The following is a 72,089-nucleotide window of genomic DNA, read 5'->3' on the forward strand; positions in this document are numbered from 1 at the left end:
ACTGTTCGAATACTGTTGGTAAGAGGCTAATCCGACGTATTTTGTGACGAGAAATCGAATGGTGCAAACCGCGTTGCTCTCCAACCAATACCTTCGGCTGTAGCGACAATTGTATGATCATTGATGTCAAGATCACGTGCACAGCAACGGATCTTACTCCATGGAAACCAAGGAAATTTGCAATTTTTCAACAGCTGGAGATGCCTGACCGAATTACGCATCTTTTGGCGCCTTATTGATGTGGGTCAGTGTTCAATTGTACTTTTTACAGCAGACTGTATCAAGTACCTTTTGTTTTTTATATAAAAATGGTGTGCTTTTTTCAAATGTAGATAAAGACATTGAGTTTGTCTTCGACTTAGAAGTAAGACAATTGCTGGGTGAGTTAAATGGGCTTGGCCCAAAGATTTGACGTCTTCTGGGCTACCGAAGGGCACATAACTTATAATCAAAAGTTGAATATAGTAATGACCAGTTGCGATGGTACACAGTAAATGTAGCCGATTTTCATTTTAAAAAAGACCAGGCAAAAATCCAAAAGTGCAAAAACTGTTCCAATGCTGCTGGTAAGAGGCTAATCCGACGTATTTTGTGACGAGAAATCGAATGGTGCAAACCGCGTTGCTCTCGGACCATTACTTTTGGCTGTAGCGACAATTGTATGATCATTGATGTCAAGATCACGTGCCCAGCAACGGCTCTTACTCCATCGAAACCAAGGAAATTTGCAATTTTTCAACAGATGGAGGTGCCTGGCCCAATTCCGCATCGTTTGGCACCTTATTGATGTGGGTCAGTGTTCAGTTGTACTTTTTACAGCAGACTGTATCAAGTACCTTATTTTATTTTATATACTAATGGTGTGGTTTTTCAACATGCAGATAAAGACATTGAGTTTGTCTTCGACTTAGAAGTAAGACAATTGCTGGGTGAATTAAATGGGCTTGGCCCAAAGATTTGACGTCTTCTGGGCTACCGAAGGGCACATAACTTATAATCAAAAGTTGAATATAGTAATGACCAATCACAACGGTACATAGTAAATGTGGACGATTTCCATTAGCAAAAAGACCAGGCAAAAATCCAAAAGTAGAAAAACTATTCCAATGCTGCTGGTAAGATGCTAATCCGACGTATTTTGTGACGAGAAATCGAATAGTGCAAACCGCGTTGCTCTCCGACCAATACCTTTGCCTGTAGCGACAATTGAATGATCATTGATGTCAAGATCACGTGCCCAGCAACGGCCCTTACTCCATGGAAACCAAGGAAATTTGCAATTTTTCAACAGCTGGAGGTGCCTGGCCCAATTCCGCATCGTTTGGCACCTTATTGATGTGGGTCAGTGTTTAATTGTATTTTTTACAGCAGACTGTATCAAGTACCTTATTTTATTTTATATACAAATGGTGTGTTTTTTTTAACATGTAGATAAAGACATTGAGTTTGTCTTCGACTTAGAAGTAAGACAATTGCTGGGTGAGTTAAATGGGCTTGGCCCAAAGATTTGACGTCTTCTGGGCTACCGAAGGGCACATAACTTATAATCAAAAGTTGAATATAGTAATGACCAGTCACAACGGTACATAGTAAATGTAGACGATTTCCATTAGCAAAAAGACCAGGCAAAAATCCAAAAGAACAAAAACTGTTCCAATGCTGCTGGTAAGAGACTAATCCGACGTATTTTGTGACGAAAAATCGAATGGTGCAAACCGCGCTGCTCTCCGTCCAATACTTTTGGCTGTATCGACAATTGAATGATCATTGATGTCAAGATCACGTGCCCAGCAACGGCCCTTACTCCATGGAAACCAAGGAAATTTGCAATTTTTCAACAGCTGGAGATGCCTGACCGAATTACGCATCTTTTGGCACCTTATTGATGTGGGTCAGTGTTCAATTGTACTTTCTACAGCAGACTGTATCAAGTACCTTATGTTTTTTATATACAAATGGTGTGGTTTTTTTAAATGTAGATAAAGACATTGAGTTTGTCTTCGACTTAGAAGTAAGACAATTGCTGGGTAAGTTAAATGGGCTTGGCCCAAAGATTTGACGTCTTCTGGGCTACCGAAGGGCACATAACTTATAATCAAAAGTTGAATATAGTAATGACCAGTCGCGATGGTACATAGTAAATGTAGCCGATTTTCATTAGTAAAAAGACCAGGCAAAAATCCAAAAGTGGAGAAACTGTTCGAATACTGTTGGTAAGAGGCTAATCCGACGTATTTTGTGACGAGAAATCGAATGGTGCAAACCGCGTTGCTCTCCAACCAATACCTTCGGCTGTAGCGACAATTGTATGATCATTGATGTCAAGATCCCGTGACCAGCAACGGCTCCATGGAAACCAAAGAAAATTTGCAATTTTTCAACAGCTGGAGGTGCCTGGCCCAAATCCGCATCGTTTGGCACCTTAACGATGTGGGTCAGTGTTTAATTGTACTTTTTACAGCAGACTGTATCAAGTACCTTGTGTTTTTTATATACAAATGGTGTGGTTTTTTAACATGTAGATAAAGACATTGAGATTATCTTCGACTTAGAAGTAAGACAATTGCTGGGTGAGTTAAATGGGCTTGCCCCAAAGATTTGACGTCTTCTGAGCTACCGAAGGGCACATACCTTATAATCAAAAGTTAAATATAGTAATGACCAGTCGCGATGGTACATAGTAAGTGTGGACGATTTCCATTAGCAAAAAGACCAGGCAAAAATCCAAAAGTAGAAAAACTGTTCCAATGCTGCTGGTAAGAGGCTAATCCGACGTATTTTGTGACGAGAAATCGAATGGTGCAAACCGCGTTGCTCTCCAACCAATACCTTTGGCTGTAGCGACAATTGTATGATCATTGATGTCAAGATCACGTGCACAGCAACGGATCTTACTCCATGGAAACCAAGGAAATTTGCAATTTTTCAACAGCTGGAGATGCCTGACCGAATTACGCATCTTTTGGCACCTTATTGATGTGGGTCATTGTTCAATTGTACTTTTTACAGCAGACTGTATGAAGGACCTTGTGTTTTTTATATACAAATGGTGTGCTTTTCTTAAATGTAGATAAAGACATTGAGTTTGTCTTCGACTTAGAAGTAAGACAATTGCTGGGTGAGTTAAATGGGCTTGGCCCAAAGATTTGACGTCTTCTGGGCTACCGAAGGGCACATAACTTATAATCAAAAGTTGAATATAGTAATGACCAGTTGCGATGGTACACAGTAAATGTAGCCGATTTTCATTTTAAAAAAGACCAGGCAAAAATCCAAAAGTGCAAAAACTGTTCCAATGCTGCTGGTAAGAGGCTAATCCGACGTATTTTGTGACGAGAAATCGAATGGTGCAAACCGCGTTGCTCTCGGACCATTACTTTTGGCTGTAGCGACAATTGTATGATCATTGATGTCAAGATCACGTGCCCAGCAACGGCTCTTACTCCATCGAAACCAAGGAAATTTGCAATTTTTCAACAGATGGAGGTGCCTGGCCCAATTCCGCATCGTTTGGCACCTTATTGATGTGGGTCAGTGTTCAGTTGTACTTTTTACAGCAGACTGTATCAAGTACCTTATTTTATTTTATATACTAATGGTGTGGTTTTTCAACATGCAGATAAAGACATTGAGTTTGTCTTCGACTTAGAAGTAAGACAATTGCTGGTGAATTAAATGGGCTTGGCCCAAAGATTTGACGTCTTCTGGGCTACCGAAGGGCACATAACTTATAATCAAAAGTTGAATATAGTAATGACCAATCACAACGGTACATAGTAAATGTGGACGATTTCCATTAGCAAAAAGACCAGGCAAAAATCCAAAAGTAGAAAAACTATTCCAATGCTGCTGGTAAGATGCTAATCCGACGTATTTTGTGACGAGAAATCGAATAGTGCAAACCGCGTTGCTCTCCGACCAATACCTTTGCCTGTAGCGACAATTGAATGATCATTGATGTCAAGATCACGTGCCCAGCAACGGCCCTTACTCCATGGAAACCAAGGAAATTTGCAATTTTTCAACAGCTGGAGGTGCCTGGCCCAATTCCGCATCGTTTGGCACCTTATTGATGTGGGTCAGTGTTTAATTGTATTTTTTACAGCAGACTGTATCAAGTACCTTATTTTATTTTATATACAAATGGTGTGTTTTTTTTAACATGTAGATAAAGACATTGAGTTTGTCTTCGACTTAGAAGTAAGACAATTGCTGGGTGAGTTAAATGGGCTTGGCCCAAAGATTTGACGTCTTCTGGGCTACCGAAGGGCACATAACTTATAATCAAAAGTTGAATATAGTAATGACCAGTCACAACGGTACATAGTAAATGTAGACGATTTCCATTAGCAAAAAGACCAGGCAAAAATCCAAAAGAACAAAAACTGTTCCAATGCTGCTGGTAAGAGACTAATCCGACGTATTTTGTGACGAAAAATCGAATGGTGCAAACCGCGCTGCTCTCCGTCCAATACTTTTGGCTGTATCGACAATTGAATGATCATTGATGTCAAGATCACGTGCCCAGCAACGGCCCTTACTCCATGGAAACCAAGGAAATTTGCAATTTTTCAACAGCTGGAGATGCCTGACCGAATTACGCATCTTTTGGCACCTTATTGATGTGGGTCAGTGTTCAATTGTACTTTCTACAGCAGACTGTATCAAGTACCTTATGTTTTTTATATACAAATGGTGTGGTTTTTTTAAATGTAGATAAAGACATTGAGTTTGTCTTCGACTTAGAAGTAAGACAATTGCTGGGTAAGTTAAATGGGCTTGCCCAAAGATTTGACGTCTTCTGGGCTACCGAAGGGCACATAACTTATAATCAAAAGTTGAATATAGTAATGACCAGTCGCGATGGTACATAGTAAATGTAGCCGATTTTCATTAGTAAAAAGACCAGGCAAAAATCCAAAAGTGGAGAAACTGTTCGAATACTGTTGGTAAGAGGCTAATCCGACGTATTTTGTGACGAGAAATCGAATGGTGCAAACCGCGTTGCTCTCCAACCAATACCTTCGGCTGTAGCGACAATTGTATGATCATTGATGTCAAGATCCCGTGACCAGCAACGGCTCCATGGAAACCAAAGAAAATTTGCAATTTTTCAACAGCTGGAGGTGCCTGGCCCAAATCCGCATCGTTTGGCACCTTAACGATGTGGGTCAGTGTTTAATTGTACTTTTTACAGCAGACTGTATCAAGTACCTTGTGTTTTTTATATACAAATGGTGTGGTTTTTTAACATGTAGATAAAGACATTGAGATTATCTTCGACTTAGAAGTAAGACAATTGCTGGGTGAGTTAAATGGGCTTGCCCCAAAGATTTGACGTCTTCTGAGCTACCGAAGGGCACATACCTTATAATCAAAAGTTAAATATAGTAATGACCAGTCGCGATGGTACATAGTAAGTGTGGACGATTTCCATTAGCAAAAAGACCAGGCAAAAATCCAAAAGTAGAAAAACTGTTCCAATGCTGCTGGTAAGAGGCTAATCCGACGTATTTTGTGACGAGAAATCGAATGGTGCAAACCGCGTTGCTCTCCAACCAATACCTTTGGCTGTAGCGACAATTGTATGATCATTGATGTCAAGATCACGTGCACAGCAACGGATCTTACTCCATGGAAACCAAGGAAATTTGCAATTTTTCAACAGCTGGAGATGCCTGACCGAATTACGCATCTTTTGGCACCTTATTGATGTGGGTCAGTGTTCAATTGTACTTTTTACAGCAGACTGTATGAAGGACCTTGTGTTTTTTATATACAAATGGTGTGCTTTTCTTAAATGTAGATAAAGACATTGAGTTTATCTTCGAATTAGAAGAAAGACAATTGCTGGGTGAGTTAAATGGGCTTGGCCCAAAGATTTGACGTCTTCTGGGCTACCGAAGGGCACATAACTTATAATCAAAAGTTGAATATAGTAATGACCAGTCGCGATGGTACATAGTAAATGTAGCAAATTTTCATTAGCAAAAAGACACAGCAAAAATCAAAAAGTGCAAAAACTGTTCCAATGCTGCTGGTTAGAGGCTAATCCGAAGTATTTTGTGACGAGAAATCGAATGGTGCAAACCGCGTTGCTCTCCGACGAATATTTTTGTCTGTAGCGACAATGGAATGATCATTGATGTCAAGATCACGTGCCCAGCAACGGCCCTTACTCCATGGAAACCAAGGATATTTGCAATTTTTCAACAGCTGGAGGTGCCTGGCCCAATTCCGCATCGTTTGGCTCCTTATCGATGTGGGTCAGTGATCAATTGTACTTTTCACAGCAGACCCTATCAAGTACCTTGTGTTTTTTGTATACAAATGGTGTGGTTTTTTTAAATGTAGATAAAGACATTGAGTTTGTCTTCGACTTAGAAGTAAGACAATTGCTGGGTGAGTTAAATGGGCTTGGCCCAAAGATTTGACGTCTTCTGAGCTACCGAAGGGCACATACCTTATAATCAAAAGTTAAATATAGTAATGACCAGTCGCAATGGTACATAATAAATGTAGCCGATTTTCTTTAGCAAAAAGACACAGCAAAAATCCAAAAGTACAAAACCTGTTCCAATGCTGCTGGTAAGAGGCTAATCGGACGTATTTTGTGACGAGAAATCGAATGGTGCAAACCGCGTTGCTCTCCGACCAATACCTTTGGCTGTAGCGACAATTGTATGATCATTGATGTCATAATCACGTGCCCAGCAACGACTATTACTCCATGGAAACCAAGGAAATTTGCAATTTTTCAACAGCTGGAGATGCCTGACCGAATTAGGCATCTTTTGGCACCTTATTGATGTGGGTCAGTGTTCAATTGTACTTTTTACAGCAGACTGTATCAAGTACCTTGTGTTTTTTATATACAAAGGTGTGCTTTTCTTAAATGTAGATAAAGACATTGAGTTTGTCTTCGACTTAGAAGTAAGACAATTGCTGGGTGAGTTAAATGGGCTTGGCCCAAAGATTTGACGTCTTTTGGGCTACCGAAGGGCACATAACTTATAATCAAAAGTTGAATATAGTAATGACCAGTCGCGATGGTACATGGTAAATGTAGCAAATTTTCATTAGCAAAAAGACACGGCAAAAATCCAAAAGTGCAAAAACTGTTCCAATACTGCTGGTAAGAGGCTAATCCGACGTATTTTGTGACGAGAAATCGAATGGTGCAAACCGCGTTGCTCTCCGACGAATATTTTTGTCTGTAGCGACAATTGAATGATCATTGATGTCAAGATCACGTGCCCAGCAACGGCCCTTACTCCATGGAAACCAAGGAAATTTGCAATTTTTCAACAGCTGATGGTGCCTGGCCCAATTCCGCATCGTTTGGCACCTTATCGATGTGGGTCAGTGATCAATTGTACTTTTAACAGCAGACTGTATCAAGTACCTTGTCTTTTTTGTATACAAATGGTGTGGTTTTTTTAAATGTAGATAAAGACATTGAGTTTGTCTTCGACTTAGAAGTAAGACAATTGCTGGGTGAGTTAAATGGGCTTGGCCCAAAGATTTGACGTCTTCTGGGCTACCGAAGGGCACATAACTTATAATCAAAAGTTGAATATAGTAATGACCAGTCGCGATGGTACATAGTAAATGTAGCCGATTTTCTTTAGCAAAAAGACACAGCAAAAATTCAAAAGTGGAAAACCTGTTCCAATGCTGCTGGTAAGAGGCTAATCCGACGTATTTTGTGACGAGAAATCGAATGGTGCAAAGCGCGTTGCTCTCCGACCAATACCTTTGGCTGTAGCGACAATTGTATGATCATTGATGTCAAGATCACATGCCCAGCAACGGCTCCATTGAAACCAAAGAAAATTTGCAATTTTTCAACAGCTGGAGGTGCCTGGCCCAAATCCGCATCGTTTGGCACCTTAACGATGTGGGTCAGTGTTTAATTGTACTTTTTACAGCAGACTGTATCAAGTACCTTGTGTTTTTTATATACAAATGGTGTGGTTTTTTTAACATGTAGATAAAGACATTGAGATTATCTTCGACTTAGAAGTAAGACAATTGCTGGGTGAGTTAATTGGGCTTGGCCCAAAGATTTGACGTCTTCTGAGCTACCGAAGGGCACATACCTTATAATCAAAAGTTAAATATAGTAATGACCAGTCGCGATGGTACATAGTAAGTGTAGACGATTTCCATTAGCAAAAAGACCAAGCAAAAATCCAAAAGTAGAAAAACTGTTCCAATGCTGCTGGTAAGAGACTAATTCGACGTATTTTGTGACGAGAAATCGAATGGTGCAAACCGCGTTGCTCTCCGACCAAAAGCTTTGACTGTAGCGACAATTGTGTGATTATTGATGTCAAGATCACGTGCCCAGCAACGGCTCTTACTCCATAGAAACCAAGGAAATTTGCAATTGTTCAACAACTGGAGGTGCCTGACCCAATTCCGCATCGTTTGGCACCTTATTAATGTGGGTCAGTGTTCAGTTGTACTTTTTACAGCAGACTGTATCAAGTACCTTGTGTTTTTCATATACAAATGGTATGGTTTTTCTACACGTAGATAAAGACATTGTGTTTGTCTTCGACTTAGAAGTAAGACAACTGCTGGGTGAGTTAAATGTGCTTGGCCCAAAGATTTGACGTCTTCTGGGCTACCGAAGGGCACATAACTTATAATCAAAAGTTGAATATAGTAATGACCAGTCACAACGGTATATAGTAAATGTAGACAATTTCCATTAGCAAAAAGACCAGGCAAAAATCCAAAAGTAGAAAAACCGTTCCAATGCTGCTGGTAAGAGGCTAATCCGACGTATTTTGTGACGAGAAATCAAATGGTGCAAACCGCGTTGCTCTCCGACCAATACTTTTGGCTGTAGCGACAATTGTATGATAATTGATGTCAAGATCACGTGCCCAGCAACGGCCCTTACTCCATGGAAACCAAGGAAATTTGCAATTTTTCAACAGCTGGAGGTGCCTGGCCCAATTCCGCATCGTTTGGCTCCTTATCGATGTGGGTCAGTGATCAATTGTACTTTTCACAGCAGACTGTATCAAGTACCTTGTGTTTTTTGTATACAAATGGTGTGTTTTTTTTAAATGTAGATAAAGACATTGAGTTTGTCTTCGACTTAGAAGTAAGACATCTGCTGGGTGAGTTAAATGGGCTTGGCCCAAAGATTTGACGTCTTCTGAGCTACCGAAGGGCACATACCTTATAATTAAAAGCTGAATATAGTAATGACCAGTCGCGATGGTACATAGTAAATGTAGCCGATTTTCTTTAGCAAAAAGACACAGCAAAAATCCAAAAGTGCAAAACCTGTTCCAATGCTGCTGGTAAGAGGCTAATCCGAAGTATTTTGTGACGAGAAATCGAATGGTGCAAGCCGCGTTGCTCTCCGACCAATACCTTTGGCTGTAGCGACAATTGTATGATCATTGATGTCAAGATCACGTGCCCAGCAACGGCTCCATGGAAACCAAGGAAATTTGCAATTTTTCAACAGGTGGAGGTGCCTGGCCGAAATCCGCATCGTTTGGCACCTTAATGATGTGGGTCAGTGTTTAATTGTACTTTTTACAGCAGACTGTATCAAGTACCTTGTGTTTTTTATATACAAATGGTGTGGTTTTTTAACATGTAAATAAAGACATTGAGATTATCTTCGACTTAGAAGTAAGACAATTGCTGGGTGAGTTAAATGGGCTTGGCCCAAAGATTTGACGTTTTCTGGGCTACCGAAGGGCACATAACTTATAATCAAAAGTTAAATATAGTAATGACCAGTCACAACGGTACATAGTAAATGTAGACAATTACCATTAGCAAAAAGACCAGGCAAAAATCCAAAAGTAGAAAAACTGTTCCAATGCTGCTGGTAAGAGACTAATCCGACGTATTTTGTGACGAGAAATCGAATGGTGCAAACCGCGTTACTCTCCGACCAATACCTTTGGCTGTAGCGACAATTGTATGATCATTGATGTCATAATCACGTGCACAGCAACGGCTCTTACTCCATGGAAACCAAGGAAATTTGCAATTTTTCAACAGCTGGAGATGCCTGACCGAATTACGCATCTTTTGGCACCTTATTGATGTGGGTCAGTGTTCAATTGTACTTTTTACAGCAGACTGTATCAAGTACCTTGTGTTTTTTTTTTTACAAAGGTGTGCTTTTCTTAAATGTAGATAAAGACATTGAGTTTGTCTTCGACTTAGAAGTAAGACAATGGCTGGGTGAGTTAAATGGGCTTGGCCCAAAGATTTGACGTCTTTTGGGCTACCGAAGGGCACATAACTTATAATCAAAAGTTGAATATAGTAATGACCAGTCGCGATGGTACATAGTAAATGTAGCAAATTTTCATTAGCAAAAAGACACAGCAAAAATCCGAAAGTGCAAAAACTGTTCCAATACTGCTGGTAAGAGGCTAATCCGACGTATTTTGTGACGAGAAATCGAATGGTGCAAACCGCGTTGCTCTCCGACGAATACCTTTGGCTGTAGCGACAATTGTATGATCATTGATGTCAGGATCACGTGCCCAGCAACGGCTCCATGGAAACCAAAGCATATTTGCAATTTTTCAACAGCTGGAGGTGCCTGGCCCAAATCCGCATCGTTTGGCACCTTAACGATGTGGTTCTGTGTTTAATTGTACTTTTTACAGCAGACTGTATCAAGTGCCTTGTGTTTTTTATATACAAATGGTGTGGTTTTTTAACATGTAGATAAAGACATTGAGATTATCTTCGACTTAGAAGTAAGACATCTGCTGGGTGAGTTAAATGGGCTTGGCCCAAAGATTTGACGTCTTCTGGGCTACCGAAGGGCACATAACTTATAATCAAAAGTTGAATATAGTAATGACCAGTCGCGATCGTACATAGTAAATGTAGCCGATTTTCATTAGCAAAAAGACACAGCAAAAATCCAAAAGTAGAAAAACTGTTTCAATGCTGCTGGTAAGAGGCTATTCCGACGTATTTTGTGACGAGAAAATCGAATGGTGCAAACCGCGTTGCTCTCCGACGAATATTTTTGTCTGTAGCGACAATTGAATGATCATTGATGTCAAGATCACGTGCCCAGCAACGGCTCTTACTCCATGGAAACCAAGGAAATTTGCAATTTTTCAACAGCTGGAGGTGTCTGGCCCAATTCCGCATCGTTTGGCACCTTATTGATGTGGGTCAGTGTTCAATTGTACTTTTTACAGCAGACTGTATCAAGTACCTTGTTTTAATTTATAAACAAATGGTGTGCTTTTTCAACATGTAGATAAAAACATTGAGTTTGTCTTTGACTTAGAAGTAAGACAATTGCTGAGTGAGTTAAATGGGCTTGGCCCAAAGATTTGACGTCTTCTGGGCTACCGAAGGGCACATAACTGATAATCAAAAGTTGAATATAGTAATGACCAGTCACAACGGTACATAGTAAATGTAGCCGATTTGCATTAGCAAAAAGACACGGCAAAAATCCAAAAGTGCAAAACTGTTCCAATGCTGCTGGTAAGAGGCTAATCCGACGTATTTTGTGACGAGAAATCGAATGGTGCAAACCGCGTTGCTCTCCGACGAATATTTTTGTCTGTAGCGACAATTGAATGATCATTGATGTCAAGATCACGTGCCCAGCAACGGCTCTTACTCCATGGAAACCAAGGAAATTTGCAATTTTTCAACAACTGCAGGTGGCTGACCGAATTACGCATCTTTTGGCACCTTTTTGATGTGGGTCAGTGTTCAATTGTATTTTTTACAGCAGACTGTATCAAGTACCTTGTGTTTTTTATATACAAATGGTGTGGTTTTTTTAAAGGTAGATAAAGACATTGAGTTTGTCTTCGACTCAGAAGTAAGACATCTGCTGGGTGAGTTAAATGGGCTTGGCCCAAAGATTTGACGTCTTCTGGGCTACCGAAGGGCACATAACTTATAATCAAAAGTTGAATATATTAATGACCAGTCGCGATGGTACATAGTAAATGTAGCCGATTTTCATTAGCAAAAAGACACAGCAAAAATCCAAAAGTGCAAAAACTGTTCCAATGCTGCTGGTAAGATGCTAATCCGACGTATTTTGTAACGAGAAATCGAATGGTGCAAACCGCGTTGCTCTCCGACCAATACCTTTGGCTGTAGCGACAATTGACTGATCATTGATGTCAAGATCACGTGCCCAGCAACGGCTCTTACTCCATGGAAACCAAGGAAATTTGCAATTTTTCAACAGCTGGAGATGCCTGACCGAATTCCGCATCTTTTGGCGCCTTATTGATGTGGGGCAGTGTTCAATTGTACTTTTTACAGCAGACTGTATCAAGTACCTTGTTTTATTTTATATACAAATGGTGTGGTTTTTTTAAAGGTAGATAAAGACATTGAGTTTGTCTTTGACTAAGAAGTAAGACATCTGCTGGGTGAGTTAAATGGGCTTGGCCCAAAGATTTGACGTCTTCTGGGCTACCGATGGGAACATAACTTATAATCAAAAGTTGAATATAGTAATGACCAGTCGCGATGGTACATAGTAAATGTAGCCGATTTTTATTAGAAAAAAGACACAGCAAAAATCCAAAAGTGCAAAAACTGTTCCAATGCTGCTGGTAAGATGCTAATCCGACGTATTTTGTGACGTGAAATAAAATGGTGCAAACTGCGTTGCTCTCCGACCAATACCTTTGGCTGTAGCGACAATTGTATGATCATTGATGTCAAGATCACGTGCCCAGCAACGGCTCTTACTCCATGGAAACCAAGGAAATTTGCAATTTTTCAACAGCTGGAGATGCCTGACCGAATTACGCATCTTTTGGCACCTGTTTGATGTGGGTCAGTGTTAAATTGTATTTTTTACAGCAGACTGTATCAAATACCTTGTTTTTTTTATATACAAATGGTGTGGTTTTTTTAAATGTACATAAAGACATTGAGTTTGTCTTCGACTGAGAAGCAAGACAATTGCTGGGTCAGCTAAATGGGCTTGGCCCAAAGATTTGACGTCTTCTGGGCTACCGAAGGGCACATAACTTATAATCAAAAGTTGAATATAGTAATGACCACTCGCGATGGTACATAGTAAATGTAGCCGATTTTCATTAGCTAAAGGACAGGGCAAAATTCCAAAATTACAAAAACTGCTTCAATGCTGCTGGTAAGAGGCTAATCCGACGTATTTTGTGACGAGAAATCGAATGGGGCAAACCGCGTTGCTCTCCGACTAATATTTTTGGCTGTAGCGACAATTGAATAATCATTGATGTCATAATTACGTGCCCAGCAAAGGCCCTTACTCCATGGAAACCAAGGAAATTTGCAATTTTTCAACAGCTGGGGATGCCTGACCGAATTCCGCATCGTTTGGCACCTTATTGATGTGGGTCAGTGTTCAATTGTACTTTTTACAGCAGACTGTATCAAGTACCTTGTTTTATTTTATATACAAATTGTGTGGTTTTTTTACATGTAGATAAAGACATTGAGTTTGTCTTCGACTAAGAAGTAGGACAATTGCTGGGTGAGTTAAATGGGTTTGGCCCAAAGATTTCACGTCTTCTGGGCTACCGAAGGGCACATAACTTATAATCAAAAGTTGAATATAGTAATGACCAGTCGCGATGGTACATGGTAAATGTAGCCGATTTTCATTAGCAAAAAGACCAGTCAAAAATCCAAAAGTGGAGAAACTGTTTCAATGCTGCTGGTAAGAGGCTAATCCGACGTATTTTGTGACGAGAAATCGAATGGTGCAAACCGCGTTGCTCTCCGACCAATACTTTTGGCTGTAGCGACAATTGAATGATCATTGATGTCAAGATCACGTGCCCAACATCGGCTCTTACTCCATGGAAACCAAGGAAATTTGCAATTTTTCAACAGCTGGAGATGCCTGACGGAATTCCGCATCGTTTAGCACCTTATTTATGTGGGTCAGTGTTTAATTGTACTTTTTACAGCATACTGTATCAAGTACCTTGTTTTATTTTATATACAAACTGTGTGGTTTTTCAACATGTAGATAAAGACATTGAGTTTGTCTTCGACTTAGAAGTAAGACAATTGCTGGGTGAGTTAAATGGGCTTGGCCCAAAAATTTGACGTCTTCTGGGCTACCGAAGGGCACATAACTTATAATCAAAAGTTGAATATAGTAATGACCAGTCACAATGGTACATAGTAAATGTAGACGATTTCCATTAGTAAAAAGACCAGGAAAGAATCCAAAAGTAGAAAAAACTGTTCCAATGCTGCTGTTAAGAGGCTAATCCGACGTATTTTGTGACGAGAAATCGAATGGTGCAAACCGCGTTGCTCTCCGACCAATACTTTTGGCTGTAGCGACAATTAAATGGTCATTGATGACATAAACACGTGCCCAGAAACGGCCCTTACCCCATGGAAACCAAGGAAATTTGCAATTTTTGAACAGCTGGAGATGTCTAGCCCAATTCCTCATCTTTTGGCACCTTATTGATGTGGGTCAGTGTTCAATTGTACTTTTTACAGCAGACTGTATCAAGTACCTTGTTTTATTTTATATACAAATGGTGTGGTTTTTCTACATGTAGATAAAGACATTGAGATTGTCTTCGACTTAGAAGTAAGACAATTGCTGGGTGAGTTAAATGGGCTTGGCCCAAAGATTTGACGTCTTCTGGGCTACCGAAGGGCAGATAACTTATAATCAAAAGTTGAATATAGTAATGACCAGTCGCGATGGTACATAATAAATGTAGCCGATTTCCATTAGCAAAAAGACACAGCAAAAATCCAAAAGTAGAAAAACTGTTCCAATGCTGTTGGTAAGAGGCTAATCCGACGTATTTTGTGACGAGAAATCGAATGGTGCACACCGCGTTGCTCTCCGACCAATACTTTTGGCTGTAGCAACATTTAAAAGGTCATTGATGTCATAATCACGTGCCCAGCAACGGCTCTTACTCCATGGAAACCAAGGAAATTTGCAATTTTTCAACAGCTGGAGTTGCCTGGTCCAATTACGCATCTGTTGGCACCTTTTTGATGTGGGTCAGTGTTCAATTGTACTTTTTACAGCAGACTGTATCAAGTACCTTGTGTTTTTTATATATAAGTGGTGTGGTTTTTCTACATGTAGATAAAGACATTGAGTTTGTCTTCGACTTAGAAGTAAGACAATTGCTGGGTGAGTTAAATGGGCTTGGCCCAAAGATTTGACGTCTTCTGGGCTACCGAAGGGCACATAACTTATAATCAAAAGTTGAATATGGTAACGACCAGTCGCGATGGTACATAGTAAATGTAGCCTATTTTCATTAGCAAAAAGACACAGCAAAAATCCAAAAGTGCAAACACTGTTCCAATGCTGCTGGCAAGAGGCTAATCTGAGGTTTTTTGCGACGAGAAATCGAATGGTGCAAACCGAGTTGCTCTCCGACCAATACTTTTGGCTGTAGCGACTATTGTATAATCATTGATGTAAAGATAACGTGCCCAGCAACGGCTCTTACTCCATTGAATCCAAGGAAATTTGCAATTTTTCAACAGCTGGGGATGCCTGACCCAATTCCGCATCGTTTGGCACCTTACTGATGTGGGTCAGTGTTCAATTGTAGTTTTTATAGCAGACTGTATCAAGTACCTTGTTTTATTTTATATACAAATTGTGTGGTTTTTCAACATGTAGATAAAGACATTGAGTTTGTCTTCGTCTTAGAAGTAAGACAAGTGCTGGGTGAGTTAAATGGGCTTGGCCCAAAGATTTCACGTCTTCTGGGCTACCGAAGGGCACATAACTTATAATCAAAAGTTGAATATAGTAATGACCAGTGACAACGGTACATAGTAAATGTAGACGATTTCCATTAGCAAAAAGACTCGGGAAAAATCCAAAACTAGAAAAACTGTTCGAATGCTGTTGGTAAGAGGCTAATCCGACGTATTTTGTGACGAGAAATCGAATGGTGGAAACCGAGTTGCTCTCCGACCAATACTTCTGGCTGTAGCGACAATTAAATGGTCATTAATGTCATAATCACGTGCCCAGCAACGGCTCTTACTCCATGGAAACCAAGGAAATTTGCAATTTGTCAAGAGCTGAAGATCCCTGGTCCAATTACGCATCTTTTGGCACCTTATTGATGTGGGTCAGTGTTCAATTGTACTTTTTACAGCAGACTGTATCAAGTACCTTGTGTTTTTTTATATACAAATGGTGTGGTTTTTCTACACGTAGATAAAGACATTGAGTTTGTCTTCGTCTTAGAAGTAAGACAAGTGCTGGGTGAGTTAAATGGGCTTGGCCCAAAGAATTGACGTCTTCTGGGCTACCGAAGGGCACATAACTTATAATCAAAAGTTGAATATAGTAATGACCAGTGACAACGGTACATAGAAAATGTAGACGATTTCCATTAGCAAAAAGACCAGGCAAAAATCCAAAAGTAGAAAAACTGTTCCAATGCTGCTGTTAAGAGACTAATCCGACGTATTTTGTGACGAGAAATCGAATGGTGCAAACCGCGTTGCTCTCCGACCAATATTTTTGTCTGTAGCGACAATTGAATTATCATTTATATCAAGATCACGTGCCCAGCAACGGCCCTTACTCCATGGAAACCAAGGAAATTTGCAATTTTTCAACAGCTGGAGATGCCTGACCGAATTCCGCATCGTTTGGCACCTTATTGATGTGGGTCAGTGTTCAATTGTAATTTTTACAGCAGACTGTATCAAGTACCTTGTGTTTTTTATATACACATGGTATGTTTTTTTAAAATGTAGATAAAGACATTGAGTTTGTCTTCGACTTAGAAGTAAGACAATTGCTGGGTGAGTTAAATGGGCTTGGCCCAAAGATTTGACGTCTTCTGGGCTACCGAAGGGCACATAACTTATAATCAAAAGTTGAATATAGTAATGACCAGTCGCGATGGTACATAATAAATGTATCCGATTTCCATTAGCAAAAAGACACAGCAAAAATCCAAAAGAGCAAAAACTGTTCCAATGCTGTTGGTAAGAGGCTAATCCGACGTATTTTGTGACGAGAAATCGAATGGTGCAAACCGCGTTGCTCTCCCGACCAATACTTTTGGCTGTGGCAACAATTAAATGGTCATTGATGTCATAATCACGTGCCCTTCAACGGCTCTTACTCCATGAAAACCAAAGAAAATTTGCAATTTTTCAACAGCTGGAGTTGCCTGGTCCAATTACGCATCTTTTGGCACCTTATTGATGTGGGTCAGTGTTCAATTGTACTTTTTACAGCAGACTGTATCAAGTACCTTGTGTTTTTTATATATAAGTGGTGTGGTTTTTCTACATGTAGATAAAGACATTGAGATTGTCTTCGACTTAGAAATAAGACAATTGCTGGGTGAGTTAAATGGCTTGGCCCAAAGATTTGACGTCTTCTGGGCTACCGAAGGGCACCTAACTTATACTCAAAAGTTGAATATGGTAATGACCAGTCGCGATGGTACAGAGTGATTGTAGCCGATTTCATTTAGCAAAAAGGCACAGCAAAAATCCAAAAGTGCAAAAACTGTTCCAATGCTGCTGGTAAGAGGATAATCCGACGTATTTTGTGACGAGAAATCGAATGGTGCAAACCGCGTTGCTCTCCGACCAATAGTTTTGTCTGTAGCGACAATTGTATGATCATTGTTGTAAAGATAACGTGCCCAGCAACGGCTCTTACTCCATGGAAACCAAGGAAATTTGCAATTTTTCAACAGCTGGGGATGCCTGGCCCAATTACGCATCTTTTGGCACCTTATAGATGTGGGTCAGTGTTCAATTGTATTTTTTACAGCAGACTGTATGAAGTATCTAGTGTTTTATATATACAAGTGTTGTGGTTTTTCTACATGTAGATAAAGACATTGAGATTGTCTTCGACTTAGAAGTAAGACAATTGCTGGGTGAGTTAAATGGGCTTGGCCCAAAGATTTCACGTCTTATGGGCTACCGAATGGGCACATAACTTATAATCAAAAGTTAAATATGGTAATGACCAGTTGCTATGGTACTTAGTACATGTAGCGGATTTTAATTAGCAAAAAAGCACAGCAACAATCCAAAAGTGCAAAAAGTGTTCGAATGCTGCTGGTAAGAGGCTAATCCGACGTATTTTGTGACGAGAAATCGAATGGTGCAAACTGCGTTGCTCTCCGACCAATACTTTTGGCTGTATCGACAATTGAATGATCATTGATGTCATAATCACGTGCCCAGCAACGTCTCTTACTCCATGGAAACCAAGGAAATTTGCAATTTTTTAACAGCTGGAGATGCCTGGCCCAATTACGCATCTTTTGGCACCTTATTGATGTGGGTCAGTGTTCAATTGTACTTTTTACAGCAGACTGTATCAAGTACCTTGTTTTTTTTATATATAAGTGGTGTGGTTATTCTACATGTAGATAAAGACATTGAGTTTGTCTTCGACTTAGAAGAAAGACAATTGCTGGGTGAGTTAAATGGGCTTGGCCCAAAGATTTGACGTCTTCTGGGCTACCGAATGGGCACATAACTTATAATCAAAAGTTGAATATGGTAATGACCAGTCACAATGGTACATAGTAAATGTAGCCGATTTCAATTAACAAAAAGGCACAGCAAAAATGCAAAATTGCAAAAACTGTTCCAATGCTGCTGGTAAGAGGATAATCCGACGTATTTTGTGACGAGAAATCGAATGGTGCAAACCGCGTTGCTCTCCAACCAATACTTTTGGCTGTAGCGACAATTGTATGATCATTGATGTAAAGATAACGTGCCCAGCAACGGCCCTTACTCCATGGAAACCAAGGAAATTTGCAATTTTTCAACAGCTGGGGATGCCTGACCGAATTCCGCATCGTTTGTCACCTTAATTAATGTGGGTCAGTGTTCAATTGTACTTTTTACAGCAGACTGTATCAAGTACCTTGTTTTATTTTATATACAAATTGTGTGGTTTTTTTACATGTAGATAAAGACATTGAGTTTGTCTTCGACTAAGAAGTAGGACAATTGCTGGGTGAGTTAATTGGGCTTGGCCCAAAGATTTGACGTCTTCTGGGCTACCGATGGGCACATAACTTATAATCCAAAGTTGAATATAGTAATGACCAGTCGCCATGGTACATAGTAAATGTAGCCGATTTCAATTAGCAAAAAGGCACAGCAAAAATCCAAAGGTGCAAAAACTGTTCCAATGCTGTTGGTAAGAGGCTAATCCGACGTATTTTGTGACGAGAAATCGAATGGTGCAAACTGCGTTGCTCTCCGACCAACAGTTTTGGCTGTAGCGACAACTGAATGATCATTGATGTCATAATCACGTACCCAGCAACGGCTCTTACTCCATGGACACCAAGGAAATTTGCAATTTTTCAAATGCTGAGGATGCCTGACCCAATTCCGCATCGTTTGGCACCTTATTGATGTGGGTCAGTGTTCAATTGTACTTTTTACAGCAGACTGTATCAAGTACCTTTTTTTATTTATGCAAATGGTGTGCTTTTTCTACATGTAGATAAAGACATTGAGTTTGTCTTCGACTTAGAAGTAAGACATTTGCTGGGTGAGTTAAATGGGCTTGGCCCAAAGATTTGACGTCTTCTGGGCTACCGAAGGGCACATAACTTATAATCAAAAGTTGAATATAGTAATGACCAGTCACAATGGTACATAGTAAATGTAGACGATTGCCATTAGCAAAAAGACCAGGGAAAAATCCAAAACTAGAAAAACTGTTCCAATGCTGTTGGTAAGAGGCTAATCCGACGTCTTTTGTGACGAGAAATCGAATGGGGCTGCTCCGCTTTATCGACAGCGTTCAATTCTTACCGACTTCCCTTGACAATCTGGTTGACGCCAAGAAACCTGAGGCTTTCCACATCACAGCCCGGTATAAGCCCGCCGAAGAAAATCGAAAGCTACTCATGCACAAGGGTGTCTACCCCTATGAGTATATGGACTCCTGGGAGCGCTTAGTCCAGCCTCCCACCAAAGAGGCTTTCTACAGTAAGCTACAAAGTCGGAGGCATTAGCGATGAGGACTACATCCACGCCCAACAGGTATAGAAGGCATTTGACTGCACCAATCTGGGAGACCACACAGACCTTTACTGCCGCACAGACGTGCTTAGTTTGGCCGATGTGTTTGAGGCCTTCCGGACCCCGCTCACTACTTTACGAGCCCAGGTCTCTCGCCAATAACCCGCAAGTGGAGGGATGCAACCCCGAAAGCCCAAACAGCTACATCCAATACCTGGACGCCAATAATCTATATGGCTATGAGTCAGTTTCTTCCAACGGGCGCTTTCCAGTGGGTAGGTGACGAGCAGCGTCTCGGTGAAACGATTGCTACCCACCCCCACGACAGTCCTTCCGGTTACATCCTCGAAGCCGACCTAGAGTACCTACATAACGCACATAACAGCTACCCATTAGGTCCGGAGCGTCTGGTGGTCCAGAAGGAGTGGATGTCAGACTATCAGCACAGCCTTCTAGGCAAGAAAGCGCCTACTGAGGTCGAAAAGCTGGTCCCCAACCTCCGCAACAAGGAACGGTACGTCCTGCACTACCGAAACCTACAGCTGTATCTATCTCTGGGAATGCGCCTGACAAAGGTTCACCGGGCCCTGAGATTCGCCCACAGCCCTTGGATGGAACCCTATATCAGGATGAACACCGAGCTCCGAAAAACGGCCGGGAGTAAATTCGAGAAGGACCTGTACAAGCTAATGAATAACTCGGTCTTCGGAAAAGCCATAGAGGACCTTCGGAAGCGTGTGGAGGTCAAGCTGGTACGCTCTGGAGAAGACGACAAGCTCCGACGCTTGATAGCCAGACATATTTGATGATGACCACGCAGCGATTCAGATGCACAAGACCCGTCTAGTCCTAAACCGACCTATCTACGTGGGCATGAGCATTCTAGATCTCTCAAAGCACCTGATGTACGACTTCCACTACAACCACATGAAGTCCCAGTACGGAGAGCGCTGCCAGCTCCTCTGTACTGACACGGATAGTCTGCTACTCGAGATTCAGACTGAGGATGTTTATAGGGATATGGCTGAGAATGCAAACCTGTACGACACCTCAGATTACCCACAAGACCAACCCCTGCACAGCGTAGCAAATATGAAGGTCTTGGGGGAAAATGAAGGACGAGTGCGCGGGGCGTCAGATCGCCGAATACATTGGTCTGCGTCCCAAGATGTTCTCCATTCTGGAGGCAGGTGGAGCCAACATTAAGAAGGCCGAGAAAAAGATCTTCCGACACGGTATGGACGTGCTGCGATCAGAGCGCCACCATATCTATGGGCAGCCCCTGAATAAGGTCTCACTGTCCCCCTTCGATAGTAAGCGCTGGATCGCCGAAGATGGTGTCCACACCTTGGCTTATGGCCATAGAGATGCTTCTCCTTGACGGCAACGGCAGGATGAGCTGGAATGGACATCCAGGAACTACTAGCGCCGTAGAACCCCATCCGGGGGAAGCTGAGTATCGGGAGGCACTATAAGCAACTCCTCACGAACGAATCCCCGTCGCGGGCTATCCGACGTATCGTCTAGATAGTACAGCACGGGTTCATTAGGCTTTGTGACAGAGACCACACAGGATCAGTCGCACGGCGGCGGCCGCCCTCCAGCTCTCCAGGCTGATAGAGATAACAAACGCCAACACCCTCGGGAATCTTCCGCTCATTAAGTCTAACGGGACGACCTGGAACCGTCGAGGAAGGCTTATGGGGCACCCCTTTTGCCTTGATGGCGTCTTTCGGCTTTTTACCGATCAGTCTCGTTGTCTTGTTATTCAGAGCGGCCACAACAGAGGGCAGCCGAGCCACCCATTCAGTAGACCAGTCTTCGGGAGGGAGGCGCATCTCCTGGGCGTACTGATGTCCAAAGAGCCGCTCAGCCAGAGTACGGTTGAAAGGCTCCACTATGCCTTGGTCTCGGTGGATATCCACGCGGCCTCGGCGGACTGTGACATCATGTTTGGCCAGCAGTTGGCTCACCGCACCCATAAACCCGCGCCCAGGATCAACTTGGAGAAGCGTCGGCCATCTCATGGGTCCCCACTTGTAAATGCGAGTGAGAGCATCAGCGACTTCTTTGGAATCTTTAGTAGCCAGAGGTTCCGCCTCCTTGTAGCGAGAAGCGACATCAACAACTGTCAGCGCGTACTTATACAGCTTCCGGCATCGCCGATCATGTGGTAGAAATAGAAGATCGGCTTGGTGGATGTCATTCGGCGTGGAAACATCGAACATAGGCCTCGGTATTTTTCGGGGACGAGGCAGGTATATCTGCCAGATAGCCTGCTTTTTCAGCCAGGCCCGGACCACATCTTCGGAGACTTTAGCCACAGTGGAAAGTTTCTGGATGGCCGCGCGGCCCTTCCAGTACCCACGAGGGCTGTAGTAGATATTTGCCAGGCGAGTAGACACCTTACTAGCCATGTCATCAAGGTATTCTAACAGCCCTCAAATAGATTTGCGACGAAAAAGATGTTAATCATCGCGGCGCAAAACAACCGCCCGGCGAGGAGCTCGATGGTGAGTCCGGCACGGTGAGTTCGGATTACTTGGTGAGTTTTGTGATTCCGTAACTCACACCCCCAACCACACACATTCCCAGGATGACGAAGGTCATCTCGCGGTGTTTTTGATTTTCACTAGGCACATAGAAATCGGAGAACTGTGGCTCTGAGCCCAGCAGCGCTTCGCGCGCATCGCGTGTAAGAGTTTTGCCCGTTACCCTAGAATACTCTCGGATTGCAGCGTCGACATCCCGGAACGTTTGGACAGCGTGGCCCTGGCGGCGGAGTTCATCGTTGATCCAGTCCAAGCGCTCAGTGCGCTTTCGGGCCCATTTTTCCTGGTCGGCTTGGAGCTGCTTTACAGCGCGGTCATGGCGCCTCCGCTCTTCGTCGACACCGGAACTCCTCAGCATCGAAAACATATAGTTGCTCCCGCTGAAGGCCAAAGCGTTTACGAGGGCGCCGCCCATCATCATTGCGATGGAGGCCATTACTACTTGATTATATTGGGAGGGAGGAGCCCTTGTTTAATTAGCAGGTCCTTCGAAAACAAGGCCAGGCCTACATCTCCAATGACCATGCCGACGTCACGGGTTGTTAAGTCCAGCTTCGGGAGGGCTCCTTTCAGGAACATCTGGCCGAGACGAGCGTACCCAGTAGCCAGGAGAGAGACCACAGCGGCGTGGTAGGCTGCGCTGACTAGCACTTTTCCGTCATCGGGTGGAGTAGACATGCTGATCTGTATAGAAAGGGTCGCGACGTGTATTCAAATGGATTCTTTTCTTGCGGCGTGATATCTGCATGCGGCGTAATATCTGCGCCTCGTGCTGTATAGCGGCTGCGCCACACGCGTAGCAATACTAGTACTGCAAGGCTGCTAACGCCTAATAACGCCAGGGGCGCCCTCCAGTCGGTGATTTGATGTGCCTTCGTAGAATCCGGTTCCTTCGCGGCCTCCCCCTCCGGCTCCTTTGGCTGTTTCTTGGTGGAATCAGCTGCGCCAAGCAAAGCAGCCTTTGCCTCGCGAAGCTCGTCCTTGAGCTTTTCAGCCTTGGCCTTTCTCGCTGCAGCACCCGCTCGACCCGCAGCGACTTTTTGGGATTCTTCGCAGAGCCGTCATTCGTAGAATCCGCTGTCACCCCATCCGCTTCCCTCGGGCCTTCCGGATTCGTTGTACTCATGTTCCTCTGGATCATACGGCTAATTTCTAGGACAGCAGTGGTGTTGAAATGAGCAGTGCTCAGCAGTGGTCAGCGCCATGGTTAACGGCGCCAAGTACTTACCATAGCAGTAGTATAGCCAGAAGCTAGCACTGCTAAGCGTCTGTTCAACAAATGGGTCGGTGGCGAGCTGTGCCATGAGCGGCTGTTATCGCTTGGCCTGCCCACCCACCGCAAGTGCCGCCAACCTATCCCTGAGCTCCCGTGCATCATCTTGTTGGCTGGTGTTAGGCTGTTGGCTTCGGCCGGGCTGTTGCCGGGCTCCTGCTCTTCGCCCAGAATCTCGTCTATAAGCTCGTCGGTATCCATGCTTCATACGTAGGGGCGCCTACGTCTAATATATAATCTTAGATGTGGCAGGCGTATCAGTCATTAGCAGGAGCTTAGAATGCGGATTTTTCTTGAGCTTCTGTCGAACCTCTGCCTTTTCGCTCTCGGCCTCGATGATGTGGTTCTCTTCCAGGCATTCTTTGAAGGAGTGCCGATCTTTGCAGTGGAATAAAGCCACCCACCTTTTCTGCTCGCGAAAGTCTTTGAGGACGGCGTTGTATTTCTGAGTGAGGACCCAGACGCTTTGCTTTGCAGGACGGCCCGAGAATGCCATGAATGACAGCATATTGTGTTTCTTTTTCATCGTCCAACGCGCTACAATCATCGATGATGTATAGGGTGGGCTCCCTTTCGAACAATCTGTAGAAAGCTCTCAGACAGTCGTTTAGCCGCTCGCCGGGGTCAAAACAATAGACCTTAGGGTCAGGCAGTATCCATCGCCGCCGGTATGCCTCGTTGTGATTAAGAGTGGGGCACAGGATCACAATGTGATGAATGAAACCGCGGAAAGGCCCCTCAAGAAGGTCCAGCACGGAGACTGTTTTGCCGCAGTTCGTCTGCCCAGAGATAATCGCGCAGAGGGCGTCATTAATAAAGCGCGCTAACGAATCTACCATTCTGGATGTGCAGCTTTGCGTCCATGATCACATACAGATATACGTTCAACACGCCGGGCTCTTCTCTCTCTTTTGTCACCTGTATTGTAATCCCCTCGCTGGCGTTCAGAACGCGCCTCCCACGGCCATGCAGCTTGTCATCGTCGCTTGTCCGATGGTCAAGCCAGAAGGCGTGCTCGTGCGTCAAGAACTCTTCCAGGGAGACATCTGCCAGGCCTAAGTCTTTAACGACCCTGGCCCACCTCAGGGTCCCGCTTCCGTAGGGGTGAGCTGGCGAAAAACCTCTGGACCTCGCCCCACTGCTGGTACGCCCGCATGCCCTGGCTGTACAGCTGATTGGGGACCCCTTCTTTTGTGACTTCTACTTTGGTGATCTTCGGGTTGTAGAAGGATTCCGACCTCCTCCTCCACGGGGTTCCTTTAGTCTCGAACAGCATGAGGATGCCCTTCAGTGCTCTCGCGGGCGTGTTCAGGTTTATGTTCCAGAGAGTATCAGAGTCCTTCACAAACTTTTGGTGGCGGAGGACGCGATCATACAGAATGGAGACGCCCCCGGCAAACTGGGTGCGGATCTGTCTAGCGAGCTCCTCTTCGGTGACCATATCGAACTCCAGGCTGATGTTGTCGATGGTGTAAGTCGCGTCGGCATCGTCTGTTGCCTGCATGACCCGGCCGTAATCGTTGAACGTCAGTTCGTACTCCAGTCGGTCGGCCAAGGCACTCTGGTAGAATGGCATGTGGCTATCTAGAAGCTCAAAGTCTAGCGGGATGTGGAACCGTCTGCCAAAGGCCCGAGCGATGGCACTTTCACCAGTATCGTCGTCACTTGCGTCTTCCGCTTCGACTCGAAGTTTAAGCATGTTTTCGCTGCCGATGCCTTGGTAGGCCGCATTCCGCCGTTCGTTTCTGGTCAGCCATAAGTCGCCGTATTAATGAAACACATTAGAGTCGTCGATGGACATTACCTCATTCCCGCTGATTCTGATCGTGGTTTTCTTGACTACTGCGCGTCCGAGATTCCCAACCACTGTGGCGTTCGGGTCGGATAAATTGATCGTGATCGAGAAGGCCAAGCGCACGGCACCGGGCACAATGACGTCATTTGGGCCGAGGTTGGGGAAGCGGACCAAGAGTTGTTGATTCTGGTCGATCCTACTCGGGTTGTTGGTGACGACCAAGGACTGCCGTACACGTTGTACCCCCCTAGGCTTACGGAGTGTTCTGAAAGGGTTTACCTTGCGTCCGTATGTATCCATTGTGTGTATTGAAGGTATACCTTGCAATGTCCAATACGAGGATTATGGCAGACTTTGACTTTGATAATCCGGCGTTCGACGACGCCCAAGAGGACAACAACATCGACGACGAGCAGACCACTCTCCGTGCAGGTGGTGATGTTCCCGAGCAACCGGGGTGCGGCCGCCAGAAACCTTCAACAAGAGCTGACGCAGGCCGCCGTGGATGATTATTACGATGCCTTGGCGAAGGCGGATCCCAGCCTTACCCGCCTTTTTCTCGATTACACGAAGTTTAAGGTTGTCCAAGGGCGTCTGCGACTCGCTCCCACCCCACACTGGACATCATCAACAAACGAACAGGTGAACCGCTAGCCCTCTCAACAGTCGCCAATAAAGGAGGGGTTAATGTTGTTAGGGGGGAAGGGAGGCTGGGCTTTATAGACTGGAAAAGAACAGACATCGTTGCATCCGGCAGCAGTCGCAGCCCTGGAGACAGCGAGTTCAGAACTCGGCGAAGCGGCCGGCGAAGCAGATACCATGGAGCTGGAGGATTTAAGCCAACCAGCGAAAAAGACCGCTGATGCTGTCCACACACTGGAAACAAGCTTGACGGATAGTGAGGTCGGGCGGGCTCTTGAAACGATAAACGACCCTCCTCTTCCCATGCGAGAACTTCTGGGGCTTGACAAGGCACTGCAGACTTCGGAAGGCGAACACGCGAATAACCTCGCCAAGCTGTCAAGTCTCAATAAGGACATCGCAATACAAAAACAGAAGTTGGAGGAGGCCACTGATGAATTCTCCCGGCGTCGGATCGCAGACCGGATAAGGAATCTCGAGGACGAGAGGGTGGCCCGGCTCGAAGCAGCCTCTTTAACGGCCGAAGCCCTGCGCACTCAAATACGCCGCATCAAGCAGACGGTCGATCGCATCCTACACAAGGATACCAGTCTGGCCGAGCGCGTCCGCACCCTCTTCCGGGAGCAGGGAATAACCGTGGTCTCCATTCTCACGGCAATTGGGATGGCGATCTCGACACTGGGGCTAGCGATAAAGTTGGCGCTGACTGGCGGGTCCAGCGGGGGCATCCAGCCAACACCACCTCCATCCGACGGGCGTGGTCTTAAAGAATGGGTGAAAAAGCATCTCCAGTCCCTGGTGCGCGCCCTTGTCAAGCTGGCTGGGAAGTCTGCCGCTGCAATTCCGGGTATTATTGGCAGTATCGTGTCCTGGCTACTGAACCTTCTCGGGAAAGCGGCTGGGTGGCTGGCCGATAATGCCTGGGCTCTAGTCCTCGCAGTAGGTGACCTAATGCTCGTGGCTGTTCGCAAGTATTTAACGCATGGTCCACAGCAGCAGTAAGCCGATACCAGCCCCAGCGACGACGATGGCTGTCTTCTCCGCATCGTGATTCTTTTCCTTTGGAAATAGGGGTTCTTGTTTGCCTCCGGCGGCAGCAACATGCTCGGTGGGTGGTGGGACGCTTTCTTGTGGCTCAACGATCCCGTGGTCAGGTGCGCGCTTGTGCAAAGTGGGCGCACTTCAACGTTCACACCCTCATTGGCGCCTAGCTTCTGGTCCTCTGTGGCCACGACGATTTTGTTGTTGTAGTTCGCCACATGGCCGATCTGCAGAAGCAAGTCGCTGGGGGCCATATATAGGTCTATGCCATACACAAAGTGCTTCAGTGAAGAAGAGGTTCAGCACGAGCAACCGGCCCGCGTTGACGCGGCCGTCTTCAAGCATGCTGTGGGTGATTCTTTGTAGCCTCGCAAGTCTTGCACCGTGCCGACTAACTTCGTCCAAATAGGCCGGCTGGTCGTTTCCAGCGCGGGAGATCCCATGATTATTCATTGTATTCGCTGTATACCTAATAAGAAATTTCGATAGCCGCCAGACCCTCCGCTGGGGGGCTGGGGGCCTCTATTTGTTATGGGGAGGGCCCCAAGGGGAGGGTGTGCCAGAACTTCTGGACCTCGCCGGGAATGGGGGCTGGGAGCCTCCATTTGTCAAATGGAGGGTGCGCCAGAACCCTCCTTCCCTATACTACTATATTTATATCTTTTCACGAGAAGGGGTTGGAAGCCTCCATTCGCCAAATGGAGGATGTGCCAGAACTATTCCCTATACTACTAGCATAAATAACACATTTCTGTGAATTTAGGCGTAAAGCTGTAGGATGAAAACCAGCAAATATGTCGAGTGTTTAGTGACACTAAAAATAGACTTCCGATAAATCTTAATCATCTGACTATACCATGTAGCTTATGTCCTAAATACTGCCGATGTAGGGGCATACTACAGTTCAAAAGTGAAAGCGTGTACAAAAAAGAGGTGTCGAACATTATGTTAGACTTGTCAGCATATCGTTCATAATGGACTTGCCAGGAAAAATAGCCACAGCTATACAAGAAGAGACCTAAAGGTGTTTGGACGTAAGCGAAACAACGGGAAAAGGTGGGTAATTTAACTTTTTAAGAGTTCTTTGGAAACTTCTAGTCATTCTAAATGAAGGGACGTCGACTAGAACTGCTGTATGCCGTTAATCTGGTCATAAAATCTGTTATGTCAGAGAATGATTTACAGTCTGTTAGTGTGACTGGATGTCTTCTGGACACAAATCTGCTTAAAACAGAGGCCGTAATTCACCAGTTACGTGTGACCATTTGCCATGTATTACATACTGGCCAGCATTGTGGTGGGGGGAAAACGGGCAGAGCCCTTGAGAAACCCACGACCATCCGCAGTTAGCTGGAAAACCTTCCCATTTACGGCAGGAGAGGAAGCCAGCATTAGCTGGACTTGAACTCACAGCGACATCGTTGGTGACAGGCTCCTGGGTCATTACGCAGCGCTAGCCCGCTAATCAACTGAACCACGAATGGCCCAAGTAAACTATAGCTTTAGTCTGTGTTAAAATGTACGTGTCGTGTACAGTGCAAATACATGTACAGTGTGGACGTCGGCGTTAGTCTACAGAGATTAGCTTTCAGATTTCAGTTATCTCAAAATTATTTTATAACCACTGTGTAGGTGGCGTTGAAATCTTTCTGTTTCAGCGGTATTGCTCGCGTAGCCGTCAGCTGTAAAATGGCGAGAGTAGATAAGGCAGTTTTTCGTGGGCCCAAAATACTTCCGTCTTGTGCTGTCCACGTCTTTCTGACGGCCAAATCGTCTGACAACTTATAACTAACCCCATTGTTCTTCGGCTACCTGTTTTAGAACCGTATGTAGAACAGCAAGCAATTTCGAGGAAAAATTCGACATGCTTGTTGTCACTCTTGTAGCTGTATTTAACACAGAACTAAATGGCGAAGCTTTGACAACTCGTAAAGGTTGGACCTTTATGACGTAATTCGGAGGAGTCTACTGAGCGTTGGCGGAAAAAAATACATAATACAGCATAAAGCAGCCTCAATATCTAGTGGTTTTAAATGCCATATTACTCAGATCATTGTGAACTATTGAAATATTTTTTGCGTTCAATTTAACAATATATACAAGGGTAGCTATTTATGAAAAAATAATAAATCTGGACACTTATCATTTAATGATAAAGCTTCTAAAAATCTGCACATTCCTTAATAAAGCAGATTTAAGGCGGTATTCTACATGCTGTTAAACAACATTTGTTATACATAACAGCATAATGACCCAGGAGCCTCCCACTAATGCGGTCCACCTTATGCTAGCTTCCTCTCCGGTCGTAGGTGTTTCCCGGGCTATGCCCGGCTAATGCTGGTGGTCGTCGTATGAATGAAACCAAATAAATATTTAAATACACACAACATGGCTAAACCCACTGAACTCTAACTTAAATTCGGTTTCGCAATAGGGGCCTCCGTGGACAAGCTTGTTAGCACACCAGCGAGGGGTCTTTGTGAGTTCAAGTCCAGCTCCCTTGGGAAGGTCTGCCAGCAGTCCTATGTTTGGCCGTGGGTTTCCCGGTTTCCTCCCGTCGCAATGCTGGCCGACGTCGTATAATTGAAATATTCTTGAGTATGACGTAAAACACCAATGAAATAAATCAAATCAATAAATAAACGTATAAGGCACAGTTTAAATGTGACTAATTCACAATTATGTTCACACAATATATAATATATGTTAAGTTTTTTCTTGTTCATATTTAACATGATAGAATTTATTAATTTGTTGCAGCCACAAGAGGCCCTCTCCGTGGATTGTACGGTGTGGACCGAATTCTGCCCTCTTACAGAAAACTACCCAACGTTGGGCAGTGGAAAGCACAGTGGCCAGTCACCATGCTGATCAGGTTCTCAACCGCGATCTTTGTTATTCTGTCTTCGGTCTGCAATCTGGGACAATCGGCATGTCGTCTTGAGAACAAGGGACATTTTCTTAACTGCCGACGGGGAGAATTGACGTCTGTACCAAGTGAAAAGCTTTCCGTCTATCTGCGTGAAATTGACTTGAGTCAGAACAGCATTTCTGAGGTTGAAAATGGGACCTTTGCGGCTCTATCTGAGTTGCAAACTCTAGATCTCTCCAACAACAAACTTTATCTACCACCAGGGACGTTTCAGGGACTCCGGAATCTTCTTACTGTAAACTTGTCCAGCAATAAACTTTCCTTTCTTGACGATGCCTCACCAACACTTTTCGAACCACTCGTGAGTTTAAAGGTGTTACGAATTCAGAGATATGCATACGCCTCCTGGAAAGGACTAAATCGTTTACTCAGCCAGCTGAAGAAACTTACAACGTTGTTCCTCGATTTTCCCCATAGGTTCAAATTTGAAAATGGGTGGAAATCACTGTCCCGAATTTCCATATCCGAAGATGAAATAGACGTGTCTTTGTATACGCATCGCCGTAATTGCGAGTTATGGAGTATTGATAACGATACGTTTGAAGCGCTCCGAAGCGTTGTCGTCAAGGAGTTACAACTGGTCAACTGTGAAATTACTTTTATTCATACTGGAGCGTTCGAACCTTTGGGCTCGCTGGAAAAGCTAGATGTCAGTTTTAACGTTAAGCTAGGGCTACGGAGGGCACTTTTGTCTCTGAAAGGCCTAGGATCTATAAACATGACGGCCATTAAGATGTCAATGGTTAACACTAGATATGAGTCATTCAAAGAAATTAGAGCAAACAAATTGTTGAAAACTGGTGATTTTAAGTACATGCGTGAAATATGTGTGAGATCGGTGGACCTTTCCCAGAACTACATTTTCTATGAACGCGGCCAGCCTAATCCTGTAGAGTTTCGAGTGGACTGCTTGGAAAGTCTCAACATGTCTCACCATGGGTTTCATTTTACTCCAAAAACGTTGATCTGGAGCTTGAGAAATAGCCCAAAATTAAAAACCCTGGACTTTAGTAAAATCGCTTGTGGTAAATCGAATGGTATTAGCCCTACTCAGGCGTCACCATTGCCTACAAAGCTTTCCGTACCGTACATTACTTTGCCACCAAACCTGTCTTCGTTCTCTGTTACAGGATGTGAAGACTGGTTCCCTGCGCCGGTTCAATTTAATTTCCGATTTTCACGAAGCTTGCGGTATTTCGGGGCCGCGGACATTAATCTTGAAGAATGCTGGTTTTCCCCGTTTTCGGGATTTTCGAACACACTGACTCACCTCGATATTTCAGGGGCAAAATGCCGAGAAATGTCGGATTTGTACTTCTCAAATCTTGAGGAGATCGTCACACTAAAATTGTCTGATTGTCCGTATATAGAAGAGGTTATGCTATCGCAGTCCCCACCTTTCAAATTCCTGCCTGCTTTGGAAGAAATTGATCTATCTCGCAACGAACTGTCAGATTTAAACCAAAAGCTGTTTAGGACAAACATAAACTTGACACAAGTTAATTTGGCAAGCAATAAACTACAGCGTCTACCAAGGGCCTTGACACAGCTTAATCGACTTCGTCAGCTAGATTTATCTTTCAATGTCATTTCTAGCTTTCGCTCTGAGGAAATGGAGCAGTTGGACACCTGGTTGTCGATGGCGAATAGTGGAGGCCGCTTTCAGCTCCTGCTGGCAGGAAATCCATTGCAGTGCACCTGTGAAACGGTCTTATTCGTTGGATGGCTTTACCGTCGGAAGGCTCACTTGGATAATGTGGAGAAATATCAATGTCTCTTCCCCAACGGAACCAGCGTTTCCTTGAAAACATTTCAGCCCTACTTAGCAGACTTTGAAGGAAAATGCATTTGCCATACTTACCTGATAATCTCGGTAAGTATGGTAAGTATTCTGACTTATGTGGTGCTAATGTCGCTCTGTGTCTTTATCGATTACACCTCAGATACTGGCTGTACGCTAAACTGACGCCTCCTCAGAATATGTTTGTCAACCACGAGTACATCTACGATGCCTTTGTGGCTTATACTTCTGACGAGTACGAATGGGTCATCCGACAATTACGACCAAAGCTTGAGTTAGTGGACGATCCGGTCCGGCTCTGTATCCATGAGAGAGACTTCATTCCTGGAAAACCCATTCATGAGAACATTGTGGACAAAACGAGGGAGAGCCATAAGATTTTGTTGATCATCAGCCCGGGGTTTCTGGAATCTCGATATGGCCCCCTTGAGATTGAGTACGCCGGTATGAAATGTCTGGAAGAACGCAGGAACGACATCATCGTCTGTATTCTGATGGATGATATTCCAATTGGTCAGATGCCTAGGGCACTGAGGAATCTCTGGCACAAGATCACCTTCCTCAAGTGGAGGGCTGATCCGGAGACACAGATCACTTTCTGGCGAAATCTCAAAGCTGCTGTTAGCCAGGCAGAGTCGTGAATAATATTAGAGTTCAAAATCAATACCTAATTGGCAAAGTTAAAAGTTTTACTTTTATGGATGGGATAAGTGTTCATTGTACCCAGTAATTTCCTTTTCGTATAGTTAGACTGTAAGTAAATTGCCTAAATGGCATACATTGTAATTAAGCTTTTAGTTTATATTCCTTCTTTATGGCTTAACATAGTGCGCCATTAACACTTTCCTCCATGATGTGAACGTAATAAGCTGTAGGAAAATATTTACAAGATGCACAACTGATCTCTACATTTGTGTAGGCATTTCTCGACTTGAAACTACACTTGAGCCCATGTAAAGTCTCAAGCGCCACAGACCCACCTGAAAATTCAGGCCAATGACAGTAGTGTCATGTTGTTGTTGTATTGACCATGTGCACCTCAGGCGTCACTTGCGTTATAAAAATAAATGAATTAATCGTTTATATTAAAATTGATTTAAGTGGCGTGTGTCTTAGGTTTTAGTCAAAATTTGTTGGTCGTAGCCTTAACGATGCGCATTCAAGTACCGTTTTAAGACTGAAACATTGAAAGCGTTTAACATATGAATGTACTGACCGATTTTTTGTAAAATCCCTAGAAAGATCTGATTGGTAGAAGTTATATATTGCGTACTGATCATAGAGCAGAAACCATCTTCTAACCTACTAACGTCATTAGTCATTACATTCTGCTCAGTCTGTAAGTAAACCAAAGTTAGGCAATTTTCACGACTCCATTTGATAGCAGCGCAGCGAATGACGTGTAAATAATTATCATCAGTCATACTATATGCTTCATATACACCTAAATCGTCACATTTTAAACACCGCAATTGCAACTGACATCTACACAGACAAAAAAATGTTCCTTCACACGGCATTGGCTTACTTGTCGTTTAACCTCCTTTTTGAAGATTATTTGTGTCACACCACAAATGTCATAATGCAGCAGACCCTTCTATACGCAGAAATACTTATCGTGCTGTCTCAGTGAAATACCATGATGAATATTCCAAAAATTACGGCCCTTTCACAGTACCATGCTCCTTATAGCGCATGCTCCTCTCCCAGTGTTCGCTTCACGTCACTGCCATCACTAGTAAATTTTGTACAAAATCTTGGACAACGCCGAGGTCACCGGGATTATGGTGGTAAGGCAGATAGTGATGTCAGATAAAAACTACGTGTCAGTCATTGTTTCTAATCAAACTTTATACAATTTTCTTGGTTTAAATCAGACATAACACTATTATAGTCACCTGAACACATTACATTGCTGTATGCCGGATGAAAGTTCCCCAAGGTGACACCAGTGGTGAGGCTAGGCCCAAACAAGCCTGTGGGCCTTTCACAATCTCCAAAGGTCAAGGTTGTCATAGTGGTGACATTTATGTAAAGCAAGCGTAGAGCACTCTAGAGTGTATGCCACATAAGGCGTGCATATCATGTAAATTGGAAGTAGACATCGCTTTATGTGCAACGGTGTGTTGTGGGCACCCCGCCCCCCTCCTCGTTCACACACTTTTGTGTTTTATGAATGTTTTAACGTATCTTCTCAGGCTATAACACGTGTTCCTTGCCTTGTTGTGTCTTATCTGGTTCAGTTTATAAACCCAGACAGATTAATGTTGAAGACGGCTGATCCTGCGGAAATTTACAAGAGACGTAGATTTCTTCACATGTGCAATCCTGGGTCAAGTCACACCTAAGACCTCAAAAGAGGAAATTCCAGCTCATGCTGTCTTTCTCTCCGGCTTACGTGGGAAAGTCTGCCACCAACATGCGGATGGTCGTGGGTTTTCCCCGGGCTTTGTCTGATTTCCTTCCACCATAATGCTGGCCTCCGTCGTATGAGTGAAATGTTCTTGAGTACGGCGTAAAACACCTATCAAATAAATAAATTAAAAAAAAATAAATAAAAGAGGAATTTGTAGCTTCCTCGCTTGGCGTTCAGCATGAAGGGGATAGTTCAACGACTGGTCAACCCGTATCAGTATACTTGCTTACTTGCCTTCGGTAAGGCGTCTCAGTGAAGCAGCACTAAATAAAAGAGCGATGGAAATCATTTCTACAACAGGCAGGCACATTACATGCACTCTAAGGATTCCTTCGTCGTCATATGACTGAAAAATTGTTAAGCACGACATTAAACCCCAAGCACTCACTTACTCACTGTTTGTCTCTCTCATTACGTGTATATACATCTCGGTAATTTCTGACACATGTTCTCATTATGCATATATTTTAGGTTATAAATAGATACAGGAATGTAAGGATGTTTAGAGTAAGAAGACCTCGTTCACTCAGTAGTTCTGTTGTCATGGTGAGGAGAGCACATGTAATTATCAAGGGAAGAAGCAGGATGTCATTTAATGTTTTATGCAAAATTTATGTATCATTCAAAGCACCCAGGCAGTGGTTGTGTTGCCATGGTGACGAGAGCACATGTAATCACAAAGTGAACTGCAGAATTTCTTTTAATTATTGGAACCCTTGTGATAACTTTTACAAGTCATGACTAAAATAGTCATGCGGTTTGGCAGAAAAAAAACTGCTTAAACAATGCGGTAGAGAGCTTTACTGCTACCGATGTAATCAGCTGCTCCGTTAGCATAGAAATATGTTGTTGTTGTTACCTTTCCAACTGGCCAGATAATCACTCATGGGTCTCGCGAGACTTTGAGTGAACTGTCACAGATTTGAGTAAATTTCATGGAAATCATCATTATGAAATGGAAGTTTCAGACAGTTCACTCAAAGTTTCTCTTACACTTCTGATGCATGAGAATTAAACAGTGGGATTTATTTATATCACATGTAATCCTTCGTCGTCTCCCAGAGTGACACGAATATTTGCTCACAGAGCAGCTAAGGGCTTCGTCTTATAAAGCTTAACAGTCTTCAAAAGATTAAAAGCTTAGAAGGATTAACTTTGTTAGATCAAGTTACTGTATTGTATAGCATTTTTGTCACATCTCACAGATACAAACAAGTTTAAATGAGAACATTGTTACTTAAATGCTTGAGTTGTTTTATTACTTGACGTTTCTGTATTAAAGTTTGATTTTCGTTTATCAGTTGTTCAAAAATTCTACTAAGATCCGCCAAAGCTGATTTCCGCGAATGTGTCTTCTTACCAAACCCGCGAAAGTTTATACTCGCAAATAAAAATGCATTTACAGAGTATCACATAGACATGGACAGATACATGTAGATGTTACATAAAAGTTGGAGGATATAGAAAGATGCAGGAAAGGCGTTATATAAGAGAGGAATCAATCAGAAATGGTCATGATGTTTAGAAGGCACACAAAATATAAGCCCCGGTCACACTGAAGCTGGAGTATATCTGAAATTAAAGAAGTAGAATTAGATAAGTACTTAGAGCATAAGTCATTGTCACGCTGGCGAAGAAAATCTATGAATTAAACTGAAAGAATTCAAAAAGCATTTTAGATTAAATAAGAAACCTACTTGTCACTAAAGTACCTAAGTTTCTGACGTGGCCGTATGTTTAACACCGAAACAGTATTTTGCAATCAGGAATCCATTCAGAATTAAAGTAAAACCGCAGCAAAACACCTAAGAAGCCTTTTTGAAATTTTAAAAAACTTTTGTGTTCCTCAAGCTCTGTCCTTCTGTGAATGGCCCAAAAAAAACATAAAACATGCAATGTTAAAGGTAAAAATTAATATGAAATACGGTTTGTTTTTCAAAAGAATAAGCCTGGGTAAGACATGGTGTGGTTGTTGCCTGATTGTTTGTTGTTGTTGTGATATGTTACCCCAAATGAAATGAAAAATTCTTTGGGCATTTTGAAAAATAAATTGATGTGACTATCGGCCTTTTGCTTTGGTGATATAAGACGATTTAAATTACACATTTCTTGTTCATAAATTCAAAAAGAAAGTCCCGAAATTAATTTTAATTTTTTTTTCAACTTGCGCGTGACGTAGAGCTGGTCATAATTAAACGATGTGTTTAACTAATAAACATAGTAATTAGCGGCGAAACGTATTCCCTGTGTCACGTGGAAGTCAACTTTCAACCACGTCGGCAAAAACAATTAAAAAAATCAATTAATATTAACAGAGCAGTTACATGTTTACTGAGCTAGTTTGTAGCGTTTAAATCAAAACCACTGAAAATTTGAGAATGCTGTATTAAGCTTTGAAAAACGAAAACGAAACAGCCTTATTCAAAGTAATTATACGAAATTCATCAACATTGCAACAGGAAGGATGTAAATTCGTGAACCAAGTGCCTGTGAATACACACACTGCTTTTGTATGTCAGTTGTATCGCAAGTTTAAAGTCTCATTACACATCCGTCTCTTTACACATCCGTTTTTACAAACACTTTAACACAATAACAAACTGACAAAGGGTAACATGGACCGAGATCAAACAAGCGACTTGTTTAAAATGACTAGATCTTTTTGATAAACTATGCCAAACATATGGATTAATAAAAATTTTTTAGCTACCTTAACATCTCGACTAGTGATTAAACATATATATATATATATATATATATATATATATATATATATATATATATATATAGACTAGATCTCAAAAGAAAGTATACAGCTGTTTGATCAGACATCAAATAAAAACGGAAAGAAATATATTTGAAATTATTTTTAATTCCATAAGAATATTCCATTTCACCTGAAACGTCCATACATACAGTTCATTAAATGGTGAAGGTTTGGTCTGATGGTCAGTCAAAGAGATATGGTGTCAACAGAATATTTACACATTTGCAAAATTCAAATGAAGCATTTTTCCCTCTGGAAATGTCATTCAAATCATGCTCAGTAGCGAGTGTGGCCTCCATTGGCATTGATGCAGGCCACAGCACGTCGCCGCATCGATGACGTCAGGCGTCGAATGACGTTAGGTGTGATTCGTTGCCATTCTTGTTGGAGACACTCTTCAACAAGGTGGCACTGGCAGTCTTCTGACTTGTCTGCCCAGGTGGTCCCACAAGTGCTCAATTGGATTGAGGTCGGGGGAACATGCCGGCCATGGTAAGAGATCGATTTTGGCGTTCTGTAGAAAGTTGTTCGTCAATCTTGCAGTATGAGGTCTTGCATTATCATGCTGGTACAAAATTCCTCTTTGCTGTTGGTGGATGAATGGCACTACAACCGGTCGTAAAACTTCATTCTGCGAGCATTGAGGTTCCCATGAATCACCACCAGCATCGTCTTCAGATCGCCGCAGTTGCCTCCCCACACCATCACACTACCACCTCCAAACGCTCGAACTTGCTTGAACGCAATTTGGCACCAAACGTTCTCCTACACGCCTGTATACCCTAGCCCGACCGTCATTTTTGTATAGGCAAAACCTGCTCTCGTCGGAGAACCCGTGCCCATTCACGCCTCTGCCAGCGTAGAAGGCGCCTGGCCCATATCAGCCGACGACGTTGATTTTGAGGCGTCAGATAAACTCCACAATACGGCCGACGTGCCCTAATACCGTGTTGACGTAGTCGACGGTTAACTGTGTGTCGACTAATCGGGTGCCCTAGTGCCGTCGCCGCCGTTGACGTTGCCGTTACGTTCCAATTGCGGAGGTGAATGGTCCGGATGTGTCGATCTTCAGAGGGGGAGGTGACGCGTGGTCGACCGCTCCTAGGCCTGTCGGATGTAACGCCTGTCTGCCGGGGTCGCTTCATAAGTCTGACGATAGTTGCTCTTGTGCAACCAAAGGTTCTGGCAATGGCGGCGTTGGTCGCTCCTTGCTGGGCCATGCCGACAGCTCTCTCTCGCTCAACTTGGCTCAAACGTGGCATACCTCTGGTGTTTTTCTGGCGAATGTGTTCCTAACGTTTCCCGTCGACTCATTTATACCGCCAAAATGCACCTTCATTTCGTGTTACACGTGGAAGGGCCATTTCTCGATTTTATGCTAAGTTTAGGCAAATCTTGCTTTGTTGGGCCAGTTTGTTCCCTGGATAGATCGGCGTTTACACGGGTAATAGGGCTCATCATTGATAATTTCTCAATTTTTTACTTTGCGCGATTTTTATGTATTTGTTTTGGTGTATACTTTCTTTTGAGCACTAGTTTTTATAGAAGATCATCATCGGATAAACACTTTAATACAAAAATAAACATGTAAAGTGTTAGCAAGATTTACATTAGATGTGATTAAAACTTCGGACCTTGGTGTTTTACGCCATAGTCAAGAATATTTCACTTATACGACGGTGATCAGCTTTGTAGTGAAAGAAAATCGGACAGAGCCCATGGGAAACTCAGGATCATGCGCAGGTTGCTACCATATCTCTTCGCGTATATACACCCGGAGAGGAAGTTTCATAATTCATTTCATGAGTGTTGTGTAAGGTTTAAGAATGACCCAGACAAACACATGTCAATTTCTTTTAGCAGGATTTCTACATCACGTGGACCCCACGAGTCGTGGCCCGCGACAAGAGAACGGTGCCATAAGCGCCGTGGTGCGAGATGTCCTCATACAGCTTCCATACTTAGTAATACTGAGTCATCGATTGTGTAGACTTTGATAATAGAGCCAGAGGGCTGTGACTGAATCACATCTCATGTGTTTAAATCCACATTAGTATGTGCAGTCGATACGAATGTTTTTGGCTTAAGTGCACAAACAACACAGAGGGCGCTTAATGTCGTTTTCGTTACTCCCCTTTCCAACTTCGGAAAAATGGGGCGTGAAATTCTCGTTTCCGAACAGTGATTTCGTGTTAAATTTTCTCATTCCAAACTTCGTTCTCGTCTAAGCTCAACACGAGAACAGCGACTCAAATGCGCCTCATATGTTCTTCAGTTTAAAACCAAGCAGCTCAACGCCGCTCCCTACACCACCCTAATCCAGCTAGCCGACCCATCCATCTTTACTACAGAACTGGTATTAAGTCTTTTTCTCAAAAAGCTTATTTTGATTTGGCAAAACTATTTCAAGATTGCATGGCGGTGAACAACAACAAAACAGTCGGCATTCAAAAATGTTTAGTAAAATTAAGAAATAATGTTCGCGTCAGGGTAATTTGTAAACTCTTCCACATCGATTTGATGTAAAACTACCGTTAGACTACCCTGACGTGAACATTATTTCTATTCTATTACCTTGGTAGCAGCAAAATGTTTTCGTATTTATAACAAAAACGCCATTGCGGTATAGATTAACAGCAAAAAACACCCCCACTTTCCCTGGCACGTTGTTTTCGTTCAACCGAACGTTCTAAAGGGGCATGACCTAATTCTCGACGAAACCATAATGTGTTTTACCGGGGGTGTTAAAATGCGATGCTAAATAAACTACCGGGCAAAAGAAACGTATAACCTTGTTCAGCACCACAAGAAAGAGAAATAAAGACAGACAGTATCAACATGATAAGCATTATATTGCAATAAACCATTTTCCAAGTTCTGTTTATAAATTCAAAGCCATATGGATATTACACTTGCTGTCAGGCCGAGTAAAGAAGGCATGGGGTAAATCTAAAAAAAATTACACAAATGCAAGTAAAGGGATTCCCTTAAAAAAAGGTGTACCTAATGTCCTATCATGTCATAAGGCAGATCGTTAGTAGCGTGTGTGAGAACCCATTGCATCAATTAAAGCCAAAATACGTCTCCTCAAGGAAGTCGTCAGCCGCCGGATGATGTCACTAGGAATTCTGTTTCACTCCTCAAATAAAGCCTTTTCGAGCTGTTGCCTGTTTTGTGGAGGAGGGACGCGTTGTCTCAGACGTCGATCAAGATGATCCCACAGATGCTATAAGGGATTCATGCCCGGCGATCGTGCTGGCATCGGTGTCCAGATAATTTAGTACAGCTCTGGCGGTATGAGGTCGTACATTGTCCTGCTGCAAAAGGATGCCCATTTGCTTTTGATGCAAGAATGGCACCACAACAGGTTCCAATTTTTCATCTCGGTGTCTTCGGCCAGTCAGATTTCCCTGGATGATGACCAATCTCGTTCTCACCTGTCCACAAATTCCGCCCCATACAAGCACCCTACCAGCACCAAAAGGGTGGACATTCTGAATGCAGTTTTGTGCCAATCGCTCTCCCCTGCGTCGATACACACGAATTCGACCATCATTTCTGAAGAGGTTATATCGGCTTTCATCAGTGAACAGCACCCTTTCCCAGTCTCGTCGCTGCCATCGACGTACAACTCTTGCCCAACGCAGCCTGTTTTGACGGTGTAGAGGAGTCAATGCCATTCCACGGAAGGGACGATAGGCTAAGTTCCCACTCACGCGGAGTCGTCGTAAGACTGTGCGTCTGCTGATCGGGTGTCCCAGTGCCGTTTCCGTCGTTGACGTCGCCGTCACAAACCGGTTACGCAGGTGGATTGTGCTGATGTACCGGTCTTCGCCAGGCGTTGTAACACTTGGGCTGCCCGATCTTGGGCGATCTTGTCCTGCCTGTTAGGCGGTAACGACCCAACAGTCTGCTGGTGGTGGCTTGACTGCAATTGAATGTTCTGGCAATGTGGTGTTGGCTTTTGCCCGGTAGTATATTAAGGACGTGCTTAACGACTAGGATAGAATAATAAAAAAAATACGTTTGTTTCTCGTATAAAATTTGTAATGACACAATCTGTACAAAGTACATTAAACCCGCCTCGTGCACATGTTTCACTCAGCTGGATCCGATCTTTTTTAGACCCATTGGTTGATTGCCATACCATGGTTTGTGGTCGACTGGGACGATTGGGAGAGGCCGCTGAAAGAAAACTCGGAGGGAGAATTATCACGTCCGTATGTAAAAAAAAAATTATCGTGAAACCATTATTATCTCTTACTGTGTAGCATTTGAACGTCCCTATGGGCTTTAAATTATCTGTAACCTGATACTTTTCTTCTTTAAAATAAACGTCCGCTCCGACAGAAAAAATAGCCATTTTATTTCTTTGTTTATATTTGTCGTCTGCTTTATTCAATGTAAACAACAACCTCTATCTACCCATAGAACTACAATAGACCCGTCCAGAAGCCAAATGCTTCTGTCTCGTGATGGGGATATCTAGCGACCCAGATAATGTGCACTTGGCATAGAGCCAAGCAGTGCGTTGTATGTAATAAAAAGAAATCGAAGGGTAATAGAATCCGTCATAATTATTTAGTCATTATTTTATTATAATTTGCCCATAATTATAAAATTCAGATAATTACGGCTCTGCCTAAATTATAATAATGAGGATTGTTTCCGTGTGTGGTATTAGGGAAAAGTGCCGACCAATTAGATTAGATTAAACAGGAATTAAGTTATTGAATTACCTGAATATTTTAAAAAAATATTTCCGTATGAGTGAACTTTAGATCGTTTAAATAAATTCCACAGTATTTCCAGCTTTGAAAGTCTTCAGGCTTCAAAGGGGTCGGTAAGTGAAAACTTAAAGTACTGTGATTTTTCAACCTTTTCTTATGTTTGCAAGGCTTGTTTGAGCATATTCTGAAGATATTGTATGTAGACTGATAAAGTTGCACTTTTTGTGAATTTATCGATGGTAACCTTGTGGTCATTTCTTTGTAGTCTGTAACTAGGTGTCAGTTGTGTGGTTTAACAGATTACTGTGAGGAGGCGGTATATTTTATCATCCCTTGAGGTGGCGCTAGTGTGAAGCAGGATTTCGAGGCATTGTTACGTCAAGAATGCACTGTAGCGTAACGTTTACACTGTTACAATGCATTAGTTTCTATTGTAACGTCGTACTGTCTGTAATGTTAAGCCATCATGATGAGCTGGGAAAGAAACATATGACGTCAATAAAGTGATGTCAAGGTGGTTGCAGCGTCGCTGCCGGCTCGCTGATAGATCCTCATTGTTTCAATTCTTACAAATCTCAGAAGCTTTACATGAATGGATTAGCAGACAGGATAGCCTCTTTAAAGTGAAATAATAGGGGAGTTTCGATAAACGTAGAGAAAATCAAACTGTATAATGTGGCCTGTCAAAAATGTTAGGCAAATATTTTTGACCACATCTACTACAACATGTGCTTCTGATAAAAGTGCCATAAAAAGTAATTTAGAGTAGACAAATGATGGAGAAAATTGAGGTGCGTTTGTGAAAGATGTGACATTTGTGCTTAAGGAGCAGGGTCAGACAGTTGATCAGAATATTAATGCCAACAAAGGTTGCCTAACACATCGTTAAAAAAGTCATATGTATTATTTATTTCATTTATTTGATTGGTGTTTTACGCCGAACTCAAGAATATTTGACTCGTACGACGGCGGCCAGCATTATGGTGGGAGGAAACCGGGCAGAGTCTGGCGGAAACCCACAACCATCCGTAGGTTGGTGGAAGACCTTCCCAGGCACAAAAAGTCACATGACACAGTAGGACTGTTTTTACACTTGACAGCAAAAGAATTCCAACTCGAAACTCTCCTATTTCCCCTACCCTGCCGCAAAACGAAACGTCACAAAGGGACATCACCACGATGTCGTAATATCAAAATTCAAAAATGCCGTATTGACGCGTTGCTGTAGACGATAAGCCCACTTGCAATCGCAGTTAACATGATCGCTCAGTTGGTTTTAATCCGTTGCAGGTTCTATGAGAAGAAAGGTTTTTACAAGATCAAGGTGTGTCAAGGAGACTAGCCTTCATCATGCTGCGTTGTTCCAAGGCCGCCGTATTTGTTTTCCTGACCTCGCTGAGTGGATCGTTCTGTTCTGAATGCCATTATGACAAAACCACAAACTGGCTTGACTGCAGACGTAAGAAATTACGGTCTGTGCCTACAGAGTTGTTTTCTGCCGATCTTCGTGGAATTGACTTGAGCTTTAATGGAATTTTATTCGTAGAAAATCGAACATTTGTAAAGGTGCCGAAGCTACAAACATTGGACCTGTCGTATAATCTACTGGACGTCCTTCAGCCCGCTGCTTTTTTTGGACTTGAAAATCTTATTTCCTTAAACCTGTCAAACAGCGAGCTAGAAATTAATCCTGAACTTTTGATCGGACTTTTTGAACCTCTTGTCAGTTTGGAAGTGATATGTATACAACAATACCTTGATCTAGATGTCTGGCAAGGAATAGATACTGCTTTTAATAAACTTAAAAAGCTGACTACTCTCTTCTTTGACTTTCCACACGAATTTACATTTGGCGTTGGCTTTGAAGAGTTGACAAAACTGACAAAGATTTCTACGTTTGAGGGCGAAATTATTCAGGCCTCGCTTCCTAGTAAGTGCGAGTGGTCAACCATCAAGAATGAAACATTTGTGATTTTCCAAGGGATTGCAATCAAAGAACTAACCCTAGCCCAATGTGAAATTAAAATAATTGAAAGCCGGGCATTCTACCCTTTGAGCTCTCTGGAAGTGTTGGACCTTAGCTTTAACGTGCAGCTTGGGCTGCGCAATTCACTTTTATCTCTTCAGGGCGCTCCATTTAACATGACAACAATCAATATGGAAAATGTTAACGGTGACATTGCTCACGTAGGATACAAGTTGGAAGCCGTTGACTTCATGCACTTGAGTAAGATATGTGTGGATTCCCTGGACCTCTCTCGGAACTTTATTTTTTACGATGAGCGTTCGGACAACCCGGTACGACTTCGGTTAGATTGCCTGGTGTACCTCAATATGTCAGAGCACAGGCTCAGCGTCTGGCCATCACAACTGATGCAATACCTCCGAAACAGTCCCAGGTTAACGTACCTGGATTTCAGCCGAAGTGGGTACCGCAGCTCAAGAACCGAAGATCTGATCAATAGTACACCATGGCAATCTTCAAGGAACAACTCCGCGTTTATTATACTTCCGCCAAGCTTGGCATGGTTTAGTTTCAGTGGATGTGAAGATTGGTTTGTCGCAAAGGGATATTCAGCCGTCATACTTGCGCCGAATCTTCGTTATTTCGGAGCGGCATACATCAATCTAAAATTATGCTCCACAAACTTCGGCAGCGAAACTCCCAATCTGTCTCATCTCGATATTTCCGGGGCACGATGCAAAATGATAACTTCATTTTTTTTCCAAAATTTTCGTAAATTGACTACCTTGTCATTGTCTAGTTGTCCAAATATGTATTCAGTCGTAAACATAAAAGCCAAACCAGCCATGTTTAATTACTTGGAGGCGCTGGAAGAAATCGACTTATCTAGAAACATGATTACGGACTTAGATTCAGAGTTGTTCGTTACAAATCAGAAGCTGACATTCGTTAACTTGTCGAGAAACAAATTGCAGCGATTACCCCTCACCCTGTACCATCTCTCTACACTTAAAAAACTTGACTTAAGTTTCAATGCCTTCACCCATTTTCGTTTGGACGAAATGAAACAATTGGACATGTGGATCGCGCAAGCTGAATACGGGCAACCTTTCCAGGTATTAATGGGAGACAACCCATTGCAATGCTCTTGTGAAACGGTCATATTTGTCCAATGGCTACTGCAAAGGACAAAACACTTTGATAATGTAGACAAATACAAGTGTCTCTTGTCCAACGGAACCTGGGTGACTCTGCACTCCCTAAAACTACAGCTAATGGACTTTCAAGTCAAATGTGTCAGTCATACTTACCTGATAATATCAGTGGTTGGTATCCTGGTTTTAATATTCGTAGTTTTGCTGTTTGTTGTGGTAAATCGTTACCGATTAAACCTCAGATACTGGCTGTATACTAAACTGACGCCCCCTGAGAACATGTTTGTTGACCACGAGTACATCTACGACGCCTTTGTGGCTTATACTTCTGACGAGTACGAATGGGTCATCCGACAATTACGACCAAAACTTGAGTTAGTGGATGATCCGGTCCAGCTGTGCGTTCACGACAGGGATTTTATTCCCGGAAAACCCATTCATGAAAACATCGTGGAAAAAATGAAAGAGAGTCGCAAGATTTTGTTGATCATCAGTCCTGCCTTTCTGGATTCAACGTACGGTCCTCTTGAGATTGAGTACGCCGGCATGAAGTGTCTGGAAGAAGGCCGAGACGACATCATATTGTGTGTACTGATGGAGGATATTTCAGTTCGTCAGATGCCGAGGGCGCTGAGAAACCTCTGGCACAAGATCACCTTCCTGAAGTGGAGCGCTGATCCGGAGGCACAGATCATCTTCTGGCGGAACCTCAAAGCTGCTCTCAGTCGAACAGAGCAGTGAACAATGTAAGACAAAATTCAAAACCAGATCTTTTACTTTTTATCTATAATCAGAGGAAATAATCGATTTGGTCGATTCCAACAGAAATCCAACAGTGGTGGAAAATTACTGGCACAAAATCATCACCCTGAAATGGATCTCTGATCGGAAGGCACAGAAATCCTTGGTCTGTTATCAAGAGTTCTAGACAATAAATTGTGAGTTACATTCCCCACCTTTAAATATTTGTGCATCTGCGAGTGCATTTATGCTTGGGGTTTTACGTCCAACTTGACAATGTTATCATTCATGACGACGAAGAGTCATTAGGAGTGTGTACATATACTTTGTCTTCTTGAAGATGGGCGAGTCCATGCCGCCAATATGCTGACTGCATTGAAGTATCATAACGAAGACACCAGACATGACACCAGACCAAGTCACACTATCTGGACACCAGGGCAACCAGTCCTGCGTTCTTGCTCTAGCCTCTGAGTGCTGCAATAAGTCCTTAAACGTAAAAAGACATTACTGCGTTGAGTTACCTAAGAAATTTTTATTTTTTTTCACTGCAAGATTTGCCCTGGGCTTTCAAGACAGAACTGAAAATTAGAGAAGTTTGAATCTAAATTCAGGAATAATATCACAAGTGTGAGCATGACTTAAGTCAATGACAACTTTGTGTACCAGGCACCAGGGCCCGTATTAATCAAACGTCTTAAGAGTTAGGTCAAAACTTCAGCTACAATTAAGATGTTTCGCTCCAGAGTGTTTAAAATGTGCACTCTGATTCTTTTCTGCACGGCAATGTACATGTACTTTCTTTCATGCTCTGAGTCAGGATTTTTAAAGACTTGCAGTTTATGACTTAAGACTGAAGTTCCTTTATATATACAGGCCCAGGTTCATGAAACTTTGTAAGTCATATTTCTCGTGACATTTTCGTAAATGAAGATGCCTAAAGGTTTCCAATAATCAATGAAAAAAGTTACGAAAAAACTGCAAGTGGGCAGGAAGCAGTATATAACAAACGGTGTGTTTGACAGAGCGCAATCGACAGGTCTGACAATCAACTGTCAACTTGGTGAACACTGGTCATCATCCTATGTTTTTCTGAAAAAAGGACACTTCAAACCCTTTTCATTAGTTGACCGTAACACATATAGCAATTCTAAAACTGATACCCCGTTACAAACACATATACACTCACATGTTACAGGGTGGGCCAATAAAATGTTACCATTTCTAATCGCCCACTACTTTTTTGTGTGAGAATATGTGTTACATATCTTTTCATGAATCTGTCACAGGAGAACAAAATTTTTGTTTGATACCAAATATCACCTATTTTTGTCTCTATTTCTGAGTAAAGATCAATAATTAATAACGTGTTCAATCCACGCGCCTCTCCTCTGAATCACAGTAGCTACGTGAACATTGAAGTCTGTGATAACGCGGTCACACATATCCAATGGAATCCTCCGAAATTCCTGACGAATGTTCGCCTTCAGAGCCTCTATTGTCTGCGGATTGTTGGCATAGACTCTTTCTTTCAAATCACCCCAAAGGAAATAATCAGCTCGGGAAAGATCAGGGGAGTGTGCCGGCCATGGGTTGTCAGTTCTACGCGAGATAAGCCTGTCTCCAGGGAAATACCGCCGGAGGTATTCCAATGACACATTCGAGCAATGTGGGGTTGCACCATCCTGCTGATAAATCACAGTGTTCATGTCAATCCCTTGCTTCCTCCGTAGCGCTGGGATAAATTTCCTCCTCATCATTTCCACATATCGCTCCGTGTTGATTGTCACTGGACGTCCGCGCTCGTCTTCAAACCAATACGGCCCGATTATTTCACTCCTACCAATAGCACACCACACAGTAACTTTTTCGGTACTTGGGGGGCGAACAACATGTTCATGAGGTTGGCCCTGGGCCCAGAATCTCATATTCTGCTTATTAACATGTCCACTGAGATGGAAATGTGCCTCATCGCTAAAAAAGATCAAGTCCAGCAAATTAGGCTGGTTTTCAATGCGCTGACTGATGTTAACACAAAAGTTTCGTCTCTCTTCCTTATTTGCTGCAGTCTGAGATTGTAAAATCTGAATTTTGTAGGGAAACAGATGGAGATCTTGGTGCATTATCCGTCTAACAGTTGTCCTTGAGAGATTGACCTCCTGTGACAAACGTCTCGTTGATTTCCGTGGTGATTCCTCCAAACGTTGTCTCAGAGCCTCAATATTGTTATCTGTCCTCGAAGACCGTGGCCGACCACTGTGTCCTTTATTTTTATCACCAACACTACCTGTTTCTCTAAACTTTTCTAGCAGACGCCTGATTGTCAGTCTACTGGGAGGATTTTTCCCCGGAAAGTCCCTTCTGAATTGTCTCTGAGTGAGAACTACCGAATTTGTAGCGAAATAAGCTTCCACAATCTTAATCCTCTCTTGCACCGTATATCGAGTAGCTGGATCCATTCTGATGCTTCTGGATAAAAATCTAAGGCCTCATCTAGGATTCACCTGAATTTGAAAGAAATATATTAATTATTGTTGAAATGGCAGGAATTTCTTAATGGTAACATTTTATTGGCCCACCCTGTATATGTTTTACAAATGAAAAATGGAGGAAAATATTTTTGAACACAGATTTGTTGGGTAAGATGCCTTTCAAATTCTTACCTTATCGCCACACCCGCTTTCAAGTTTTGTGAAAGTGCTCTTCAGAACGAGAATCTTAAGCGTGCGGTATAATTTGTCACTGGCAAACTCGTCTTAGGGGTGACTCTTGCTTGGGACAATTGGTGTTTTTTCTAGTGAGGTATCGTGTTCAGATCCATCACTCACTAGTTTGTCTTCTACCGTATACCAGGAGGTTTGTCGGGTAGGCCCTTCACAAGGAGGTTTGTCAGATAAGCCTTGCACCAGGTTTGTCAGGTAGGCCTTACCCCAAGAAGTTTGTTAGGTATGCCTACTGGAAGAAGGGTGGTTGTATTCAGTTGGCTTCAGTTTTACTCAAACCTAAAACTGACTTTAAAACTTTACTCACCAATGAAGTATTTTGAGGGCCATTGGCCTATATCAGAAAATATATATTTTATTTTATTATTACATATAGATATATACATATAGTGTTTACTAGATTAAACATTATAAAAACATATTGGTGTTCTGGTTTTAACTGATTTGGATGTTCTCATTAGCTTATCAAAAACCATTTTCCGCCTCTGGCTTTCAACTTGTTCACGCCACGACAGCGCAGAATTATTTCCGATGTTGCCTTAAACCATAATCATTCATTCATTCATTGCAATGAAATAAATAAATACAAAGAATGCTGGGCAATTACTGTATCAGACCAAGGCATGAGTTTTCTTACACGCGAGGTTGGGTTTAAAATCGGCCTAAGGCCGGAATTTGGAGGTTCCACTGCTCTCACTGTCTGTGGGGACTTGGGGACTATAAGCAGTAGACGATGTTCTTGTGGCCATGTGCTCAGTTTTGCATTCCTTCAAGAACACCAGAAGGTGTATGATCTGCAGATCTATGCACAAAAAGAGTGTATATAAGCCTAAGTTGATTGTAAATCGCTAGGATCATGATCGTAGCCTTACAATCAACACACCCCTCACAAAGGAACTGTAAGCTAAGATACAAGCAGCTATAACTTACAATCAGAAATTACAATCAGGTCGGCCCATTCACTATCGCCCCAAAATTAAGGTAAAGTACAAATACATGCTTTAGGTATAATGTTAGCTATTACTTTTGGACTCAGTTTGCAAAGTATTTTTGCATATGTTGTTATTGTTAGCTGCTGAGTCAATAGAATATAGAACTCTTTTGAAAATGAGGGCAAGAAAAGATTTTGGCCCGTACATTGTCCATTTACACTGGCCACCTTTATGAACGAATCGGCCTTATAAAGTTTACAATCGCCTTACAGTTCCTATGAGCAACTCATTTTGACAATCAACAGTAAACTCATTTGCAGGGCTTACAATCGATTGTAGCTACGAAATCTTTGTGCGAGCTGCCTTAGGAGGTTACATGTGGAAAACTCTCACAATCACTTACCAAAGGTCAGTGGATTATTTACAACAGCCCATCTGATTTTCTCCACTTCCAAAACTGGCCGCCATCGTATAAGTGAAAAATTGTTGGGTATGGTTTTAAGCATTCATGAAATAAATAAATAAATAATAACGACACTTCCTAGAAATATTTGCTTCCGTAATCGGTGAAGCATAGTCAATTGTCTGATGGAAAACATTGGACCTGCTCTATTTCTAGACACTTACCCAAGAAGTCAGGAGACTGCGGTCGTTATGAGTTCAAGTCCAGCTCATGGCCGCTTCCTTTCGGTCGTACAGAAACATGTACGACGGAAGGTCTGCAGGCCACCTGATGCTGTTCCGGTTTCCTCCCACCATAACGCTGGCCGGGTGCCATTGTTTTAGTGAATATTCTTGTGCGCGGCGTAACCCCATCAATCAAATCAATAAATAAATAAATAAATAAAGGCAGAAAATGTGAAAACAAGATGAAGCCAGGTGAGTCCATCCTTGTACCATCGCACCATCGTTGCATCGCATGGCGATGGCACGAGGCGATGGCACGAAGCGATGACACGATGGCACGAAGAGATGGTATGACGCTAGCATCGTGTCATCGCTTCGTGTTACGGCTTCGTGCCATCGCCTTCGTGTCATCGCTTCGTGTTACCACGACATCGTTTCCCATTATTGAGCCATAAGTGACGTCTGGCATAATGTTATGTGCTTTTAATTATTGTATATTCAGCTGTCTGTAAAACCAGCTACCAAAATTGCCTTTTGTAAGTGACACGTAGGACATATTCTTGCACAGAAAAATGAAGTTAGGATACTTTTTTCTAATTCATAATGTTAAACCCAATAAGCCTGGTTTCAGCACCAATAATGCCTGGGCTGTCATAGTTATTCAAGAAGTGGCTGGACAGTGAGCATGGAGAGTGATGAGCAAGGAGTATTGTTTTACAGTTGTTGCACCAACATGCGATTAGAACAAACTCCTGGCAGTAACACGTCCTACTCGAATGTCTCAGCGAATAGACTACATTTTTTTTATCCCGTAACAAAATTTCCTAACATCCATTTATAGCTACGTAATGGCTCAAATATGGGTAAATTTATTTTTTCATTTGCTGTTTAACGAGGTACTCATAAATATATCACTTCTACGACGGCGGTCATCATTATGGCGGAAAGAAACTGGGGCCAAGGGGGAAACCTACGACCATCCGCAGGTTGCTAGCAGACCTTCCCACGTGCGGGCGGAGAGGAGGCCAGCATGAGCTGGGCTTCAGCTCACAGCGACTGCATTGGTGGGAGGCTACTGGGTCATTGTGTCGTGTTAGCGTGCTAATCCGCTCGGCCACGGAGAGTCCCTATGGGTAAATCAATCAGTCATGAGTCCTTTCGGCCGCCTAAAGGTGATAGTGTATAAGACTGACCTAGAGGATGGTTTTGGATCTCCGCGTCGTCGTCGCGCAATACACCATGTAGCCAGCGTTTGAAATCGGTTTTGGTCTTCGCCTAAGTATTTTGCGGAATTTGGAAATCAACAAGTAATGAAATTTCTTCCTCCGTCAATATCTGCTGAAACGCAGACAGCAGACGACAGTGCCTTTAAAGGCTTTTAACATTTAAAGCCACCTCCCTTTGCTACCATACAAGACGAAAAAAATACGGCTTTCCGGGATCCAAACTCGGTTAAAGTGCAGAATGGTCACGTGGTACGATGCTATTGATTTGATTGAACCACGTATATAGCTACTGTGTAATGGTATTCTATATAGAGAGTCATATGACGTCGTATTATATACACAGTTTGATTCAGTTACATCGTTCATGAAATTTAATCAGTCTTTGTTTTTGATCCCCTTAAGAGCACGGCTAATTACATGTAATTAACCTCACTATAAACGTCACCAGTTAATCAGTTGTAAATACCCTGACATATGATATTAATAATCATCAATAATTCATAAACTAATCATAAAGATTTTATTCCGGGTATAGATCCTTTACATCAGATACAAATTACGGCTATCTGAGTGCTCATCACTCACAAAGTTATAGGCCTATGTTTATATCACAAACGCGTCATCATCAAATTGACCGGTTTACGACCACAAGCTGCGACGCATGCGCATTTCAAAACTACACCTCATTAAACTAAGAAGATCACTATCTCCAACAGCAACAGCGGCCCGTCCCATCAACGTGGAGGAAGGGCCTCCGTAACCGCGGTGGGATAGCGTGCCAGCGCGGCGCAATGCCCTCACGTTGGCTTTCTCTCCGGTCGTACGTGGGAAGGTCTGGTATCGTTTTGCGGAAGGTCCCACCATACTTTTAGTCATGCAACAAATGTCAGTGAGTAAGAGCCGAGAAATAGTCCAGGGGCAGCTTGCACAAAGTGGTGGTAGGCTAAGATGATTGTAACTACCTTGGCGACACATGTTAAAAGCATATTTTGTCATGGTAGTTACGATCAACTTAGCCTACGATCGCCTTATACAAGAGTCGACGTATAAGCACTATACACAGAGTAAGGTAGCGTATCAGGTCTTCTACACACCCGTTTTAATGACTTTGAGGATCCCATGTAAGCCTACTAAAGCGACACCAACATTAATTTTGTTTGAAATATACGATCGACCCAACTTTAAATATCCAAAAATGGAATAGAAATAAAATTGAAAGTCCATCTTTTTATTTTACCTCATCTTAATAGGGTATTTAGGATTTTCGTGTTTTTCAAGGATTTCCGATCACGCAAATATTTTGACAGAGATAATTTCTGAGACAATCCACATTTTCCACAAATGAAGATGATTTTACAGTTGTATTCTTATTTTATAGATACCCTTCTTTGACACCGAAAAAATGCATTCTGCCCGAAAAACAAACATTTAAACTGGTATGGCAAAAACAAATTTTAAAAATCACCTCACGCACGACTATATATATTGTCCCTAAAGCATCTGCCAAGTTTTCTTGAAAATAAGGAATAGTTTGGCGGGAAATGTGTTGACAAGATCTTATTTCAAATTCTGCCTTCGAAAGACGATAACATGGAAAATAATTCACGGCATGGAAAAAAATATGCACACCTCAGCTACGTAATTCTCCACGGCATATCTACAAAGTTTCCTTAATGTCCGTTTAATGAATACATCAGGCAGAGTTGCGTTGACAAAATCTCGTTACACATTTTAGTATTGAAATTCTCATCTTATTTAAATCTAAACTTTATCTCCAACACGAAGATGACTTCACTGAATTAATTAATCCTGCAAATCTACATTTTGTGTCTACCATACCTGACAAGTTTCATAAAAAGCACTGACTAGCTAAAATGGACAGACAGAGAGACAGACGAACTTAGGGTGACCATTCAGAAATACATATATTAAGACGTGACTAAGATGGTAAAAACAACTGTTAAAAACATTAATTTTACCCAAATGATTAGAATTAGAATCAATATTATCTAAAGTATTGTTTACAATGTCATATCTAAGAGTTGTATTCTTTTTTTTTTCAATGTCTGTATACAACGAAAACCTCATTCATAACTTAAAATGGCGTAATTAACATTAGATTTAAAACATACATAGGATAGAAATTAGTTCAAGCTTGCATTCAAAATAACCTTGTGATGAGTGCGCCTCTCTCTGTGAGTTCAAGTCCAGCCTATACTGGCTTCCTCTCCGGTCGGACGTGGGGAGGTCTGTCAGCAACCGGTGGTTGATTGTGGGTTTCCCTCGGATTCTGCGCAGTTTCCTTCCACCATAATGCTGGTCACCAAATATTCTTGAGTACGATGGAAAATACCAATCAAATATATAAACAAAACAATTAATACAAGACAAAAGCTACACGAAACACAAATGGTCAGTAAATAAGTCCCTCACTTATTACCAATGAGTGAGGTTTAAGGTTTGAGGTTTAATACGTTATATTTGGTTCAGACTTCTTGAGAGCAGCTTTAGGAATACGCCAGTAAATAACCTGGGACCGCTTGCACAAAGGGATAGTAAGCCTAAGTTGATTGTAAATCCCTAAGATCTTGATCCTAGCCTTAGCTTACAATTAACACTATCTTGCACGAAGGGATTATAAGCTATGACAGTTGTAATTTACAATTAGAAATTACAATCAGATCGACCTTGAGTAAATATTTACAATCGTCCCAAATTTAACGTTAAATACAAATATTTGCCTGTTATAGTCAGTACTTTTGGACGACGTTTGTAAAGATGTGCAATGCAATTGTCTCAAAAAGATTTTACGAGCAGTTTTTCACATGTTAGCTGTTGAATCAGTATGATGTAAAACTCTTTTTTAAAACGAAGGCAAGAAAAAGGCAGGAACACTGCCCATTTTCGCAGGCCACGTTTATCTGCGAGTCAAATCGCGATTGTAACTTCAAAAATTTACTGATTTTACTGATCGATTGTAACTTCAAAAAAATTGCTGATCCTGATCCTGAAGAAGCACTCTTCTTCAGGGAGCTCATCTTCCCATCGCCCTCGGCATCTGATGAACTGGAATGCCCTCCATCAGCACACAGATGATGACGTCATCCCTGCCTTCTTCCAGGCATTTTATGCCGGCATACTCGATTTCAAGAGGACCGTATCTGGAATCCAGAGACGCTGGGCCGATGATCAACAAAATCCTGATACTCTCTTTCATTTTTTCTCACTATATCTCATGAATGGGTTTTTCCTGGAATGAAATCCCTGTCGTGAATACAGAGTCGGACCAGGTCGTCCATCTGTTCAAATTTGGGCCTCAACTGTCGAATGACACGTTCGTGGTCGTGAGAAGTATAAGCCACAAAGGCGTCGTAGATATACTAATGGTCAACAAACATGTTCTCAGGGGGGCATCAGTTTAGTACAGAGGCAGTATCTGAGGTTTAATCGGTAACGATTTACCACAACAAACAGGAAAATTACGAATAGTAGAGCCAGGATATCAACCACTGACATTATCAGATACGTATGACTTACGCACTTCAAAATCCACTAACTGTAGCTAAAGTTCTGGAGAGTCGCAGCGGATTGTCGCTGAACAGAACCTGGAAAGGGTGTCCACTGTCAGCTTGCAACGTCCACTTATCCAACTTACTCATTTCCTGAGACTCTAAATGGCTCTAAAAAGTTAAATCCAGCTTTAAGAGATGCGTAAAACTGGCCTGGGTAGTCTCTGCAACTTGTTAATAGTCAAACTAATTTCTCTCAGTTTATGGTTTCTGATAAAAAGTGCCAGGTCCATATCTGTCAGCTTGTTCCCAGATATGCCCAAGTTCCCTGGACAGTAGCGCAAAGACGATCGAAAGCGTAAGGCTCGTTCCATATATGGACAGTTGGACAGCTTGAGAGTATTTTTTTTTTTTGGAAAAATATCTGAAATAAAATCGAGGTATGTTCTGAGGCCTGAAAGATAGAGATACGTAACGTTTGCTTCTCCGCTGGCGAGTTGAAACCAACACATTTTCATGTTGTCATAAGCAGCTGCTAATTGCCACAGGTTGGGTGAGATATTGAAATTGAATTGAACTTCACCGGTGATTGAAATCAACTGTCGCACCCACTGACACTGAACCATAAGACGTTTCCTGGAAGAGCTTTACTGGGTAAGCCATACCCTGAAAACAATCGTGATCTCCGCACACCACATTTGGGATGAGTGTTCCTGCATCCCTTTGGCTGAAATCAATATACTTTCCCTTCACACCTTTTCGAAAGTAAGCCATCAAATTTACTGGTAAGAAGTTTACTGCGTGCCATCACATATTAAGTTTTCCCAGGTAGTCAAGTTGTATAGGGTTTCGCGAGTGTTCCCAGACAAAGTTCCCGTTGACCATCGCCAAAATGATCGCCGTCATATTATTACCTTCTAGATTCTTCAGAGACAGAAGAACGCTACGGAACTCGAGCTTAGGGTTAAAACTGAAGTCCAATAGTTCCGGAGAAGTTAAATAGTCGAAAGTGCCTGTCGCAATGAATTTGTCAGCGCACTAGTTTTCGATTCCTGACAGTAACCTCTCTGCACCCCCATGAAGATGTCCTCCTTTATGGCGTACAGATTGCATTTTCTGTCGTCTGGATACTTACCTACTTTGCCATCGGTGATAGAAAATTGTTGTGAGTTCTTTCAGCATCTTGGAACCATCCTCAAACTCGAGAGCGCGAGGAAAATCTGGAAACAACGTCGTAAGTTGCTTGATTTTGCTCAAAGAAAAATTTATTCCTTTCCAAGGAGCAAGCAGTTCAAACCTCTGAATACTTATGGCTCTCAAACTCACAAGAAATTTGAACAGCTCAGCTGTTAAGTATCTGGGAAAATACCCCACAGGATTGCCTGACAAGTTCAATGAGATTTCCAAGTCCTTTAAAAGCTCCCAGCTGGAGCACACCAAGTCTGCTACTTGTGAAATCAAGCGTAACCAATTTGGATATGGTCAAGAAGGTGTCATTCACAGAAATGCTGTTCTTGCTCAAGTCATTCCTTGCTGGTCTTTGTAAAACATACCCTCAGGCCCATAAGACAGTCCTCTTTTTCGGCAGTCAAGAAACTGATAAGCCCTGATTGCTCTTTCATAAATGAAATGCACGGATTGTTACTCTTTCATAACACTACGTGTATACACATTTTCTGACGTCACGCTTAAGACCTTTCCGAGCTATCAATGAAGAACACGAAATTGACCAATCATAGGCAATATTGTTGCAAATATGTCAATCGGATGTCCCACACACTGGTTTACAAATGTCCCATATTTCTGACGTCATAATTGCTTTCACAAGGAATGGAATGAAAAGTTACGTTGTCACGAGAGTGGGTGGTGAGACATCGGATGTGTTGGACCGATCCATCTATAACATGATCTGCAAGTAACATACCGAAAATTTCGGTATGTTCGATCCAAGTACAAACGCTTTTAGATGTTCCAAAGGAGCTCATCTTCGTAGTTTTCTTTTAACATTCCTAGAAACGTGTATAGTTACGTCCTTCAAAATACATGACATGTTCACTGAAGTAGTACTAACATTGTTTATTTTGTTCTTTTCGTGTTTTTTCACCTCTGCTCAAATTCTGATTTAAGAAATAATGTTCGCGTCAGGGTAGTCTAACGGTAGTTTTACATCAAATCGATGTGGAAGAGTTTACAAGTTTTAGGTCGAAGGCAAAGCCTGAGACCTAAAATATAAACTCTTCCACATCGATTTGATGTAATACGACCGTTAGACTACCCTGACGAGAACATTATTTCTATTCTATTACCTTGATAGCAGCAAAATGTATTCGTAATTATAAGAAAAACGCCATTACAGTATAGATTAACAGCAAAAAACGCCCCCACTTTCCCTGACACGTTGTTTTCGTCCAACCGAACGTTCTAAAGGGGCATGACCTAATTCTCGACGACACCATGATGTGTTTTACAGTGGGTGTTAAAATGCGATGCTAAATATTACGGACGTGCTTCACGACTAGAATGGAATAATAGAAAGAATACGTTTGTTTCTCGAAAACAATTCCGACTATAAAATATAGCACTATAAAGTAAAACATCTGCAGGGTTGCTTTCATATTGTCCTGCATTCAGCTAAGACGCTGTTATCACGGTGGGCTTCGGTAAGACAGGCACGGTGTCAAACAGCGACAAACACTGACAGTGAGCCGGGGAGGTCGCTCGTTGCTGGAAGCGAGAGTTCGGGGAGATCAAAAGTTTTCCCAAACTCTGTCTGACGAGCTAAAGGAGCTGGAAACCTCTGGCATCAACAAAACGACAACAAAAGTGGGGAGCTCAACTGTTTAAGCGTAATTAAAGTTTGAATTACGTACCAAAAAAAAAAATAATAATTGAAACACAAAATTAGTTTAATAATAGTTTGATACTGAATATTATTTGGTTTACTTGTGTAAATGCTTTGCGGTCGTGTTGTATTCTGTATCAAATTCATAAACACTGGGTAAGGAATGTTGAAATAATGGAACACTTCAGATTGCATTTTCAATTTAATATTAATTTCTCAATATATATTGATAAATAACAAAACAATAAAAACATCACAGATATGTGTTTATGTTTATTATAAGTAAGCAAATAAATATATTATAATTTATATGTTGAAGGTATCATGAAAATAAATATGATTTGCGTTTATTATATTGTGAAAAATAGTGGATGGCTATCACAATTTAAATTTGTAATGACGCAATCTGTGCAAAGTTATATGTACATTAAACCAGCCTCGTGCACATGTTTCACTCAGTGCGCTGTACCAGTTACGTAAAATATACACGTCACACTCATGCATAAAGGTCACATGATGTACCAAATTTGAAGATCTGGGTCAACGGCAATATATTGGCGGCAGTCATACAATAGCGTTCGCAGAGAGAAAACATGAGTAAACGGACTGAACATTGTGGATAAAAAAAACAACAGTTTAACTCAGATAAACATCAAACAAGGATTGGGAGTTGAAAATGACGATCTGCAGCCAGTCTGCTTTCCAGAGGATGTGAAGTTGATGTGAACTCTGCTGTTATTTAGTGATGCATTGTTGAACAGCCTTCCAAATCTTTGAGGCGTGACTGAAAACTGGAATTTTGCCATTTGGGTTGTATTGCTATTGTTATGTGTAACATTACAGTCGACAGCTTCGGGTATTTGCACTGGGAGTGGCCTGACTGACATGGGAGTATTTTCACTCAACGGCATTTTCACTTTCAGCATTTTCTGATAACACACTTGAAGCATGCAGGATAATGCTGATTTCACGGCGCTTTGAAACGGACGGTTTGGTGACATAACTCCGTACACTGGATTCATTGCGGTGGTCTGTCACAGATAATAACGTCCATCACAGTAATCCCGGCATCAGCAAGAACTGTGGCTGTCGTAGCCCGGACGCAGAGATTGGTGCACCGGCGGCTAAGTTTTGCATCGCGGGAAATATCAGATATCGTGGATCCGATCTTTTTTAGACCCATTGGTTGATTGCTATACCATGGTTTGTGGTCAACTGGGACGTTTAGGAGAGGCCGCTGAAAGAAAGACTCGGAGGAAGAATTATCAGGTCCGTATGTAAAAAAAAAAAAACTTTTCGTGAAACCATTATTATCTCTTATTGTGTAGCATTCAAACTTCCCTATGGGCTTTGAATTATCTGTAACCTGATACTTTTCTTCTTTAAAATAAACGTTCGCTCCGACAGAAAAAATAGCCATTTTGTTTCTTTGTTTATATTTGTCGTCTGCTTTATCAATGTAAACAACAACCTCTATCTACCCATAGAACTACAATAGACCCGTCCAGAAGTCAAACGCTTCTGCCTCTTGATCGGGGGTATCTAACGACTTAGATAATGTGCACTTGGCATAGAGCCAAGCAGTGCGTTGTATGTAATAAAAAGGAATCGAAGGGTAATAGAATTGTTTTTTGAGGGTGAGAATTGCTCTCACCATCACTTAAATTGCAATCAACATCACTCCATTTTTTGGACCTAATTCGGCTTATGCCATACTGCTACGCCGCGTGTAAATTGCTTATACTCGTATTTATGAATTTACATGAACAATTAGAATAAAACCTTGACAGAGGTAAACTGACAAGAGGCTGTATTTCACCGGTTACGTGTGACCGTTTGTCAGCTATCACACTGTCGTCGCTGCTCTGGTTTTACTCGCTATGTTGTACATCTTCAATTATATTGAGTCATTTCACAAAGGTGTCCTCTTTTATGAGATCATGCAGTCCAAATACCAAACAAATTAACAACAGTGCTGCTTCTATGGAGGGAACGCCAAGCTTACGACACGTAACTTGACACCATATGTAAGTTCAGTACATGAACACTCAGCCGACCTGTGTGTGGCACATAAGGCCATCATTACAAATACATTTGTTGGGCAACACACTACCAACCCTCCAAAAAAGGGCTCCAAGATTGTTTTTATCTTTTTTATATTTTCTCGAGCCCTTAATACCTTAAAATCGATATCTGTTTTCATTACCCAGCAAAGAAAGAAAAATTCCATACTGACCTACCCTATTTTTTCCTAATAAGGTTTAAGGTACATTGAAGTTGACTCAACCAAGAATTTCTTAAAGATGGCCTTACGTAGACCAAAGACAAGGAAATAAAAATGTAGAATTTAAAGCCTGAAGTATGACAGGGCTAAGGATTGAGCTCTTGCCTATGAAGCAGGCACTTTACCATTAGGTTATCAGGCCCAACCCTGAACTTGATTCTCAAAAATAACAAAAGTCAACCGTTGCATTATGAAGCAATCTTCTGATGCTAATACTAAAAGTGAGAAAATACGAATTAGTATAAAAGTCAACAACAAACACATATTAAAATTTGGAAATTTGTTGCTCATTTCTTTAAAACCTGAGAGAAAGACAACAATAATTCTTCATGGCAAGGCGAATACTCCCTAAAATCAATGCAAGAGAATTCTGCCTTCTGAAGCATTGGCGACAACGTATATTTCAATCTCTGAAGATCAAATAAAATTTGGCAGTTGTTCTTTTTTATTATTAACTCTTCACGGCAAGATCCAGGAAAACGGACCATTCTGAAACTCGTGGAACATAAAGGACTGCCCAGAGTCTAATGGGACCCCGTGAGTAAAATCGCAGCTTGTGTTTTGTAGATAGGTGTGATTAGAAGTCGTAGCACCACAAATTCCTCCTTCAGTGGTTTGGATAGAATGATTTCTTGAGCTAACCTCCTTGAACACCCTATCACCGCTTGCAGAGTGATTGCAGCAGACATCTGTGCAATGTCCGGCAGCAACAGCTTTTGTACCATTTCTTTGACCATCGTTGCCATCATCATATTCAGAATCACTGACACAGCCGATAAGTTTGCACAGGCATCTGTCCTAATATCGTCTTTAACGTTATCACCAATAATGTCTTTTCTGAACCTTTTGATATTTCCAATTGACAACAATTTCCCATTTACATCATCATGGGTTTCACCCTTCCAAGCACACAACTGCTTCAATGAGGTCAGACGGTTGGTGGCGATTGTTGAAATGAAACGGAAAAAATTGCTCGAACTTTATTTCATTGCTAGCCTTCAAAATTATCTGAAAAAAAAATACATGGAATGTAATATTTACTTCTTTAGTTGACTGGTGATTCAAAATATAGCCTCATAAGCATAAAAGGTCTAGCCATACTCCTTAAAGCACATATACCGCTCCCAACGCTCTCTTTACACCACTGCCACCACTAGACGAGCTTGACCTTTGGAGCCTGACACACGAGACACACGTGGGTATGTTTCGGCTTAGTTTCATTACCGGTTTCTTCACGCGGAACAATTTAATCAGCATTCAGCATTGAAATTGTTCCAGTTGTTGGTCAGAATCATGTTGTGCACACTTTGGATGAAGAGAATGCCTGCGCATAAAATATCCTCAGAAACAGAAATTGACGCAGAGCTTTTGTGTTTCTTGACATCACTGCCTGCCTTATCACCGTGACCCAATGACCTCGCCGTTGTACAAAATTTGCAACGGTGACAGTCATGTAAATGGAACGTAGAGAGTGGCGCATGCGCTGTACAGAGTATGAGGTCTATCTCTGTTCTATTCAAATTAGTGTTTGATATTTTAGACGTTGTCTACGTCAAATGACCAGCGAATGATCGTGGGTTTCCCCCGGGCTCTGCCTGGTTTTCTCCCACCATAATGCTGGCCGCCGTCGTATAAGTGAAATATTCTTGAGTACGGCGTAAAACACCAATCAAATAAATAAATAAATGTAGTACACTTAAATATTCTAGCCCGTTACTTTGCACAGTTTGTAAATACCGCTTTTGTTTTTACATTTTTGGATGTATTACCCCTAGACGTCATAAGTAGGTAAAAGAAACATTTGTTTCATGACGTTCCAGTCTGAGCTCAGAAGCCAACCAGAGCTGGACTGAAACTGTGATCTCAGTGTTTTACTTATTCATTTAACTGACGTAATAATGATTTTATGGGTGGAAGAAACCGGAATCCCCTGGGCATCATATGTACTCACAAACTTCCCCCCACATGCCACAAACAGACATGCACACCATATTGGTGGAAGTCAAGTGGCCTTTAAGAAACAAAAGGCTGCACAAACGGCCCCAAGAGCATCGCCAACAGCTTTTTTGTCATCAAGGCACACTTACAGTGACAACAGGAGAATATAAAAATTCCCAGTCCAAAGCCGGATCTGAACCCTGAAAAACGAGCACCTTAACCACAAGCTGTTCTCACAGACATTTTCACCTGGCAATGCTCATTCCCGCTGCACATCTGCCAAGTTCTCCATCAGGAATGTCCAGCCTAGGTCTAAGTTGCCATTAATCCAGTTGTGGCTGATGCTTATGGCGTCTTCCTGTAATAAACACAATGATACAGAAATCCACACCGCCTCCAGCTGAAGGAAATCTCAGCCTACCACAATCTACAATAAAATACCAGCCCACTACACCCAGCTACAGGAAATCTCAGCCCATCACACCCAGCTACAGGAAATCTCAGCCCACCACATCCAGCTACAGGAAATCTCAGCCCACCACAACCAGCCACAGTAAATCTCAGCCCATCACACCCAGCTACAGGAAATCTCAGCCCACCACACCCAGCTACAGGAAATCTCGGCCTACCACAACCAGCTACAGAAAATCTCAGTCCAACACACCCAGATACAGAAATCCACACCGCCTCCAGCTGAAGGAAATCTCAGCCTACCACAATCTACAGTAAAATACCAGCCCATCCCACCCAGCTACGGAAAATCTTAGTCCACCACACCCAGCTACAGGAAATCTCAGACCACCACAACCAGCTACAGTAAATCTCAGTCCAACACACCCAGATACAGGAAATCTCAGCCTACCACACCCAGCTACAGGAAATCTCAGCCTACCACAACCAGCCACAGTAAATCTCAGTCCAACACACCCAGATACAGAAATCCACACCACCTCCAGCTGAAGGAAATCTCGGCCTACCACAATCTACAGTAAAATACCAGCCCATCACACCCAGCTACGGAAAATCTTAGTCCACCACACCCAGCTACAGGAAATCTCAGCCTACCACAACCAGCCACAGTAAATCTCAGTCCAACACACCCAGCTACAGGAAATCTCAGCCTACCACAACCAGATACAGTAAATCTCAGTCCAACACACCCATATACAGGAAATCTCAGACCACCGCACCCAGCTACGGAAAATCTTAGTCCACCACACCCAGCTACAGGAAATCTCAGACCACCACAACCAGCTACAGTAAATCTCAGTCCAACACATCCAGCTACAGGATATCTCAGCCCTCCTCACCCAGATACAGTAAATCTCAGTCCAACACAGCCAGCTACAGGATATCTCAGCCTTCCTCACCCAGATACAGTAAATCTCAGTCCAACACACCCATATACAGAAATCCACACCACCTCCAGCTGCAGAAAATTTGAGTTTGAACCGTTCCTTGGCACTTTTTTATGGTGTAAACCAAGACTTAAGCTTCGATATAGCTCAAAGTATTGGTGGAAGAACAGCGCGGTTTGAACCATTCCAGTCCTCGTCCCGAACTACATTGAATCAGCACAATTTTGAGCACAATTCAACAATTCTGCCCAATAAAGTTTTTGCACTTATTAAATATTTCACGAAAAGTTGTGTGCCGTTCGGTAGCACTCGATGTGTCAAATCTTGGGAAAAAAACTGATTTGAATGACCGAACCGTTGGTTTAATTCCACTTCCAACGCAATCCAAGTGCCCACATGAACATCTACTATACAATTACAGTATTTATATATCAAACATAGGGTACGTTCACGGCCGGACCATTCTTCATTAAATATTCGGCTAAAAGGTATGAGCCCTTCGCTAGCACACAAGGTCTCAAATCTTTGGGCAAAGCATTTATAAATGGCAGAGCAATTGCTTTACTTCTAAATTCAACGCATTCCAAGTGCCTACATACACATGTACTAAAATATTACAGTATTTATATTGCAAATATAGTGTATGTTTGAGATTGGTCGATTCTTCATTAAATATTCCGCTAAAAGTTATGTGCCATTCGGTAGCCCACAAGGTCTCAAATCTATGGGCAAAGCCCATTTGATTTAGTGAGCAATTGTTTTACTAACACCTCCAAAGCAAACCAAGTTTCTTAGCAAACAATGGGGAGCCAGGCAAAAGCCACATTTTAAAAACACTTTAAAAAAAATGCCTGGTTTCCAAGCAGTTCAGACCGTTGCTGGGCATTTTATTATGACGTCAACCAAGATTTAAGCTTCGATATAGCTGGAAGTATTGGTCGGAAAACAAGGCGGTTTGCACCATTCTATTTCTCGTCTCAAACTACCTTGGATCAGCACAAATTAGACCACATTTCAACAATTTTACACAATAAAAGTTTTGGCCGTGTCAGTCTAGTGATTGCCGTAAGCTACAGCGTTTTACAATGCATTTAAATGTAATGTGTAGGTTTGCGGCTGGACGATTGATTATAAAATATTCCGCTAAAAGTTGTGTGCCCTTCGGGAGCCCACAAGGTCTAAAATCTTTAGATAAAGCCCATTTGAACCAGCGAGCAATTGTTTTACTTACACTTTCACAGTAAACCAAGTGTGTACGCATTTACACAGCAAACATAGGGCTATTAATACCCTCTGTTGTAAAAAAAAAATTAATTCAGTACTGATCTACATAACAGAGACACCAAAAAATACAAATCCAAAACGAGCCAATTGTTTAAGATTACATGTACTAAAATATTACAGGATTTAAATAGGGATCATAGGTCATTTAATATTCTCTGATTTACATAAGTGAAGTACTAAGCCAGGCAAGCAATCAACACGTCTGCTAAACCACAGGAAAAAATATATCAGGTTTCCAATCAGTTCGGACCGTTGCACTTTTTTTATGATGTAAACGAAGATTTAATCTTCGATGTAGCTTAAATTAATTGTCGGAAAACAGGGCGGTTTGCACCATACCATTTCTCGTCGGGTCTATATCGGGTCAGCATAATTTAGAGCACATTTCAACAATTTTACCAAGTAAAATTTTTGATCGTGTCACCCTAGTGATTGCCCTAAGCTGCTGCGCATGACAACGCATTTAAATGTAACGTGTACATCTGTGGACGATTCTTTATAAAATATTCCGATATGTGCCCTTCGGTAGCAAACAAGGTCTCCAATCTTAGGGCAAAGCCCATTTGAATGAGCGAGTAATTGCTTTACTTCCAAATTCAACGCAGTCCAAGTGCTTACATATACTAAAATATTACAGTATATATATATATAGCAAACATAGTGTATGTTCGCAAAAGGACGATTCTTCATTAAATATTCCGCTAAAAGTTACGTGCCCTTTGGTAGCCCACAAGGTCTTAAATCTTTGGGTAAATCCCATTTCAACGAGCGAGCAATTGGTTTACTTCCAAATCCATAGCATACCAAATATCTACGCATACATGTGCTAAACTATTGCAGCATTTATATAGTAAAGATGGGGCACTTGATACCGTCTGTTGTAAAAAAAAATAATTTAACACCGATCTACACAAATCAATCACCAAACGGTAAGGAGCCATGGCAGGCAAGCAATCTGCGCGTGCTGAAATCGCTGGAAACAATGTGCCTGGTTTCCAAGGAGGCCACTTTATTCTCAGGCCATCGCAGAATTAAGCTTCTCTATAGATAAAAGTATCGGACGGAGAGCAACGCGGTTGGTACGATTCGATTTTTTTTATCCCAAATTACGTCGGATCAGCTGAATTTCAAACACATTCCAGCAATTTTATCCAGTAAAATTTTTGACTTTGTCACTTTAGTGATTGCCAAAAGCTACAGCGTTTTGCAATGGATTTAAATGTAACGTGTAAGTTCGCTCAAATCTTTGGGCAAAGCCCATTTGACTGGGCGAGCAATTGTTTACTTCCAAATCCAAAGCATAGTTGAAGATGAGAAAATGGTAAATACACACAAAGGGGTCCATTATCATTTCGGTACGTGGGAAGGTCTGCAGCAACCTGCGGATGGTCGTGGGTTTCCCCCTGGCTCTGCCCGGTTTCCTCCCACCATAATGCTGGCCGCCATCGTATAAGTGAAATATTCTTGAGTACGGCGTAAAACACCAGTAAAATAAATAAATAAATTATCATTTCAAAACAATTATGACTTGAGTGAGATATTTCCTCACTGTGGAAACGAGAAACACCCTCCTTGCAGATGTGGTATTATATCGCAGAAAACCCTCCGTTAGGAGAATTCTCGAGCGATCGCGCTCTCCAAACCTGTCATAACTTTTGAATATACTTCTTACAGCGCATGCTCCGCTCCCTACTTTTCAAGATGGACAAGCTTATGGACTTTTGGAGTCTGTGAGACGCACGGAGGCTTGCTTAGGCTTAGCCTCATCACTTGTCTGCCCACGCGGAACTATTTATTCAGCAGTCATCAATAAAATTGTTTTAGGTTTTGGTTAGAATCATGTTGTACATACTCTAGATAAAGAGGGTGCATTAAGTATTATTAGAGACAACGGGTGAGTGAGTGCTTGGGGTTTAACGTCGTACTCAACAATTTTTCAGTCATATGACGACGAAGGAATCATTAGGGTGCATGCACGTGTAATGTGCCTCCTTGTTGCAGGACGGATTTCCACCGCTCTTTTATTTAGTGCTGCATCACTGAGACGACTTACCGAAGGCAAGTAAGCTGCCCCGCCCGAGCCATTATACTGATACGAGTCAACCAGTCGTTGCACTATCCCCTTCATGCTGAACGTCAAGCGAGGAAGTTACAACTTCCTCTTTTAAAGTCTTAGGTGTGACTCGACCAAGGATTGATCCTAGAGACAACGGTTGAAATAGATTGTTTGTGTTTTCTGACATCACTTCCTACCTCATCACCTTGACTCCAGTGATCTCGGCGATGTTCCAAATTTCTGTACAAAATTTATTAGTGGTGTTATCTGCACGACTGCCGTCAGTTTCTAAATTTAGCTTGCCATTGTTTACATACGCTGAGTTCGGCGCCTGCTGCCTGCCTCTGCCTTATTCCAGAGTATTCCAGAATGCGCGCAGTTCGGTGCCTGTTTGTTTACATCAAGTGTTCAGGAATTTTCTTATTCTAGACAATTCCACCAGGCTATATAAGACCTATGAAAGCAGGTCAAACGGAGAGAACCGAGAATTATTGAGAGTTTTGGATGCTTTCGCTGTGTATTACTTTAGTAGGCCATTTGTGCTGAATTTTGGTGTCTTTATAGCCTCTGGCTTTGTTATATCCTATCTCCACCGAGCACTTGTTCAGTCTGAACTTGTATGTTTAATTTGTGCTCTTGTATACACAGTGCTTATTAGTACACGGACCCTGTCTGTGGAATTTTGTGTATATTTCGTCATACACTCAGTTATACTGTGGATTTTCCCTCTTGTGAATTTGCCTCTGAGCATTTATGCCTGTGTGGTATATATATTGTGGAATATATGCGTCCGTTTGGACTTGACACTGTAAGTAGGCCTACTTTAGTATTTGTATAGATACTGCTATCCTTTCTTGTTAAACTTAAGTACTTTGTATTTGTATAAGTCTTATTATCTGTTCTTGTTAAGCTAATAAATTATTGTAAAATAAAATCTGCTGGTTTTGGTTACTTTTTGTGCGTCTAAACTGTCGTGTGTTTCGAACAAGCCATCTCTTTATAATACAGACAGTTTGGGTCGTAACAGTGGAGGCAGTGATGTAAAGCGAAAGGTGCAGACCAACGCATGCGCTGTCAGGAGTATGGCTTTTGAATTCCGTGCCACTGCCCTGAGAATATCTCAGCCAACGAAACAGTGGCAAGAGGTAGTCAGCACGCAAGCTGTGGTGGGTATTAGAGCATTTCCTGACACATTTCATCACGTTTTCCTAGTAAAATCGGCGAGTGAGAACGCACACAGACTGTGTGGTCATGCTGTATCACGTAGCATATATTTTATATCGGCGGCTTTGTTTCTCCGGCTGCACATGTGAACTTGAGCCAGCCTTTACCTCCTATTTACATTAGTGGACTCGCCCGCCTTTGAGCGACGCTTTCCTTCACTGCTTACGAGCTATTTTTGGCAAAACGCCAAGACATCAGCTACGCAGCGCTGAGCCTGTAATATGTAAATGTTGCTTTTTTCTGAAGCGTAATAGATCTGCTGGTATTATCATTGTCGTTTTCTATAATTGTTTGAAAGTACGGTGACAGACAACATTATCACACTTTCGTCCATGACAGGAATACTGGCGCTAGCACGGCTATGAAATTCTAATATGTACAATATTTTGCCCTGCTGTCATCGAGGTCGTGGTGGCCGAGTGGTTAAGGCGTTTGACTCGAAATCAAATGGGCTATGCCCGCACAGGTTCGAATCCTGTCCACGACGGTTTTTATTTTTTTCTTTTCTTCTTTTTGTTCGCTTACTTCTTGCCCAAAACTAAAATCGTTTTAGGAAACTGTTTTGTAAATTGTTTAATAATAGCTTGCAATGAATTGAAGACATTCATGTTCAATTTTGTTTGTTAGTTTAGCCTGACTGTGATAGACTTGTGAAGAGTAGAGTGTATATAGCATGAGTTACAAAAAATTATTTATTTCTTTAGGCTAACATGGAGATATAACCACATTTGTCATCGCACAACAAAAAACTTGTTCATGAGTGAGAAATTGTTATCAGGTGCGGAATATTTAATTATTCAAAGTATTTCTTTTATTGTTGTTTCATGCCGCACTCAAGAATTTTTCACTTCAACAATGGCTGTCAGTTGCATTAGTGGAGGCCACCAGAGTAAACCACAAAGCTTCGGCAAGCCGTCTTACTGACGAACTGTCCAACATGACATACAGATCTGCACTTCGTAGCGGTGGAAGACCAACAACGAATGTCGAAAACTGGACTGTAATTGGGCAGAATTAACCACTGCCTTTTGTCAAGTATATAAATGACCTAGATTCAACTTTACAGGTCGGGGTGAACGGATCTGGAAAGGACAGAAATTTGGCCAAATAATAAAGCCATACCATAACATATTCACTTGAAAAACTTTTGACTCACTTTATGATATTGCAAAAAATTGAAATTTTTTTTGTAAACCATAACATTTTCATGTTAAATAAAGAAAGGAAAAAGCACTAAATACAAATAATTAACTTCAGCAGATTAAAATCAAAACAAAAAAACCAAGGCTCACTAAAATGACTTTATTTATAAAAAGAATATGTACATACAATGCTAATAAAGAGAATAAAAAATTCTTCAATAATTTTTCCTTGGACATGAATATTTACAAATGAACTACCAGAGATTATTTGCTTCTGTCCTTTCATGGCAGGAATTAATTATAATAATATATTTCATAAAATGATAACATTTCATTTATACGATGGCTGTTAGGTCAATGGGCGGCTGGGGGGAAACCTCGTACAGACCTTTGGAGAAATCCCCAAACATAGGGGAGACAACCACACCTTGTCTGGTACCTAACAGGAACCAACAAGTGTCAACCATACAACCTCACTGGTGAAGGACTTGCCATCTGAACTGGGGCAATACACCACCCATCCACCGTATCTGATATAAATGCTATGAGGCTGACATATTAATTTTTCTCTCATTCTATTGTTGTATAACGTCATTTTCTCTTTCACTTCTACAATCACAACCCATTTTGTGGTTGGAGGAACCCGGATTGCTTAGAAAAACCATCAACCTTTGGCCAGTTTACTGACAAACTCCTCCACATATGATATATGTCATACACTGGAATTAAGCCAGGAAAGTGGCATACAGTATGTGCACGGTTGACCACTTATAGCCACTAAGCCCCCACAAAACTACTAAAGAAGTGAAATTCTGCGTCCAAGATTGGTATTAAATCCATGTGTTGGGTGAACTAAGGATTGACAGGCTAGCTCCTTAACCACTCTGCCACCAAAACCTCAGTTGAAAGTCCATTCAGACTGATGATACAAACTATATCGTGCTTAGAACACAACCAATGGATATCAGTATGTACAGAGCAAATGATCTATTCTAGTTCAAAAACAATAAAATTCTAATCAGTGAAATGCTTCGCTGAATACGTATAAACTTACAAAGATTTTACACTTTTTTTTTATTTGGCTGATCAGAATCGGTCGTACAATGATATAACACTTTGTTACTGGAGGTATAAAAATATATGCTATTCAATATGTAAAATGTAAATATACAGAGAGATGCCTTGGAAGTCTCATATACATGTATGTATTATGTATGTACAAGATCTACAAACATTATGAATTATCCTTGCATTGAAATGAATATACGGAAATTTCAGCACAGCCAACCAAAAAGTCAAATATTTACTCTCTATATGCGAAAAAAAAATAATGTACGCTTCTGCTTATTACAAAATGTATTTGTAAAAGCCGTGACAATAAGTGAAAACACGACAAGCTTGTGAAATTCACTAGTTTACAACTGAACTTCATGTAGAATGTCAGATGGCAAAAGTTGCAGCAAATATTAGAATGAAATGAAACTCAAGATAACCAACTACTATACATGTATGCTGACACTGTTATCGCAGGTGAAGGAGGAATATCACAAACGCTGTCATGGCAACAAGAATGAGGCTTGGCTTGTGTAAACTTCCTGATAGCTGAAAAGAGAGAGATATTTGATTAAAACAAACACCGATTACTGCAAAAGGCGCACAAGACATACACCTTGCACATTGCGCGTTCATACACTACAAAAATTTTAAATTCCAATGTGTTTAATTGAATTTTCATGATCAAAATTCACATTTTTCTAACCACTTCGTATGTATTGGTTTAACGTTGTACTTAACACTTTGTCAGTTATGTGATGACTAGGTGTCATTAGATGCATGTACATATATGGTGTCTTGTTGTGGCAGGGCGAATCTATGCCACCAAAGTGCTGCCGCCACTGAAGTATCATATGAAAGACACCAGACATGACACCCCATCGAGTCACATTATTCTGACACCGGGTCAACCAGTCATGTTTCCTTGCTCTAAACTAAGAGTGCTGAGTGCCAAGTGACACAGCAGCAAATACCATTTTTAATGTCTTTGATATGACCCTACCCTGGTTTGACTCTTGGGTCTCCCCTACTTCAAGGTGGACACTCTAACAATTACGCCACTGAAGTCACCAAGACTACGTGGAATAAATACTCTACACTTAGTAAGGATGTTTGAAGCAATGTAATATTGCCCTCATTGGTCAGCACATTATACACAGCAGCTCAAGATGGTTTCGCAGACTTAATTTCAAGACAGACTTTTCCAGGCCAAACTACCAAAACTACCTTATTTTTAAGGCCTGGAAAAGTTTCTTTCAAATTCCAGGCTTTTCAAAGTTTTCAAGGTCCCTTAACTAAATACATCCTGTTTCTGAGAATAAAGGAAATCTCACAACAAGTGAAGACAAATTAGCAGGATCTCTTACAGTCGCATAGTAATTACACAGATCTCCCTGGCAGCATTCTACACAATCCCAGTCCCTGTACCAGTAGCGCTTGCATCGCAGTGTCTTGCCAAGCATAGAACGCGTTGCCTCACAGTCACTCCTTGTAGTGCAGTCTTTGTCTATCATATGGATTCTCTCTGCTCTGGGGATCCAATATGGCGGTTCTGTAAATAAAGATTGTCAAATGTGTAATTACATCGTATTTGACATAAAATTTCACCCTTGACTGAGATAATTGTTTTGGCCAATTTTGAGATCTCTGTTGATCTCAGAAAGTTGTTTTGAGGTTTGTTCTGGCTGAATGAACACATTTTGAACAAACAGGAACAATTTGAACATATTGACAACATTGTGAGAAACCAAGCTGAGTTACTGAACACTCTATTGAGAAACAAAACAAATTAGACAAACAGATAACTGTTGGACGCATGGAACACTCTGGACAGAGAGGAAATCACATCAAATGGATTCTAGGTTTGATTAAATTGTAAATAATTGGATAAAACTTGATAAGGATAAGTAATCAAAAGAAATAATTAACAAGGAAAAAATTCTTACTATTTATTTAAATAATCTCAATTATACAATTTTGAATTATTGTTTAAGTAGAGTTTCCATAACAGCCTGTGATCAGCGATGGTGTATCAGCTAGAGTTGTCTGAGGTCAG

The 72,089-nt window shown here is 42.0% G+C and overlaps 3 protein-coding genes, 1 non-coding gene and 1 pseudogene across 4 annotated transcripts in view; 4 read left to right on the top strand and 1 right to left on the bottom strand.

The window, feature by feature from the left end:
* The first annotated feature begins 26,083 nt into the window (after positions 1–26,083).
* Positions 26,084–32,702, top strand: LOC135464428 (toll-like receptor 2 type-2; annotated as a pseudogene).
* A 10,568-nt stretch (positions 32,703–43,270) lies between these two features.
* Positions 43,271–45,904, top strand: LOC135464707 (toll-like receptor 4). The gene has a single exon (XM_064742211.1). The coding sequence runs from the start codon at positions 43,325–43,327 to the stop codon at positions 45,833–45,835; it is 2,511 nt and encodes an 836-aa protein (XP_064598281.1). The 5' UTR covers positions 43,271–43,324; the 3' UTR covers positions 45,836–45,904.
* Positions 45,905–62,288: 16,384 nt separating this feature from the next.
* On the top strand, positions 62,289–62,645 carry LOC135464429 (salivary glue protein Sgs-3-like). Its single transcript, XM_064741854.1, has one exon. The coding sequence runs from the start codon at positions 62,289–62,291 to the stop codon at positions 62,643–62,645; it is 357 nt and encodes a 118-aa protein (XP_064597924.1).
* Positions 62,646–68,243: 5,598 nt separating this feature from the next.
* Trnas-cga (transfer RNA serine (anticodon CGA)) lies at positions 68,244–68,325 on the top strand. Its single transcript has one exon. It is a non-coding gene; the product is annotated as a tRNA-Ser (tRNA).
* Positions 68,326–69,126: 801 nt separating this feature from the next.
* LOC135464940 (UPAR/Ly6 domain-containing protein cold-like) overlaps positions 69,127–72,089 on the bottom strand; it is a 6,533-nt gene continuing 3,570 nt past the window's right edge. Inside the window, exons 3-4 of the mRNA XM_064742528.1 lie at positions 71,401–71,585; positions 69,127–70,582 (exon numbers count right to left, since the gene is read on the bottom strand). Coding sequence (XP_064598598.1) covers positions 70,502–70,582; positions 71,401–71,585 — 266 coding nt within the window. The 3' untranslated portion in view covers positions 69,127–70,501. The remainder of the gene's footprint in view (positions 70,583–71,400; positions 71,586–72,089) is intronic.

Source organism: Liolophura sinensis, chromosome 4 (assembly GCF_032854445.1).
Source record: "Liolophura sinensis isolate JHLJ2023 chromosome 4, CUHK_Ljap_v2, whole genome shotgun sequence".
Taxonomy (NCBI): domain Eukaryota; kingdom Metazoa; phylum Mollusca; class Polyplacophora; order Chitonida; family Chitonidae; genus Liolophura; species Liolophura sinensis.

Bases quoted from the DNA above. Each gene is read 5' to 3' on its own strand.
- LOC135464707 (XM_064742211.1), top strand. From the start codon at position 43,325: ATGCTGCGTTGTTCCAAGGCCGCCGTATTTGTTTTCCTGACCTCGCTG.
- LOC135464429 (XM_064741854.1), top strand. From the start codon at position 62,289: ATGATACAGAAATCCACACCGCCTCCAGCTGAAGGAAATCTCAGCCTA.